General features: G+C 41.2%; 1 long non-coding RNA gene across 1 annotated transcript; it reads left to right on the top strand.

Annotated features, from left to right (window-relative positions):
• Positions 1–50,576: 50,576 nt before the first annotated feature.
• Positions 50,577–54,153, top strand: LOC119087078. Its single transcript, XR_005090523.1, has 3 exons — positions 50,577–50,860; positions 52,356–52,465; positions 53,774–54,153. It is a non-coding gene; the product is annotated as an uncharacterized LOC119087078 (long non-coding RNA).
• The last annotated feature ends 17,936 nt before the right edge of the window (positions 54,154–72,089 follow it).

Here is a 72,089-nt window from a genome sequence, read left to right as displayed (position 1 = left end):
AGTGGACAAAGAGAGAGGAGAATTGGGAAACAGAAGAAGAAGGAGAGACACTGCAGCCACCGCCAGGACAAGCAGCATGTAAAGAGCCGTAAGCACCAGCACTGGCAAGTATAGATTTATAGAAATGGTTAATTTAAGATAAAAGAACAGTTACAAGAAGCCTGCCACGGCCATGCAGTTTATAAGTGATATAAGCATCTGAGTGATATTTATACGTGGATTGTGGACTGCAGGCTTGTGGAACCTGGAGAGAAGCCCTCCAGCAACATTCCCGTCCATCCTCACGAGTTTGTTTTTTGTTGTTGTTTGTTTTGAGACAGATCTTACAATGTAGAGCAGGCTGGCCTCAAATCCACAATGTGCCACCTGCCCTCACTTCCAAGTGCTGAGAGTAAAGCACATGCCACCATTCCCACCCACCATTTTCTTTATCTTCAAAACCTAGACTGTGCTTTTTTCCCCCCTCTGTCCATGATCAACTCACAAGTGCCTCTTGGTTGTTTCCCTCTCATCCTCTCAGATCCAATCTAACAGCAAAAGCCAGGGTGACGAAAATGAAATAAACAATTAGATGTTTCATTGCAGCATTAAAAACACCTCAGTGGCTTCTCATCGTATCCAGAATAAAGTAAAAGTTCTTAGAATTGGCCAATGGCTAAACTCTACAACAATCAACTCCTTGCTTATTGCACTGACCAGAACTAGTTGCATATGGTAATGACCCCTTCAAGATCTCTAATGGATACTTGAAACCCCATAGACATACTTCTCCTTATACATGTATACCAACTGCAAATTTCCTATTTTCACTTAATAGACTTCCCTTTGAATCTCCTCATTGCCGGTATCACTAGTCTGCAGCTGAAAGTTTTCCTGTTCCTCCCAGCCCTGGGTCCAGACGAATTTCTCCATCTGTGTCCCACAGCTGCTTATAAAATAATCATTCAGAGGCTTACTATTAATTACAAACTGTATGGCTATAGCTCAAGCTTTTTGCTAGCTAGCTCTTATAACTTAACTCAACTCGTTCCTATTAATCTATGTATCACTACATGTTCCATGCTTTACCTCTGTGCTCATTACATGTTGCTCCTTGAAGGCAGGCTGGTGTTCTCCAACTCCACCCTTCTTCTCTCTGTATCTCCACTTGGATTTCCTGCCTGCTCTAAGTTACTTGCTATCATAGGCCAAAGCTGCTTTATTTATAGCCCATGGAGCAACACACATATTCACAGTGTACAGAAAGATATCCCATAGCACTAGTCTTATGTTTTGGATTATTATAAATAAAATAAGAGTATCTAGAGCACAATGTTGTAATACAACAACTGATCAGTAACTGAGCTTGTTATTAAGAGCTAATGGGTGAGTAGCATATAAAGTGTGGATATACTGCACAATTCATATTCAGTAGAAAGCATAGAGTTTGCATCATGCTATTTCTGGTTAAAGATGAAAACACACCTTGCATCTTCCTGAAAATTCCATTTAGTACTTCTGAGCAGTGCTGGGCATGGGCAAGGACTCCAAAGGGAGCAAAGCCACAGATGGGAAGCTGCTGTGATTTGCATTGCTCACCACACAATGAGAAGGCAAACTCCTCCCTACAGTTTTATTAAGGTGCAAAAGTGTTGAGGGCCAAGCATTAAAGCGAGTGCCAGAGCTCTCATGAGCACAGGGAACCGACCAGTCTGTGTCTGCTGCAGCCAGCTCTGCTCAGACCTGTTCTTGGCATTCCCTTCTCTGTCTTATTGGCTTACGCCATAAGGCTCTCTTTGGGTTTCTTAAATATGCCAAGCATGTTCCAACCTCATGTTCTGTTTCCTCTGCTCAATTTCCTCTTCCTTACATATCTAGACAACCCAATTCCTCAGGTCTGTGCTTAAAAGTCCATGGCCAGCATAGACACTGGGAAGAGCTCTTGAAGATAATATACATGAGGTTCAGTCCATATGTAGCTTTTGGTCTGGGATAATTTTCATATTTAGGGGTGTTACAATTATTTCAAGTTAGGAAAAAGCTAAGCAAGAGATTAGATTTAATTCTTGTTTAAAAAAAAAGAAAGAAGGAAAGAAAAAGACAATTACTAATTTTAAATACTTTACATTGGATTGAATGTTTTATATTGTATACAATTTGAAAACTGATTTGTTAGAAAATGCTATATGTATATTTCTAATTGTATTCATACCATTCATTTAACAATATATTGCAAATTTCTGATCCTTGAATGTTATTATTACCAACTATTAGGATATAAAGAAATGAAAGTTAGTAGTTAGACATTACAATATAACTTGTATCATATTAGATATGTTTTAAAAATTGAGCAGAGATGTTTTAGACAGTCATCTTCAAACCCTTCAGAGATCTACAGAATATGGCATTTAAAATATTTTAATAACTTAGAAAATTTTTCTTTTTTGAGACATGTTAGCTCCTGGCAGTACCAATCTACTTCAGAGAAAATATGGCTTTGAAGAAACTGCATATGGAGTCAACTTTCATTTGGCAAAAGTTAGCCACTGGACAACAAAGTATCCTCAATCAACAGGACAAAATGGACAGACAGAACACGAAACAAGGGACTACTGATTCTTGCCAAAACAAGTGTGGTTATGGCTTTATCAAAGGCATCTTCTGAGGCGAGGACAATATGGCACCATCCCTGAAGTGGCCTTCGCATCCGGAAAAGGTACGGTGCCCTTTTCTTCGAAGGCAGCTTAACAGGCAGAGGGCCGATGGCTTCTGTTGTACAATGGAACAGAAGCTGAAAGCTCATGCCTCTCAATAGTAGATTGGCATTTAATAGAGGGATGTGGAGAAGAAGGGGATGCTGAGATGAAGCCATATATACACAGCCAAGAAGAATGGACTGCTGAACTCAAAAACTGTCAACAATTTCCAGAATTTAAAATCCTAAATTTTGACAGGACACTAGTGGAATTCAGGTGTTTCTGGCACATGAACTGCTCTCACCCAATGTGAGGTTGAACTGTTGACCTTGTGTACATCCTACATCACAAATGAGTCTGTCAGATACACTAAGCCTATAGGCTGAAGATGATGCCCAACACTGCGGAGAAACCTCAGGTGACTGCCCAGGCAGCTGGCTGTTTCTGTCAACTCACAAATTTTTTGGAAGTTGCTTGCATGCACTTCCTGTTTTTATTTTTTGTTAGCTAATATTATTCCTTCTTGGTCTCTGAGGGAGTTGAAGATTAGTTAGTTATGGTTGAAGATTAGTTAGTTATAGTTGAAAATTAATTAGGATAGAAAGTACATTAGATACATCTTGAATTTACCAAAATAGGATAGATAATGGAATTATTTTCTGATTTGTCAAATACCTGTTTTAGGTATTTATTACTTGTATATATTGTATATAGTTATTGTACTTTTGTATATAGTTTTTCTTTGTTAGTTATAACCTTTTGCTTTTTTTCTTTTTATTAAATAGAAAAGGGGAAATGTGGTGGTATCTAATTGTACTGAAATGTGATTTTGATTGTATGTTAATAAATAAAGTTGTCCGGGGTCAGAGCTATTAGAGCCATAGCAAGAGTGTGGTGGTGGTGCACACGCCTTTAATCCCATAGATCTCTGTGTGTTCAGGGATACAGCCAGCATTGGAGACATATACCTTTAAGACCTAGGGGCTGTACATTCAGACAGTGACGAGCAGTCACGTGTTTGGTTTACAACCAATGAGAAGGCAGAACAAAATACTATAAATAGACTAACAACAGGAAATAGCTCTCTTTCGAGAAGCTGGACACTGCAGGCGAAGGTGAGATTTTAGCTCTGAGCTCTGACCTCTGGCTTTCTTTTTTACATTGTTTCTGTGTTTCTTATTTAACAAGACGGTTGGTTACATCAATACCCATATTAGAACAAGTTTAGACTTACGATCTAATACAGTAATTAATACATACACAACCTCTAAGATAATGGAAGTTAAATTCTTCCCCAAACTTGTACAGCTCTTGTTTGAATTGCATATGTGATATGCAAAATCGAGAGCACCATTAGATGGTAATGGTGTGCACAGGTAGGAAGATGTATGGGAACTTACTAGTTGTAGTTCTTACAAAATAGGTGACCTGATTCTAAGACTCTCCCTGGAGAAATATTTGAACACAATAATTAAATCAATGAAGAGATAAAGAAGGAAAAGAGCAAAAGCCAGGGCTTCACCACATAGAAACACTCATGTTTATGGGACAGAAGGTTTGTAAAGAAATACATAAAATGAAATTAAAAAATGCACATCAATTCTGTCAGAGGTGTGGTTTGAGTCTACTTTGCTGACACATTAGCTATGCAACTGATTCTCAAGCAGTGGTTCTCAGCCTGAGGTCATAACCCCTTTGGGGCCCCCAATAATCCTTTCAAAGGGTCGCATATCAATACCCTGCATAACAGATATTTGCATTACCATTTGCAACAGTAGCAAAATACAGTAATGAAGTAGTAACAAAATGATTTTTATGATTGTGGTCACCACAACATGAGAAATGTATTAGAGGATCACAGCATTAGGAAGGTTGAGAATCACTTCTGTAGCACTCATTGGCTGGAAACAAAATGGAAACAACAGTAACAACTTTTCCTGGATTTTTGTGACCAATAGATGCAATAATGTAGCAAAGCAACAGGGCTTATTGAACATAGTAAGTTCTAAATGGATGTATTCAGTATTTTAAGACTTATTTATTTTGTTCTGTGTATTTGCTTTGATTTTATGCATGCATGTGTACCACATGGTGCTTGGGTCTGAGGAGCCTCAGAAGGCAGTGGATCCCCTACAGCTGGCGTATAATGGTTGTGAGCACCACGTGGTGCTGAAAACTAACCCAGTCCTCTGCAGGAGCAGCAAGTGCTCTTAACCTCTGAGCCATCTCTTTAGCCCCAAATTTTGTTCAGCATTTTATAGCTTACAGAGAAAATCCTTATCAGAAGATACATGAAAGCTGCATAACAAATCGTGTCCTCTTGGTGGAAAGAGAGTGACAGCCAGGCACATGAGAACACCAAGAAAACACCACCCTCTAAACCAACAGGACTGATGATGCATAGATGAGCTTGTACAGACTGGAGCAGCATGCTCAGGTCATGCATGGCTCTGCACCAGATGGATCCCGGAACTGAAAGGAGAAGTAGACACATGCCCCCAGACCTAACCCAGAAACTCTCCAGCTGATATCCACGAAACGAAAATTTAGTTTCCTCAAAGGAATCTTACTGGGGAAACAAATTATCTTCAGGCAGGCTGCATGCCCAGCCATAGATGGCTGACAGGAAATAAACTCAACAGCATATTGAGTTCTTTGTCTCATAATATCATGTCAATGCTTTTCCTTTGTAAAAAAAATATATATTTTTTTCATTTTATTTTATTACATCTTCTTCTCTTTTTTTACCCTACAGGTCTTTTGAATATAGATTGTGGCTTCCCATTTAGTGTTTTTATGGAATTTCTGAGTGTTCCAACGAGTGGTCTCTGTATCTGTTTCTTGTGCTTTCTCTTTGCTCTTTTCCTTCCATTTGTTCCATTCTGTGTGTTAGTTTTTGTTTTATATTATTGCATTTTATTTTGTTGATTTCCTTAGAAGGCTGTTTGTTTCTAATGAGAGAGAGAAACGGTTTGATCTGGTGGGAGGGAGGGTGGAGGAACTGAGAGGGTCGAGGAAGGGACCATAATCAGGATATATTATGTGAGAAAAAAAATCTATTTTCAATAGAAGGAAAAAAATTTAAAACATCCTCTTTATTCATAGTCCTGAGTTGGGTACAGCATCTTGACTTGCTTGTTGGAAGGATGGACTGTTTATGTTATAATTCCTCGTGGTTGCAGAGGAAGTTACACAATGTAGCTGTTTTATGCTGATCACTAAAGAAATTCTCTGTGTTACAAAGATATGAAATTTGTGGATAGCCTAAAACATCACCTAAAAACTGACTTTGGGGCTATTGCAAGACCACATGCATTTGAACTGCTTCTTCCTTTGTGTGTAGGAAGAGGAGAAGAACTTTGGATTGCTGCTGTCCAGACTCAGCCAGCAGCAGGGAAGGCCTCGTCCTCTCTCCTCGACTTTAATCCATACAGTGGCCATGCCTTTGTCTAAAACAGGAAATGGCTATTCTCTCCTATTTGGTTGGATATATTTTGTGAGAAATCTATTGTAAACCATCCTATTTATTAAGAGGAAAAGGCTCCAAATGCCGCATTCCAACTCCCCCAGCTCTATTACATCCCAGAAGATATGATTGGTGGAGGTTCGCATTGTCCCACATAACTATGCATGTCCCCATGAAGAAGTCCTTGCATGCTATCCCCAAGATGCTGGTTTCTATCCATTTTTTTTTCCAAAGAGAGAGAATGTTCTTTAATCAAGCGTTCCTCTTGGAACTCTTTGTGTTTATTAGAAAGTGCTGAGAACCACGTGGGTCACAAACTATGGCCGCTGACAAAACTTTAACAGGCGATAACTGTGTGGACTGTCTATCCATCAAGCACCTAGTATACATTAGTCAAATATTTGAAAGCAAGAATGCAGAATTATTATGCTTCCTGAAGTTCTTTTTGGTCATGAGCTCTGACTGGCTGTGACAATTAATGTCACTCCGTGTTTGCTAGATTTACAAAACACGTGTTAAGAATATATTTTTGGCTGGCAGTGTGGCATGCGCCTTTAATCCAGCACTCGGGAGGCAGAGCCAGGCGGATCTCTGTGAGTTCAAGGCTAGCCTGGCTACCAAGTGAGTTCCAGGAAAGCACAAAGCTACACAGAGAGACCCTTAGAAAATTAAAAAAAAAAAAAAAAAGAATATTTTTGCATTGAAATGTGACTCTGCCAGGATCAATTATGCTATAGCTCATACTCCAAACTGGGCCATTACTTGAGCCATTATTAGAATGAGCTTCAGGGGCTGAGAGATGGCTCAGCAGTTAAGAGCACTGACTGCTCTTCCAGAAGACCTGGGTTCAATTCCTAGCACCCACATGGCAACTAAGACTGTCTGTAACTCCAAGATCTGACACCCTCATACAGACATTTCTGAAGGCAAAATACCAATGCAAATGAAATAAAAATAGAATGAGCTTCAGATGATGCTCCACCATTTTCCAATTGTGTGTCTCAAAAGACTCATAAAGCTCTAACCATGAGAATTGTTGTCGGTTGTTAGGATTGGAAGTATGATTCAGCAACAAGAAATTAGTGTTGTGGTTATTTTCATTATTCCTAGGTTGGTTAATAACTCAGTTTCATTAATACCTCAATTAGTTGTTCAATCAATTAATTGTCATTAACTACCTATTTCATAAATACTGTTCTCCATTCTTCATTACAGAAATAGATCTTTGCTACTTAATTCTCAGTATTTCATGTCCCAAATTCTCCTATGCACAGGTTGCACATTAAGAGTTGACTCAATTCATGTGACAAAAATCTCTAATTTCTAACTGCTGGTTATTAAAATAGTTGTACTTTTTTCAGGTACTCCCTCTAGACTTGAGTCTAAGTGATTCCTGGAGTCCTTTTTCACTTTCATTGACTTTTTTTCTTTATTGAAGTAAAGATGACATTATTATTTGCCTGTGAAAGACTTATAGTTGCCCTAGTAACAAAATAGATTATTTTTAAACTTATTGGGAAATACTTCCTTCTTCACCTAAATTCCAGCTATAGTCTTATTTGCTGATGTACAAGACAGTCTCTATATGATGACCGCACCCTGCTTTATGCCATGCAGCAGCTTTGAATGTTGGGACAGAATGAAGAAGTTGGAGAGAGAACTGAGTCATTTACCAAAGTTATACAGGCCCAAAAGAAACCTTCACTGATTTTTTTTTTAAACAAAAGATTGACTTTAGCTGTAAATAGAATGATACAAATTCAGAACTAGGCAAATAATAATTGAATCTTGGTTTTGAAAATGTTAATTTACAATGCAAAAGGTATTTAGGCCTTTAATGGAGAGATCAGCTCTCCTATAGTTATCAATCCGAATACAGTCAATATTGAATCTCATAACCATGATGATTTCCATCAATAGCAAAGGTTTGATAAAAGATTTTTCCATTACTTGGCAACAAGCCAAGGAAATTATAAGAAGTGTCCTACTTGTTCCTTGTATAACCAAACTCACTACCTGCAGGAAGTAACCTAAAGGATACTCAAAGAAATGAAATTTGGCAAATGGACATATTTCATTTTGCAGAGTTTGGAAAATTAAAATATGTACACCATACCATAGATACATATTCAGGATTTCAATGGGCAACTGCTTTGAGTTCTGAAAAGGCTGATTTTGTAATCATACATTTGTTAGAAGTTATGGGCATCATCAGGATACCTGCACAAATTAAGACTGACAATACTCCAGCATATGTCTCTAGTAAAATGAAACAGCTTTTTTGCATATTATAACATAAAGCATATTACAGGTATACCACACAATCCTACAGGGTAAACAGTTATAGAAAGACCTAATCAAACTCTAAAAGATATGCTTAATAAAAAACAGAAATAGGTAATAAAGACCCTGAGAGATAGATTTCATAATGCTTTATTAACTTTAAGTTTTCTAAATGCTAATGAGAAAGGAATGATAGCTGTGGAGAGACACTGGACAATAGAAAAAAAAAAAAACCCTGTTGAATTAAATCAGCCTGTATACTTTAAAGATGTATTGACCTCAGAATGGAAACCAGGATACATGTAAAATTGAGGAGGAGCCTTTGCTTTTGTTTTCACAGGAGAAGAAAAGCTATGGATACCATCAAAATTGATAAAGATTAGATTTTAACAAAAGAGACGTCTTGATTAGAAGAGTGATAGTTCATCAACCAGCATGACCACTCAATCTAAACTAATTTATATGACTAACAAATGCTTTTCATCTGATCAGATATGACTTGCCAAAAGGGAAATTCCCCAGAGTTAGGGTTGGGGCAGGGTTTTGTTTTCTGTCTTTCCAGGAGAATGAAGGTATCTAGCTATGGAATCTGAAGACCATTGGACAAATGAGACATCTGAAAAAAAGAACAAATCACCAGAGAAAATATCCCAAGAAAAAAAGCAAATTGTCCTATTGGTATATCACATTTCCAAAAGGACAAATTTCATAAATCTTCCCAAATGTTTGTTTCTGCTGTTCTTTACAGACATATAATGCAAATGGTCTTTTTGTAGTCCCAGTTCAATTAAAAATTAAAGGTACCTTTGGAGTGTGGCTTTCTCTGTCTCTAAACCCAAGCACATTTGTTAAAGGAAAATCCAAAATCTCTGTTTCATGTCAGAAAATCCATCTGATATGGGACAGAAGAAAAACCAAAATTAAGGGACTATTCTATTGTCACTAATCTCATAATCCTTTGGTTATATTTTAACTTTTTAAAACTTTTCTTAAGGTATAAATATTATCTCAAAATTCATAAAAAAATAATATATATTTTAAACTTTTTGTCATGATATTAATGGTGATATAGAGTGTTGATTCTAGAAAAAGGCTTCATCTAGCTTCCTGTACATGATTTTGGGTTTGAGACTCTATCAGGTAACTAGAAATTAAGTTTTGTACTCTGGATGTATATAGCAAATTATGGTCCTTTAACCTTTTTTGAAATCTGCTGCATATGACATTTAAAATGTGTAAGTTTTCTGCAGTGAACTATGACCATGCCTAACAGTGACCTTTGAAGTCTCCAAAAGGAGGATGAGGCCCCACAACAGCAATTCCACCTGGTCTATGGCACTGCCACTAAGCTGACAAACATCACCTAAAGATTGGCTTTGGACTACAAACTGCTCAGGACAATTTCAAGTTGGATGGCTGAGATGGTTCAGCCTCATAGACTACTCTAGCCAGCACTTAACATGAGTCCTGCATGTTCTCAATGCACAGAGACTGGACAACAAGTGATACAGCTAGTTCTCCTAGGACTTGACAATTATCCCAATTTTTTTCAGGGTCCCCTAAAGATGCTGTCATTCCCAGACAGCAGGAAGTAATTTTAAGAAGAGGACACCCATATTCCTAACAGGTGGGGTGGGCAGTTTTTGGTCATTCCGTGGGTTATGGATATTGTTATTGTTTAGGGGAGTTGGTTGGTTACAAGTTGTTATTGGTCATGATGAGGAAAAAAGTTGAACAAAGCAGATTAGATTCAGGGATCTTGTTCTGAAAACAAAAAACAAAAAGGGGAAATATAGAAATGATAGAATAAAAGGGTAAATTATTGAATCTACTTTTAAACCAAAAAAAAAAAAGCAATTAGTAGTCTTAAATAGTTTACATTGGTTTGGATTTTTGTATTTTGATACAAATTTGAGGTTATTTTTATTAGAACAATGTAATGTAAATTTCTAGTCCTTGGAAGTTATTATTACAAACTATTTAGGATAATAAAGAAATGCAGCTGACTAGTTAGTCACCTATTAAATCAAACTTGTAGTCATGTTAGGTGTGTTTTCACATTCAAACAGATATATTTTAGATATACAGGTGGTCTTCAAACACCTCAGAGACCTACAGAATATGGCATTTAAGATGTTTTAATATCATGTTTTTGTTTGTTTGTTTGTTTGTTTTTTAGGAGAATGAGACATGTCTGCTCCTGGCAGTACCGATCTATTTCAGAGAAGACAATGGGCAAGAAACTCCATATAGAGTTTACTTTCTTTGTGGCAAGAAAGTGCTCTTGCCTCAACTGCTGACAGTTGCTGTCCAAATTGGACAAGCAGGAAGCAAAAGAAAGTGACTGCTGAACCTTGCCAAGATAAGGTAGGACAGTCCTTCAAAAATCCTGCTTCATAGAAAAGTCTATCAGATATTTTAGGCCTGTAGGCCAAAGATGGATACCTCAATGTTACAGAGGAATCTTGGGTGACCATCCAGGTAGCCAGCTTTTTCTGTCATTTCTTAGTTTTGGAAGTTGTTTGCTCTGCAGTTCCTGTTTATTCAAGTAATATTATATCCTTCTCAGGTCTCTGATGGAGTTGAAGACTATATAGTTATAATTTTCCTTGTTAACAAATTCAGAAATGAAACTCACAAAAGAGGTATAGAGTGTATAAGGTTGAGAGACATAAAAAGATAGTTTGGGGTTGGTAATGCAAGTTAGGATAGAAAGTGAATTAGGTACAACACTTTGGACACATGAAGATAGGATTAATAATGGAGTATTTTCTCTGAATTTGTCAAATGCTAGTGGACTAGACATTGTTAATGTAATTATTGCCTAGATATATTTGTATATGGTTGTTGTACTTATTATATACAGTTTTTCTATGTTAGTCAAAATCTTTTATCTAGACAAAAAGGGGAAAATATTGTGTGATATTTTGTCTGTGTTCTGACAAATAAAGCTTGCTTGGAGTCAGAGGGTAGAGCTAGCCACTAGTTAACCATAGAGGTCTGTAGGTCTGTACAGAGAGGTGACAGGAAGTGATAAGGCGGGGTGGAGAGAGGATCTAGTCCCTTCTGGTTGGAGGAGGAATGGTAGAGGTGGGAAGCAACTGTGGCTGTTCCCCTGCATCTCTGATCTTCCAGGTTTTATCTTGAAATCTGACTCCTGGTTTTTATTGATACGATGAATTAGATTTACGATTCATATATTAGCATATTGAATGGTCCCTTCACAGTCACCATTCTTGGAAGAGAGAACTAGGAAACACAGTTGTGACAACCGTAATGTTTATTTTATTTATTATAATTATTAGTGTGTATGAGGGAGTGAAGGTGGGCACACCACTCCCCCCCAAAACATACGATTGTTGTGTGCTCAATCTACATTCCTAGAAGTGGTTAGGTAGGAAGTTAGGAGTCTACAATATTAGTAAGGCTGTATAAGAAAGGAGGGTCCGAGCATAAGTTGTGTGAAGCTATTACTTAAGGTCCACCTGTCCTCCGTGTGGAATTTACCTTAATTCAGGAGACTATTATGTGGTGATCTGGACTGTTATTTCTGTTAGTCCTTGAATGTGGCTAAGGGAGATATCTGATTCCAGTGCTGAAAGGGGGAAACAGATGGGCCTAAGGGAAGGAAGCCTTTCCTGAGGCTGTTCTCCAAATACCTCAAATGTATATGTTTAAAGAGTCATCAGTCCACACTGTTAGCAATTCTTAGGGAAAAATCAATTGGGAAAGCTATGAAGGTACACGTGATATTCATAGCAGAAGACAGCTGATACATAACAAGCCAAATAGCACCAAACACTCCCTGAGATTCTGCTTCCTCTGAAGCAATTCCTTGATCCCTTCAGGTAGTGGCTTTGCCATAACCAGCTGAGTTCTTATAATATATTCCTGTGGCCTGTAGCAAAGAAAGATCCTGTAGCCAAGCACAGAAGCGCACATACAGAGAGAAGTTGTGGGTAGAAAAGATTAAGAATTTCATGGTCTTGACCTAAGGAGGAAGAGGCCATGACTTCCCATGATGAAGATGATAAGAATCCAGTTGTAACTGGAAATACCAAAAGCTGTCAGCTGGATTCCATTTTCCTTTGCCTTGTAGGTTCTTGGTCTAACAATCTGCCAATGAGGCTCGTGATAGACCCAGACAGGACAAGGAAGTCCACCCGGTATGCATCTGTGCCGCTGGGCTGGGAGCACAGGGAGGGTAGGAGAATGGCAAAATATTCCATGATGTGAACTCCACAGTCCCAGTGGAGGATGACATGAGCTGAGTCTGAAGGGCCTACGAACCTCTGGGACAGGCCACTCAAGGCCCTTAGAAATGAAGCCGTCAGAGCAAAGGGGCCTGATTTAAAACACCACCATCTTTACGTGTTGCCTCCACACAGTTAGAAGCAACTTCCTGGAGGCCTTGTGATCACATATCCAGTTGCACAATAACACACTTGATACAAGGCAGTTACGATACCCTCCATTTTGGCCAGGGGTCTGGATGCCCAAACCTGCTAAGATGGTTTCTTTGTTCCCGTCCCTTCTCTTAATTTGATCTCAAGTCTCTCTGGCTGGGAAGGAACAGTAGTGGTGAAGGAAATAAATGGGAGTCTCAGCAGCCAGAGAGAAAAGGGAGGGAATTAAACTTAGTGCCATTTGGAGGCCATCATGTGGCCATTGGACAGACAGACAGACAGACAGACAGACACACACACACACACACACACACACACACACCAAGAAAGGAAGGCATTGTGTGTAACCTCTACGTCCCCATCCAAAGGAGAGAACTTTGGAGAAGAGGGGGGAAAAAGACATTTATTTTTTTCCAGGAAGGCGGAGTACCAAAGCAAAAGGCTTACAAAGCAGAGGCAAGATGGAAAGGCAAAGTCTAGAGACTGACTCCTCCAAAAAGGAATCTCAGCCCAAAGCAACTGGCGGGAGTTCGAACCACCGGCAGGCGCCGACTTGAGTCAGAAGACAGAACATGCCCCCCTGTTCTGTCCTCAGAGGGACCTCTTTAATGATAACCCATGCTGGATGCCAAATTTGTCACTTACAAATCAGGATTCCATTTTATCGATCTTTAGTAATGTTAATGAAAGAATTTCTAAAAATGAATTCAGAAGGGAGCTTGAGAACTGTGTTGTAAGAGTTTGAGAGAAAACAGCTGTTATCTCATTAATGGCTAAGGATAGGGTGATGGTTAAGAAGAGGGATAGCCATGTCTTTTGACTTGGCGGAAGGGGGCGGGGCACTTTAGAGAAGGAATGTGGAGAGTGTGTCCGTGAAAGCACGCTTAGGCTTTTGGCTGGGATCCAAACAGGAGACAGAGAGAGAGAGAGAGAGAGAGAGAGAGAGAGAGAGAGAGAGAGAGAGAGAGAGAGAGAAGAAAAGTTCTACATTTTTAGGTAGAACTCAGGAAAGAGGACACCTTAGTAGGCTCAGAAGACCTGCAAGCAAATCTATTTTGTGAGGAGTGTCTGAGGAGGGTGAATATGTTATCTCTTTAAGGGGAACATTCCTCCCCTGCCCTTGTCAGTCTTTGGGTGAATAAGCTTTCCTGAGGGATGCCCTCATGGCCCGTTGATTGACAGGTCCATTTGGAGTCACTCTTTGGATTTTTTTTTTTTTTTTTTTTTTTTTTTGGTTTTTCGAGACAGGGTTTCTCTGTGTAGCTTTGCGCCTTTCCTGGAACTCACTTGGTAGCCCAGGCTGGCCTCGAACTCACAGAGATCCGCCTGCCTCTGCCTCCCGAGTGCTGGGATTAAAGGCGTGCGCCACCACCGCCCAGCTGGAGTCACTCTTAAGGGAGAGGACAACAGTATGTCTTTGTAATCTTATGTTTGGACAGATTATAATGTCATGTCTCCAGCCCAGGCTCAGATTCCATTCTTTTGAGCAGGAGGAAGCAACTTTTCTTTAGTGAGCTTCAACAAAGCTGTGATACCCACTACCTTCTCATAAGGTATTTTAAATATTAAGATGGGGCCCGTGTGGTGCTTTCTTTGCTAGTGTTACCAGGGAAACAAGAGGTAGGTCCAAGTATGATTATGAGGAAGTGGTAACATCTTCAATGGGCTCTGAGTCTGTGACTGTTTAAGTCTCTGACTATCTAGCTACCTAACAATACCCAGTGCATCTTGTCTATCCACTCCTTGCATAATTGACTCCTGTGCTGCCTCCAGCCCATAATACTGTAATTAATGACAAAAGGCAAATCCTCTTTCTGGATATCACGCATCATTGAACGGTTTAATTTTGATAATAGTTTGTTGTGTTTTTTTTCTATAATACTTTCTGAATTCATCTTTATTGTTCCTTCATTGCTTTTATTTACTCACTAGTACTAATAATCCCTCCCTTTTTTGGAACTATTTTTACCTTTTGGTAATTGACTTTAATCTGTTTGTTTGTTTTTTGTAGTTACTGTGTTATTAGAGTCTGTTTTCGTGATGGCTAGGAAGACAATTTAGCTGAATTATGCCATGTTAAATATTTGTACAGTCTATACCATGGCTTTTTATCCCTAATTAGACACACACGAGAAATCCAGCCCCCACATCAATAAAGACAAATGTATTTATACGAGCTTGGGTTATGAAGACAAAACATCTATAAACAACCCAAGTGATCAACTACCAGATAAAAGGGAAGTAAACTATGGTACATTTTCCCAATGAATGGCATTTTACATGGGAAATAAACTACCTGCAACTTGAGTGTATTTTAGGAATAAATGAACTATATGCAACATGAATGCATTTTAGGAATAAACAAACTATATGCAACATGAGTGTATTTTAGGAATAAACGCTGAGTGAATGTGTCAAAGCTGAGAAGACAACACAAGTTTTCTCCATTGAGCTGGCAACAGGAACAGTTAAATAACATAGTGGGTTTACCTTTGTACACACTAATGTGAACCAGCAAAGACAAGGAAACCAGGAACACAAAATTCTGGACACCTCTTCCCTCTGAGGGAAAATAAAACTAGAACCTCAGGAAGCAGCAATCAAGTAGACAGAAGATTTGTTGCTCTACTAATTGGTGGGCACTTGTGGATGCTCATTGCATTATATAAAGCTTTTATGTATAAATTATAGAAAGTGGAGAACAGCTGATCTGGAATGTTAAGAATGTTATGACCGATCCAAATCAAGTGTGCCTGGAAATGTTCCTTACAATAGAGAGATATCTCTCCTCCAAACAGAGAGGTAGCTCTTGCAATCCTGAGTGGAAATGCCCAATAAGCCTATGTGAGAAGTAGCAGGCTGAAGGGTGTGTGTAGATTCAGAAGGGGATGAAAGTGCCCAGTTTTGGGTATGTCGGGGGGTGGGGGGTGTGGGGGGTGTTGGGGGAGGCGGGAATCTTGACAAGCATTAAGAAAAGCTGTATTCAGTGACATTTGCTAAAGCTCGATCACACCAACTTTATTCTGGGCCATTGCGATAGGTTACAGAAATCACTGGGATGGGGTCTTGCAGTGAGGACAAAAGACTGAGTACAACCCTGAGTCCAGCATGGGCAAGTGGGAATTTATTTCCAAGCAGCAGGATGTGGCTGAGTGGGTAGAATTGACTAAGAGGAAGCATTAAGGGTAATGTTTTTCTGAGGACAGGCCAGGGTGACTAGATGTCCCAGGGGTGAGAGGGGTGAGTGGTGGGTGAGGAGGTAGAGTGAGAGATGTTCGTTCATATTGATTGGCTATGGAAGGTGGGAGTTACTGCTAGTTTGACTGCTAAATTGCTGAAACTGGATTTCATATATAAATGAAAGGATGGGCCTAGGAACATGACTAAGTATGGCCAAGCAGGGTGTCTTTATCATAAAGAAATTGACAGGGGGGAAAAAAACAAAATGAGGAAAATAAACATAAATATTTAATAAGGGGTATTCATTATATAGTAAAAGCTGTGTGAACTTCAAGACAAGGAAATGAACTACCTAGTAAAAATAATTTTGATAAAAAGCATAGCCAATGGGAAATGTGAAATATAGAAAAGAGCCCCTGCCTAATGATAACCATAACGCATTTAAAAGTTCAAACTTACTGATTGAAAAACAAACAAACAAACAAACAAAAACCAATTTACTATTAAGATAGCATAGTGGCCCGAATTCTAGCTGCCTCTTTGAGTGTGAATTCCCTGTGAACTCCTGTTATGTTGTTAGGATGTCCCCTCAAAACTCATGTGGAAATTCAGGTGCAATCTTGCTCGTATCAGGAGGTGAGTATTAAGAAATACAAAGGTGGCCGGGCGGTGGTGGCACATGCCTTTAATCCCAGCACTTGGGAGGCAGAGGCAGGAGGATCTTTGTGAGTTCAAGGCCAGCCTGGTCTACAGAGTGAGATCCAGGAAAGGTACAAAGCTACACAGAGAAACCCTGTCTCGAAAAACAAAATAACAAAAAAAAAAAAAAAAAAAAAAAAAAAAAAAAAAAAAAAAAAAAAAAAAAGGAGGAGAAGGCTCCGCCCTGGGGAATGGATCGATACCCCGTTCTGAGAGTGGACTGGTTATTTCTGGAGTGGATTACTTATAAGTTCAAAAAGGAATTTTGTCCTTTCCACTCACTTGTCAGACACAGGTCATGTTCTTGGACATCTCAGCTTCCAGAAGAATGAGTCAAACAAAACAAAAAACAAACAAAACCCCAACCTTTCTATTGTTTATAATTTACTCTGTCCGTATTCTGTTATAGCAGTAGAAAATAGGTTAAAAGATCTGAGGAGACATGTCACATGTCAGTTACATGTCCGAGAGGCTCTGCATTTGATCTACAGAATTCATGTAAAAAGCTGGGTATGGCAGCCTATGTTTGCAATCTCAGCAGTGGTGGACGGATCTGGTCCTTAGGATCCACTGGCCAGCCAGCTTCTCGGATCAGCAAGCCTCAGATCCCAATAAGAGACCCTATCTCAAAAATCAAGGTGGCGCTGGAGCCGTGGGTACTTCAGTGCTGGGAGCAGTTATTGCTTTCAGAGGACACGAATTTGGTTCCTAAAGTCCACCTTGGGTGGGTCACCACTGTCTCTAACTCCAGCTCTAAGGGATCTGGTGGCCTCTTCTGACCTCTGATGACACCCACTCACTTATAAAGACACATATGCACACATACTCATAAAAGAAAATAATAAAAAAGAATCCTAAAAAAGAAAACAAGGGGGATAGCTATCTTGAGGAACAACATCTGGTACTAACATCTGGTAACAACATCCACATGCACATGTACACACACATCCTCACACACATGTGCAGTCCCTACACACACACACACACACACACACACACACACACACACACACATGCACACACATCCTCACACACATGTGCAGTCCCTACACACACACACACACACACACACACACACACACACACATGCACACACATCCTCACACACATGTGCAGTCCCTACACACACACACACACACACACACACACACGTGCACACACACACACGTGCACACACATCCTCACACACATGTGCAGTCCCTACACACACACACACACACACACACACACACACACACACACACACCCACAAAGAAGTAAAACTGGATTAAGAAATTACGAATTAAGTCTGTTCTCCCCACTTCATCTTTTGTTAGTTTTTAATCTATTTAATTTGCAAGTCATTCTCAGCACTTCGGCAAGGACAGTGGAGTCATATCTTTATTCGCAACACGTGGAAAAAAGAATCTTAGATCCAGAGCACGTGTGGGAAGCCAGAATCTGCCTCCCTTGTGTGAAGGGCAGCTGAGTGGAGGCGAACTAGAGGCAGCACAGAAAGCAGAAAGCTGTTCGCCTGAGGTGAGGCCTGGATTCACAAAGACACAGCATCTTCTGCTGGTCCCAGGGAAACCTATGTCCACAAGCTCCGCCCACTAGCCTTCCTACGCTACCGCGTGTCTCACCCACTGTGCTGCCCGCAGAGACCCCAAGTCTCTTCCCTTTGCCCCGTCACTTCTGTGATAGTTTCTTGTTCTTTGTCAAAGATGCTACATCAACTGGAATTCAAAGCTGCCACTCTGAGGCTTATTTCCTGAGCGAATTTCATATATATCCGAAATATGCATGTAATAAACTTGTTTACATTCCTCTTCTTCCTCCCTCTTTTGTGATAGACCTCCATTCCAATTATAAACCCGTGAGAGTTACTAACTTTCCCCATGCACATATCTACCTCAATCCATTCGGTGCCAAGGTATACAAGGCAACAATGGATGAGTTCAGAAGTCCTTAAAGTCAGGCTGGTTCTTCTTGTTATCTGTCTAGACTGCAAACTTGCTCCCCTGAGCTCACTGTGTGTACCTGGGAGGTGGGACAAAGCCTCGGTGCTGACCCAGTGTGTTTAAGGAGTGAGGAAGGACCAGTTTCTTCCTCATGACCAGCTCTGAGTATCTTATCTGTCAGAGTATCTCCCTGGTCAGCTGTGTAGCACTGTCCTTTCCCCAAAGCTGCTTTCCTGAGCTGATAGCCCCTGGACCCAAGAGGTGACCTTGGTGAAATAATGATTAGGAGGCTGATGGACATTGGCTGCTGCTGCTCTCCTTCATGGACGTCCCAGTGTTGTTTCAGATCCTCTGACATGTGCTCTGGACCCCTATGGTAATGGTCCAGTCAATGCACATGAGGCGAGAAGAGTCACCTGAAGGAACCTTTCTACAGCCAATTCCCTTCTGTGCTGACTCTGGGATGCAGTCCTTACCCAGGACTATTCCGAGTTCTGAGTGTCATCTATTTCCTTTCACTGTGACATTTCTGTGCTCAGTGATGGCCATGAGTATTTACTCACCATCTTCTGAGAGGCTAGAATTCCACCTGCCTCTTTATATACTCTACACATGGTGCATCGCTTAGTGATGTTTGTGAACTGACCTGGACTGACTCACTACCAAGCTCATTATGAGGAACAAGGACATTTCATTATGATAAACAATTATCTTTGTAAAATTTAAATATAAAAACAAAATATAATAGAATAACTCAGTATAGTTAATACACAATAAGTACTTCATAAATGACCAGGAAATAAATAGCAGTTGGGTAACCAGTGAGGATACGCTGCCTGACTCTTGTAGGATTATTTCTTAATACTGCGGATGTAATGTTCCTTTTCCAGGGAACAGAAGATGACTGGCGGTCAGTTGTGACTAAATCTTTTAACGTATTTCGTTGTTGCTTGGGATTTTTTTTTTTTTTCATTTCAAAAATACTTGGTCTTGATTTGGACCAACTGTTTGTGAGTTTTGCGAAGCTGATTGCAGAAGTTTTGGTTGTGTGACTCGACTTTCTCATCCTGTTTTAACAGAAGTCTACATGCCTCAGGCAGCAAGATGACGACAGAGTGGGTACTGGGTACCGGTGCATTCCACCGAGCCTGAGGACCTGAGTTCGACCCCTCGTGCTTACGTGAGACAGGCAGGAAACTGACTCCTACAAGCTGTCCCACAAATGGCCCCTGATACATAATAAAAGTAAAAAGTTCCTTTAAAAGTCATTTCATGCCCCTTTGATAGTCTAGGGAGAAAAAGGAGAAGTGCTCCCCTTGGATAAAGTTTCATTATTCCTATTTCCCCCCTCCTTATAAGGACGGAATAAATTTCCTTCAATTTGGCAAGCAACATATACTCCACAATTTGCAAATAATAAGCAAAATTTGTTACATGAGCATCTGGTACTTTAAACTGGTGTGTGAGTCTCTAACAATAGGGAATATTTGTATTCTGTGAAATTACAAAAAAGCTCAGTTTTGAGCAGAGCACTAATAAATATGTACAAAAGTTTAAAGTACCTGTATTTCTTTTTTTTTTTTTTTTTCAATTTTAAGTAAAATATTATCCACTCCCATTTAGTAAGTGTTTGGGGTTTTAGCCTTAAAAATCACCAGGCACTAAACCCTGGGGTGATAATTAATGCAACTCTAAAGTTGTCATCACTGACTGAAGTTTAACATTGGCATTTTTGGATGCTGACCTAAAAAAGGTTTCTGTGGAGTTCAGGTGACTCTGCGGAAGTTTGTTGAGGAGGTGAGTGGGGCTGTTCAGAACCACCGTTCAGAGAATGTGGTGGACGGACCAGCAAGGGTCTGTGGCATTTAGTGCGTATTCCCACCTCTAAGCAGCGCTAACGAGAAGTGTCCCCCATAAGCACGCGTACTTGAACACTTGGTCCTCAGTTGGGTGCTCTTTAGGGAGGTGATAAAACCTTTATGAGGCGCAGCCTTCCTAGAGGCAGTATGCCACTGGGGACACGCTTTGAGTGCTTGCAGCTTCTCCCCAACCCTGTTCACTGTGCCGATGGAAGATGCGATCCGCCATGTTCGGATGGCTAAGGAAACCTCATTTTGTATTAGGTACCAATTTTAGTTACTGTTTGCCTCTGGCCTAAATTCCTGAAAGACAAGACAACCTTGACTCCTTGCCCCCTCCCCAGAATGGTGTGACTGTTGTGGACTGATTAACTGCTTGCTCTGGATTCTGTAAACTGGCTTTTTCCGTTGTGGGCAGGGGGAGTAAATCAATCAGTTGCTCATGTAGCTGTAAATTCTGCAGAAATGAAGTAATGGTGGTTTTTTACTTTAAAATGAAAGCCTGCCTTCGGTTCCTTCAGAGCAGCAAGTCTCTGATTTGGCTTAGAGACTGCAGCCCTGCTAGCATTTTTAATAAATTTGGTTAGTTATAATCTGAATTGAGTCTGTAGGTCTTTCCCGGTGGTCTTGAACTCAACAACAATGAGACCATCTCTGTCTTTTTGAGGCTCTGTATTAAAATACTATAACTGATTGCTTATAGCATATTTTTTTCCCCTTACAGTTCTGAAGCTGGAAGTCCTATATATGTGCCTCTGATTTGGCTTAGAGACTGCCAAATAGGCAGATGTTTGTGAACTGACCTGGACTGACTCATTACCAAGCTCATTATGAGGAACAAGGATGTTTCATTATGATAAACAATTATGTTTGTAAATTTTAAATATAAAAACATAATACACTAGAATAACCACTTATTTCCTGGGTGAATTTCATATATATCTGAAATATGCATATAATAAACTTCTGTTTACATTCTTCTTCTTCCTCTGTCTTTTGTGATAGGCCTCCATTCCAATTATAAACCCATGAGAGTAACTAACTTTCCCCATGCATATACCTGCCTCAATTCATTCAGTGCCAAGGTATACAAGGCAACAATGGATGAGTTCAGAAGTCCTTAAAGTCAGGCTGGTTCTTCTTGTTATCTGTCTAGACTCTAAACTTGTTTCTCTGAGCTCACTGTGTGTACCTGGGAGGTGGGACAAAGCCTCAGTGCAGACCTAGTGTGTTCAAGGAGTGAGGAAGGACTAGTTTCTTCTTCGTGGCCAGTTCTGATGCCAGGGGAGAAACAGTAGTTTGCCTCCCTGGTGAAGGCCTACTTCCATGGTCAAGGATACTGCATCCCTCTGCATAGATGGGCTGAATAACTCTTTTTCAATGGCATGAATCTCATTTTGGAGGGCCACAACCCTATGACCTAATTACCTCTTAAGAGCCCCACCTTTCTACCCACCTCCCCCCAGCACTGGACTTACAGACAAGTGTCTCTGTACCCAGGAAATAAGTAGAAATAAAGAAGATGGATAACAATAGATAAAAAGAAGGCTGATCTTGTTATTTATGTTTCTTACTTTCCTTACTCTTCATTTCTGTTTTGAAACATTCGGAAAGTGATCTTTAAACATTGTTATAACTTCTCAATGTAAAATACACCAGGCATATAGACCTGTAAAAATAACCAACTTTTAATATTTTAAGGAGAATGCAGTGACCTTGGTTGCGAAAACCTGAGGGGTCTGGGGAGGGAACTCAGCGGGGAAAATACACAGGGATGAAGGCTTGAGTTCAGATCTCGGTACCCGCGTTAAATCTGGGTACAGCGTGCCTGTCTGTAAGCTCAGTGCTGGGGAGGTGCTAGAAGGCCAGGCATAGAAAGGTGGGAGCCCCGGAGTTACTGGCCAGCTTGTAGCAGCAAGGATGCTGACCCCGGCTACTTTGGCCTTCCAGTTGTCCTCGGCCATTGTTGACTTTTCCTACACAGTGCGGCTCCCTTTTATTGTGAAATCAAGTTGAAGGTGCCATCTGCTTCCTTTATTGACTTAACCAACTCCTCGAGGGGGCCTTCCTCTTCCCTCTCAAAGTATAGGCCATTGTGAACTTTGTGTTAATCATTTCTTTGCTTTTATTTTTATTTCCACAAAAAAGTCATCTCCCCACAAACGGTGTTTGATTCTGCATGTATGTCAAAGTGCACGCTCTTTAGTTAGTTCTCTGTGACTTGTGAATTTAGAATCTCCCACCCCTCACTCCATGTTCCATTTCCTTCCTTGCTACTAGTTTGGAAATTATATATTCGATTTCTCTGTATTTACTAGTTATTTTAGAAACTTTAATGTGCATATTTCATTGACCAGGTCTCAACTTAAATCCAGGGTTTATTTTCCCTTTATACTGTGGACTCTTAAAATCGTTATCCTCATTGTCTCTTTCCCATTTTAATGATATTTTTAGTCAACGTTTTAGTTATGTCTTATTTTTATACTTACAGAAAATGGGCATTGTTGGCTTTTGCTATTTCATGTAATCAGTGACTGCTTAGGTTTAGCTGTGTGCTTACAGGTTTTTTTGACTCACCATTTCTTTTTCAGGTTTGAGATATTCCTCTGGGATGTTTTCCTGCTAGAAGACAATAGTCTAGACATTTTTGCGATGTGAATCTAGTTGGCTGCTTGATTAGATTGAGACATGCCTAACAGATTAGCAGAGCATACTTCTGGGGTGCATCTTGAGGTGTTTTTGAGGATGGTTGACTAAGGGTAAAAGCCAACCCTGAATGTGGACAACGTGTCCAGGAAGTCTGGAGCCTGTATGGAACAAAAAGAGGCAAGAGGAGGCAGCCAGCTAACAGACTATTCTGCTTACTGACTGCCCTGAGGTGAGCAGCTGCTCCAGCACATGGAGTTATCTTCCTCTCCAGAGCCTGAGCAAGCGAAGTCTTGACTTCTTTGAAATTGTGCAGGTGTTTGCTGCAGTGATGAACCTTTTAAGGCAGTGTTTTATGGAGAATATATTGCTAGTTGGGTCTGACTTTGCTGGCAATGTCTTTATTTTACCCGTGTTTTATTGTTTCTTTTTGTACTTTCTTTTTTTTTTTTTTTTTTTTTTTTTGGTTTTCGAGACAGGGTTTCTCTGTGTAGCTTTGCACCTTTCCTGGAACTCACTTGATAGCCCAGGCTGGCCTTGAACTCACAGAAATCTGCCTGCCTCTGCCTCCCGAGTGCTGGGATTAAAGACGTGCACCACCACTGCCCGGCTCTTTTTGTACTTTCAAGATACAAGGTCAGTCTTTTTTTTTTGCTTCCACTCTCGATTTAGAGAGAGAAGTTGCTAATCTAGTTGTTAGTAGTTAATCTTTGGAAGGATATTATTATTATTATTATTATTATTATTATTGATTATCATTATCATCATCATCAGGCTACTTTTGGATGTTCTTTTTTTCCCCAGATGCTTCTCTTTGTTTAAATATATCTATAGGTATAGATTTCATTTTATTTACTTTTATATAAACTGAAGACATGACCCCTCCAAGGCATGGTTGAGGGGCAGGTTGTCATTGCAGATATGAGAGAGAAAACATCCAGAAGCATCTAGAAGAGTCCAGAGAAGGGAGAGAAAGTAGTAGACTGAACACGGCCAGTAGACTGGGCCTGGCCAGGAGAGGAGAGAGAAGGGGGAAGAGCGAGAGAGGAAGACAAAGAAAGAAGAGGATCAAGAGAGAGGGGCAAAAAAAGGGAGTATAGCCAAAATAGCAGGTCTATAAGGACAATGAGGAGAGGGGGTGGGGAAACCTGTGACCTGGGGGAAGTTTAGGGTAAGGAGCTGGGTGAGAAAAGCCAGGATTTGAGCATGAACTTTGAAATGTGTAACAGGAACTTGTGGTACTGAGGGACCTGGAGGCCAGCTTGGGCTTTGGTATGCTAGGTGCCAGGGACAGCCATTGGTCCCTTCTGCTGGTGATAAGTGAACTGGCTAGTTTGGTGCAGGGGACCCAGCTTCTTGAGTTCCTGAGGAATGCTTTCTTCTGCCAGAATTTTGGGAAGTGAAGTTTCCTTGGGCTCTGACAACCTTGCCTAATATTCCTTGGAGTCACTGAATCTGACAGTTGGCATCTTCTGCCAGCTACAAACATCTCCCTGAATTATCTTCTGAAAAAAATGTTTCAGTGACTGGAGACATAGTTCAGTGGTAAAACATGTACTTGACATACATGAGACCCTTGGTCCGTCCAACCAACCAACCAACCAACCAACCAACCAACCAAGTAAATATATCTGTCCCATTGTAGTAGCACATTCTGAAAAACTAATTAGAAATACTGAGTTTTCTTATTCCATGCCCCAACATTCCAACTTATCTTTTCTGATTCTTGCCACATGACCTTTCTGTCTATGTTCAGCTACTCTTCCTTAAAAAAAGAAAAGTTTGTCTTTAGTTTATGTATACCTAAATGTGTGTTCATGCACCACATGTGTACAGAGCCCTCAGAGACCAGAAGATGAAGTTGGAGTTGCCAGCCTGGAGGCTTCTGAGCCACCATATGGGTTCTAGGAATTGAACCTGGGTCCTCTGGAAAAGCAGCCAATGCTCTTAAGCACTGGGCTATATCTCCAGTCCCAATCATATATTTCTTAGAGTAGAAAGAAAAAAAATGACTTCAAAATCTAATCTCACCTATCAGTTAAGAGCATGCACAGAGCTCTGTTAATATTATATTATTATTTATGCTATATTATACAGAAAACTCCCAAAGAGTGTGTTTATGAGTGGGGTCTCAGGTGATGGAAGAATTATTTTTCTAGTATAGTTTTTCTAAAGCCACACTAAATTCACAGTGAAATCCTTATCATGTTTACTGGGTTCACTTCCTACATTTTGTTCCTTAAATCATTATGACAGGGACTGTTAGAATGAAAGTCAAAACAAACAAAACATGTTAGGTGGTAGATGTCAGTTCCCTATGGATAGTAATTCTCTTCTCTATGCTTACTCCTTGCTTCATGAGAAAGGACCTCTCAAGTCCTCAGGTCAATCATTAATATAACCATATAACTGCCTGTCTAACTATGTCTGAGTTAGTAAAAATAAGTAATGGTAATACCTCATGTTTGCAAGAGTCAAACTATTATTCTCCTTAGAAAGGTTCCGCTGAGGTTTAGGTTTCTGAGACTGTTATGTATCATTTTACAATTAAAAAAAAAACAAAGTTATAGAACTCAACACAGTCGTGAAGCTATGTACTTCATTGAAGTAGCTTCCTCTGTGAGTCAGGTATAACCCTGGGTGGATTTTGTTACTGTGGGTCATAGGGTTAAGTGGCTTGGTAAAGGCCACGATGGTGTCAGAGCTTGGACATCACCTGTGTCAGAATGTCCTACTTCGTTACAGCATGTGGAGGCATGTTTTAAAGTCTGTAGTGTTATGTGGAACCCCTACATATATCCTATGGATTGACCTTCTAAGTTTGTAAAGGGAAAAACTAGGAGGTAGAGAAGTTAAAAGAATAGTCAAAAACTACACAGTCATCAGAGTGTAGCTCTTTAGACCCTCCAGTCTTGGTTGTTTCTTTGTGCAAATCTATAATTGAAAATCTGTGGACTGTGAGTTGAAACATTATTTATTTATTCTCCTTTTCTTGGAAATAGATTCTCTTCTCATATGATATGTCCTGATGACAGTTTCCCCTCCCTCTACCCTTCCCAGTGCCTCTTCACCTCCTCTCCCCTCCGGATCCACTCCTTTTCTGTCTCTCAGTAGCAAGGCAGGCTTCTAACGGATAGCAACCGAACATGCTAAAATAAAATATAATAAGATAGAAACAAAAACCATCACACCGAGGTTGGACAAGGAAGCCCCACCGGAGGAAAAGAGGCCCAGGGGCATGTGTGACAATCAGAGGCTCACTCATTCTCACATTCAGAAGTCCCATAAAAATACTAAGCTGAAAGTTACAACATACCCAGGGGACCTGGTGCAGATCTGTATAGGCCCTATGCCCGCGGTTTCAGTCTCTGAGTTTAGATGAGCCTTGCTGAGTTCATTCAGAGAGCCTTGTTCTCCTGGGTCCTCTATCCCCTCTGACTCTTATGCTCTTTCTGCCTCTGAGGGAAGGGATTTGATAGATACATCCCTTATGGCTGGACGCTCTAAGGACTCTCTCTCTCTGCTTAATGTCTGGCTGTGAGCATCTGTATCTGTTTCCATCTGCTGTAGGAGGAAGCTTCTCTGAGAATGACTGAAGAAGGCACTGATCATGAGGACAGCAGAATATCACTAGTAGCCAGTTTATTGATACCTTTTTTTCTTTTTTAAGACCACTAGTATTTGGTTTTATCCCAGTTCTCTGGGCTCTCTGGTTCTTGGTCAGCTAAGCAGTGTTGGACTTGGTTTCCATCTTGTGGAGTGGACCTTAAGTCAAATCAAACATTGGCTACTGCCACAAGTTCTGTGCCCCAAGACTTGGGGCTGGGTTGTTTCTGTTTCTCCTTTGGTAGCCTACAGAGTGTCTTCTTGCACCCAAGACACTAGAACATAGGGTTGAAGGCTCCACGTAGGCACCAGTTGGACGTCTCCAGGTTTAATGATTTGTGTGACTGTTGTCCTCAGCAATGGGGCCTTGCTGTCAGTTTGTGGAGAGCAACCCATTTGTCTTAGCCACAGGCTGGGTTGTTTGGGAATTTCCACAGGGCCCTCTGACCAGCAACTCAGTTGAAAACAACCCAGTCCCAATACTGGAACCTTGTTTGGTGACAAGAGATGGCTAGTTGGGACTCCATCTCCCCTCTCATTAGAAGACCTCGTTAGGATTGCCTTTGAGTAGAAAAATTTTTAATAAAAAACATACATACTTTGGACAGGTTTGATGCAGGGGTGTGTGCAACCTAACAGTGATAATAATCTTGTAAAGGGATGGGAAAGTAATGCTGGGCTGAAACCTGACACCTTGGCCTTCTTCCCTAGAGGCCCACCTGCTACAGGAAAGGTAATCAACATTCCTTCTTACTCCTCCTGGCCTTCCCTAAGACTACTACGTGTTCAGGGCGGCTTAGCCGACGTGAGATTTCCACCCTCTTCACTTGTTTATCTGTCATTTTTCTTTCAGACCCCAGCTCAAAACATGACTTCCTCTGGCTTACCTTCCTGAGCCTCCAAGGCTGGGCAAATGCTTTACTAGGTCCGTATAACACACTGCCTGACCTTCGGACTATGAATCACAAATATAATTATGTTCATCTTTATGGGCTTTGATTAAAGCTCACACTACTAATAGTCGGGAAATTCCTTGAGGCTGGGCCTCATTCAGATGGGGCCCTTGCATAGCCCCCCTGTTGTATTTACCCCAGCATGTTCCATATTGGGAAGGTGTTTCATCATCTATCATCTATTTATTGCATGATGAATAAACAAATTAGGCTGCTGCATGAATCCTAATTGGTCTTAGTAAAATACCCGGAGCCAGATATTAGGGTAGATGCTGAAAGATCAGAGAGACAAAGGAACAAGCCACAGCCACCTCTCACCTCACCAACTCCTCAGCCAAGAGGACACCAAACTCTTGTCTCCTCCGACTTTATATTCCTTTCTCTGCCCAGCCATATCACTTCCTGTCTCAACCTTCCTAGTGCTGGGATTAAAGGCGTGGGACTCCCAAGTACTGGGAGTAAAGGTGTGAGCCACCATTGCCTGGGTCTATTTCTCTTTTAGACTGGGTTAATCTTGTGTAGTCCCGGGTGGCCTTGAACTCACAGAGATCTGTCTGCCTCTGCCTCCCAAGTGCTAGGATTAAAAGTGTGTGCCACCACTGCCTGGCCTCTGTGGCTAACTCTATGGCTGGCTCTGCCCTCTTATCTTCAGACAAGCTTTATTTATTTGTTAGAGTGTATACAAAATATCACCATTTAGGCTAATAAAGATTAAGAACCTATTAGTGATTTTTAATAGGTATTGTGGCAAGCTGCAGTAAGCTCAGGAGGTGTGTGTGGAAATCATCTGTGTTCTGGGCTATTTGATCACACTGTGTGAAAATGTATCACTGTTTTACCTTGCCTACTTAGGCACCTTCTGTTGGCTTGATAAAGAGCTGAATGGCCAATAGTTAGGCAGGAGAGGATAGGCGGGGTTTTCAGGGAGAGAGAAAGGAACTCTGGGAAGAAGAGGCCGGAATTTGCCAGCAAGACACGGAGCAAGTTGGACATACAGAGTGGAGAAGAGGTAAAGAGCCATGTGGCAAAACATAGATCAATAGAAACTGGTTAATTTAAATTATAAGAGCCTGTTAGTTGGAAACAAGGCTAATCCTAAGGCCGAGCTTTCATAATTAATCAGTCTCCATGTCATTATTTGGAGCCTGGAGGTCCAAAGAAAGCCCAACAAGAAAGACCTCTTACACATCTGCCTTAAGTAGTTTACTTTATGGTGGGGAACAAAAAGAAACACAGAGCACAGAGCTGGAGGTTCCACACACAGAGCTGGGGAGCCTTGCCATTCTCCAGAGAGAAAGAAGCATTGTTCAACTGGCCAGGTGACAGAACACTGTTGAGCTGGGAGTGGAAAGGAGTGTTCAAAGCCGCCAGTGCAAACCCTGTGGACTTGTAAGCATGCACTTGCATTAGGAGAGAGCTCAGTCTTGCTTTGCTTTTCTGAGTCATCCTCCTTGGCGTGCAAATCCCTTTGTGGAGATTTGATTGCATAATGAATGAGTTCTTTCTGAAGATCAAATTTAAGTGAATGAGTGGGATTCACCTTTACTTAATCCTTTCCCAAACCAAGTTCTTGATCCTTCCCCTCTCCAGCTGCCCCTCTTTAATGTCTCCAGTATATCAGTTTCACACCCCACCCATGGTGATTCTGCCATTGACCGGCTCCTTACCTTCTCATGGGCATTCTGTCAGCTTGCCTTTCCCAAGGTGAGCATCTAATTGTGTTTCTCTCTTGCTTAAAGCCTTTCAAGGTCCTGTAGCAGCCTGGACATGGAGCCCTGGGAGTCTAGACTTCTCTTTCCTTTCTCCATCTTCCAAATCCTTCATCCTTCACTTATATTCTGAGCCTGCCATGTGAAATATCTGTGGCTGAGGCAGCTCAGCCCTGAGATCACGACTGGCCTAGCATCTGCTACCAATACCACCTTCTTACTTTACAGTCTCCATGCCATGGTTACCCCATCTTCTCTACTTGAAAGATGCCCAATTATCCTTTAAGCTATGATTCAATTATTGCTTTCTCTTATGACATCATCATACCCTCTAAATTGTCACCAAGATGCCAATAACTTACATTAGCTTCTGGCTTTGCATGTCTGTCCCCATCATCACAGATTTTTTTTCCTCATTGCTCCATCCAAGGGATTTTAATGGTTCTTGGGGAAAAAGCTGTGTTAGGTAATTCCTTTGGGAAGAAAAATCAAACCACTGAGAACTCTCCAAATGACATTGAAAGCCTAATTAGGAACTAGATAGTAGGTAGATATTTAGTTTCTCTGAAAAGAAGTTTCTCCATTGCGTGTATGGATATAGTTGTCATGCAACTTACTTTTGTTTACACTGTATAAAATTAGTTTCTGCTGGGCTTGTCAGGCTATCCTTTGATAGTTTCAATGTCTTTTGATAGGCTACACTGTAAATATTTGTTTAAGTTATATGACAGGCTGGATACTTGTTGACTTTGAAGAAAGTCTAGTCTTGGCTCTACTGGCCAGTCCAGTCAGCCCGTCTCCCACCTGACTAGTATCACAGGCACTGAAAGTCTGGGATAGGCTTTCTCACACTGGGAAGGTGAGAAAGCAGCTATCAGAGGATGTTAAGGATCTGCCCACAACACTCACAGATTCTTATTTTGGACGGAGCCCTTTTACAACAGATAAACTTGTTTCCCTCTACGGTTCTTGATCAGGAAGACTCTGTGGAGAAGCACGTGTGTTCACTCATACAGGCAGACTCCCCACAAGAGCAGGGGGGATTCAGGAGCTGGTCTCTGCTCCCTACCACCTCCCCTCAGGAGGGCTGGGCTGTTTTAAGTGATTGAGGTGTATAAGGTAGATCTTCCCTCCTTAATTCTGACTGGTCATCTTAAACAAAGTGGAGGGAGTCCGAGAGGCCCACAGCTTCATGCAAGCTGAGAGAAGTCCAGGATTGGCCTTGGGTATGCCTGGGCTGGGGGATGGGAGTCGGGTAGGGGTGGATGGAAGGAAGCCTGCCATTTCTTTGTCCTACGTGAAGAAATTGGAAGTTTGCCATCTTGTTTACCCGTGGCTTCTTTCCCTGTTGGGATGCTTATGCCTTCAGACTGACAGGAATAAAACAACCAAGTTTATGAGAGTGCGTAACACATGTCAAATGGGAGAAAATACAATGAGAAATGGCCAAGGCCAGAACCCAGTATGTGTTAGGTCCAAGGGTGTGCAAAAAATGGTGGACATGTCTATGAAACCAGAAGCAAACTTTATTCCAAAAAAAAAAAAAAAAAAAATCTTTGCAGGGCACAAAGAGCTTATCCAGTTAGTTGAGACCACAGCCAGAGTTAGGGAATCTGAAACTCTGGCAAAGGGGGTGGGGGGGGAGGTTCAAGCCCCCTTTTTATAGCAAAAAGTATCAGGCATGGGAATCAGTCCCATAGAAACAACTATTAAAAATTAACTTTGGTCCAAGGCAGTTGTCAGCTATAAGGGGCAGGGGAGTTATTGTTAAAAGTGAACCCCTGATGTTGACAGAGGAGCTCGCTGCAGAGCAGAGAGCCCTTGTGTGGTGGGATTGTGTTCCCCAAAATATTGTGCACCCTAATAAACTTATCTGGGGTCAGAGAACAGAACAGCCACTAGATACAGAGGCTAGAAAATGGTGGCACTCACACCTTTAATCCTAGCCTTCTGGAGGCAGAGATCCATCTGGATCTCTGTGAGTTCAAGGCCACACTGGAAACAGCCAGGCATGGTGACATGTGCCTTTAATCCCAGGAAGTGATGGCAGAAAGCAGAAAGATATATAAGGCACAAAGACCAGAAACTAGAAGCATTTGGCTGGTTAAGCTTTTAGGCTTTTGAGCAGCAGTTCAGCTGAGATCCATTTGGATGAGGACTCAGAGGCTTCCAGTCTGAGGAAACAGGATCAGCTGAGGAACTGGCGAAGTGAGGAAGCTGTGGCTGGTTCTGCTTCTCTGATCTTCCAGCATTCACCCCAATAACTGGCCTCAGGTTCGATTATATTAATAAGACCATTTAAGATTCATGCTACACCCTTGTTAGGAGTTAACCCTTAGTTGCTGACAGAGCTGAAGACTGTCAACTTTTATTTTTTTGGGTTTACAACTTCATATTTCTATATTCCTGGACCCTTCAGTGGGTACCCTCCCCTGTGGAGTTAACACGGATGCCCTTGTCCTGCTCCTTAGGCCGCTTCTTAGGTGTTGGATCCCAGGACCCCAGAACTGAGCACCTCAGTCAAAGGTATTTTCTCCTGTTAACCCTTCTTCTTCCGAACACTACCACATCAACTTCCTTTTGCTGCTCTAACACATTGCTGCAAATATGATAGTTTAAAGGACACCAGTTTATAATCTGGTGGTTCTGAAAGACAAGTCTGGACTGGGTCTCACCGGGGACAGGCAAACCCTGGAGGGACTCTGCTTCTTGGCCTCTTCAGCTCCTAGGAACTGCCCACAGTCCCCTGCTGTGTGGTCTAGCCTTTCATGTTTAAATCCAGCACCTCCAGATCCTATCCTATTTACAATGTGTTTCCCTGACTCCCTTTTCTGTCTCTCTCTTTCACTTTTAAGGTTAAATTGTGGCTACATTGGTTCCACTTGAGTGACTAATAATAATATCCCCATCTCAAGGCTCTTTCTTCTTTACTACTATTTCTATGGTTAATTCATTTTTTATTAAAAATTTACTTCATATATTTTGATCATTTTCTTTTTTTCTCCCCTCACTCCTCCCAGATCCTACCCACCTCCCTAAACCACTCAACTTCAGGTTCTCTCCCTCTTTAAAAAAAAAAAAGCAAAAACAAAAACAAATAAAAAAAAACCCAAATCGAAACAAATTAAAAGAAAAATAGTAAGACAAAAATACCAAAACAAAACAACAACAACAACAACAACACACACACACACACACACACACACACACACACACACACAAATTCTAGAGTCTATTTTGTGTTGGTCAGCTACTCCTGGGCATGAGGCCTGCCCTGGAGTGTGGTTGATACACCGGTAACACTGCATTGGAGAAATCTGATTTTTCCTTTCCCATCAGGTATTAATTGAGAATAGTTTCTTGGTTAGTAATAGGATTGTAGCTACTTCCCCTCTTAGTGCTGGTTTTGTCTGGTTTGAACCTGTGCAGGTCATGCTGTTGCTGTGTTTGTGAGTTCCTATGTGCATCATCCTTGTTGTGTGTTGAAGATGCAGTTGTCTTGGGGTCGGCTACCACCCCTGGCTCTCATAATCTTTCTCTCTCCTCTCTGCATAGATCCCTGAATCTTGATGGGTCAAGGTTCTTAATCAGTTAACATCTACAATAGTCTTTTTTTTTTTTTGTTATGTGAAGAAAGGGTTCTAAGCATTGGTGTGTGTGTGTGTGTGTGTGTGTGTGTGTGTGTGTGTGTGTGTGTAACTGTTCTGTCTACCACACTCATCATATCCATGATTGTTGCCATTTTTTCTTACCTAAGATACATTTAGTAGTCAAATTATTCATCATCCTTTATCAATAAAGTCATTAATTAAATAAACATTTATGGGTTGCTTTGGCTATAATGATGAGTTAAAATGTCTCTGGTAAAAATCTAATGTATACAATGCATTGTTTTGCATACAATTTCTGAACCATGTAGAAGGTAACACATTGAAGAGAGCTCAGGATAGAAAGGGATCAGAGAGGAAAATGTTCTGAAGTCATTCTTGAATAAGATAGGTGACTGTAAGGTGAGGAGAAGCAACATGGGACATGTCTTGGAGAAAATGTAATTTTTCTATAAACCCCATGAGTTCTTATTTGGGATGGAACCCTGCAACAACAGACAGATGGCGTTGTAGAATATTTAATAATGCAAAGATGTGTTGTATTCTTTTATGTTGCATTTGTTTAACTCTGTGAAGCTGTGCTACTTTGCCTGTCTAAAACACCTGATTGGTCTAAAAAAGAACTGAATGGCCAATAGCAAGGCAGGAGAAAGGATAGGCAGGGCTGGCAGGCAGAGAGAATAAATAGGAAGAAAAATCTAGGAGGAGAAGATCAAGAAATGAGAAAAGAAAGGGCCATTCACTTAACTACACAGCCAGACATGGAATAAAAAGGAAAGAAAAGATATACAGAAATAGAGAAAGGCAAAAGCCCAGAGGCAAAAGGTAGACAGGATAAATTAAGAAAGGCTAGCAAGAAACAAGCCAAGCTAAGGCTGTACATTTCATAAGTAAGAATAAGACTCCATGTGTGTGATTAATTGGAAGCTGGGTGGTGCCCCCCCCAAAGAGCCAAAGACTATAACAACGAACAAGAAGATGAGCCTGAGATAAACGAACAGGTTTATTAATGGTTTTAACACCCATTTGTGATGGCGAAGGAAATTCCATTTCATTCCAGGCCTACTTTGGCAGCCACAGGCCTCTGACCTAAATTCTTAAAAGCGATAACCTCTCACCCACCTCCCCTTCACCGTATAACTGCTGTGCAATGATTAACCGCTTGCTCTGACGTCTGTAAACACAGGTATTGCTGTGGGCAGGGGAAATGGCAGTTTCTGTGCAGTATAGGAGTAAGACAGTTCCTCCCCCAGCTGGGGGAGGGAGTGGGGCAATTCCTCATGTAGCTGTAAATTCCACAGAAGTGGAGTAATTGCGGTGTTTATCTTTGAAAACTGTTCCCCCATCTGCTCTGGCATAACATGTTTCTGATTTGGCTGAGAGACGACTGTCCTGCTAGTGGAAGGAATATATTCGGTTAATTCCAATCTGAATTGAGTCTGTGGTCTTTTCCCAGGGTTCTTGAACTTCGTAACACATTGTGTAAGAGGAGAATAGAATAAGGAGTGACTCCAAGCCGTGGTTTAGGATGCTGCTGGACACGGTATTGTTAAATGGGGCTGAGTTTGATCTAAACCTGTCTCTACTTGGGTGATGAAGCCCGGTACAAAGTCACCTGTGCATATGAACTACACCCTAATATCTAAACATATTGTAACATAACCTGAGAACACACCTGAAATGAGCCGAAAGGGTGTATGTATGTGTGTGTGTGTGTGTGTGTGTGTGTGTGTGTGTGTGTGTGTATTTATTAAATGGGTGCTATGGGAAAACAGACTCATGGATACAGGATAGGGTAGATCCATTTTGCCCAGGAAAGATAGGGATTGACATACACCATTCCGCGCTGCCTGACTCAGTCTCCACCACCAAAGAGATCACAACCCCCTTTCTCTCCCCTTTGAAGCAATCACATAGGGAGACAAGAAGCCACGCCCTAAGGTTTGTATCCCAAAGCTATTGGCTGAACAAATTCCCATAACACACACCCTAATAGCCAAAGCAACTGAGTATCAGCCAGGTACACCGGCCATGTCTCGGTCAATTCGAGATTGCTAACTGACCGGACAAATGCTTACTTACATTAGCCAAAAGCCAACCACAGCCAATCAGATTGTTTCTGGGTGTCACTTCTTTTTCTCCGGCTGTCGACTAACTTATCCACATGGCGGGATGGAGCAGGGTGAGTCGGACATTTGGTAATGCTTCCTCAATCTACAACCTTTCCTTTGCCTAAATCAACTGCGTTAAGTTCAATTGACCTTACTTTTTCTGGCAGTGTTCCCTCCTCCCCCTCAAAAAATGAATGATATGTAGGCAAATGGGGAAACAAAGAAAAGTGGTTTTAGGCTTTCAAGAGCACGAGGAAGATAAATATCTGGGGGCCTTACGGTTTGGGTAACCCAAGTAAGGAAGTTTCTACATCCGAGTTGGGCAGCATGTAGTCCAGTGTTGCTGAAGGTAATGTTGGCAAGAGACGCATTCACCACTGATCCAGAACTGAGCTCGGGTAACCCTTAAGTTACCTTTTGCGAGTAATTTTTCCTTACAGTGTAGTTGGACATTGTTTCTTCGTGCATTTTTTAAAAATTCAAACTCAGGCTCTTGTTTATGCTGGGCAAACATTCTACCACTGACCTACTCCAGTGATTCTAAGATAAAAAGAAGAAATTAATTTAAAAAATGCGAATGAAGTCATGGACATTGGAGGAGAATCTACAGCCACCACTTGACCAAACCAACATAATCCCCAACCACAAATATTTGTCCTTATTTCAGAGGTGACTGCAGTCCTCAGACCTCATCAAGGCAATTCTCTTTACAACAGAGGCCGTTACAGAAAACCACAACCAATCACAGGACAGAGTCTCTGTCTCCAGTCCCAGTGGATATGTATATGTGTGCATTGTAAGAACACAAACATCTCCCCTCCTAGCAAATTAACTAAAGGTTACTATGATAAACTCCAGACCCTTGGGACTTGCTCTTGCATAATTTCATAACTTTTTTAGTTTTGTATTTTAATTACTTTTTCATAAAAATTAATTTTCATATATCTTATCATGTTTTCCCTTTTCTTAAATTCTCCCCACCTCCCTACCCATCCAACTTCATACTCTCTCTCTCTTTAAGAGCAAAAAAAGAAAAAAGAAAGAAAAAAAAGAAAATGAAAACAAACTATAAAAACCCAATAAGACAAAAAAATACCAAAACAAAACAAAAAGTTATCTTTGATTTCATGGTTTTTGTACTTTGGATATGTCTACAAAATGCTCCAGTACCTAAGGCTCAGGGAACATTTCTAAAAAGAGGATGGGAAGACTACAGGAGCCAGAGGACCAGGGAGTATGCTTGTAAGAATATCTCCTGGTGATGTCAGCAACTATACCCATAAAGTCTCACCATCATGACTGCCTAGACACGAGCTGAAGCAGGACAAGTCTCGCCCAGGAAAAGGCACACCGACTGGTTATCCAATACCAAGTGGGCAGCCTTGAAAGAGAACATAGGAGTAACATTGTACAGACTGAGCAGGTTATAGTCAGGGATAGATATGTAGATATTTCTACATATAGGCATGTAACAATTAATGAAAAAAAGAGACCAGGAATTTGAAAACGAGCAAACATGAGTACATAAAAGGGTTTGGAAGAAAGAAAGGGAAGAGAGAAATGGTGTACTTATAAATAATCTCAAAACGAAAAGAAAAAAGATTTTAAAAAGTACAAAACCTTAAAATATAAGATAGCTTTTTTGTTTTGTTTCAGTATTTTTTGTCTTATTGGGTTTTTATAGTTTGTTTTAATTTTATTTTTTTCTATTTCTTTTTGATTTTTGGTGTTTTTTTGCTCTTAGAGAGAGAGTATGAAGTTGGATGGGTAGGGAGAATTTGAGATATTGAAAAAAGGGAAAAACATGTAAGATATAGTACATGAAAATTAATTTTTATGCCGGGCGGTGGTGGCGCACGCCTTTAATCCCAGCACTCGGGAGGCAGAGCCAGGCGGATCTCTGTGAGTTCGAGGCCAGCCTGGGCTACCAAGTGAGCTCCAGGAAAGGCACAAAGCTACGCAGAGAAACCCTGTCTCGAAAAACCAAAAAAAAAAAAAAAGAAAAGAAAATTAATTTTTATGAAAAAGTAATTAAAATACAAAACTAAAAAAGTTATGAAATTATTCAAGAGTAAGTCCTAAGGGTCTAGAGTTTAGCATAGTAATCTTTAGTTAATTTGCTAAGAAGGGAGATATTTGTGTTCTTACCATGCACACATATACTCACAAAGATGAGAGAAAATTTGCAGAGGGGGTGCATGCATGCATTTATGGCATAGATTCTGGTGATATTTGCATGCACGTACATTTGTCTCTAAACTCATCAAGGGCAGACAGATTTTTGTATGTCATCTTATCTCCATAGAGTGCTTTTAAAACAAGTATATTCATGTGTGGCTAATGGGTTTAATTGAGAATGCCAAGACTGTTTAATGACGAGAAGAGTATTCTTTTCGAAGAGGATGTGGAGGCAGCCGCTATCCACATATCCATGTAAAAAGCTGTGGAGCCCCTGCTTCATGCCATTAGACAAATGTTAACTCAAAATGGACCAAGACTAAAGAGCTAAAACTGTAAAACTCTTAGAAGAAAACACAGGATTACAGTTTTATCACCTTTGGCCAATGAATGAGTTCTTAACCACAAAAGCACAAGAATGAACAGAAAAAGTTTGGATGATCTCAAAATTGTGTTTCAGAAAAATTCAAGAAAGTAAAAACCAGCTTTACAGAGTAGGAGGAATATATATAAATCTTATGATAGGGGACTTTCTGTAAATCCGTCCTTTGTTACAGGGACAATTTCCAATGAAGAGCTAGTAGGAAATTGAAGAAAAACTATAATCATGGCAATAAATAAACAAAATGCATTTATGTACTGGAGTAGGATTTGGGAGGAGAGTAGGAAAAAGGGAGGAAATGGAGAAGGGATGATTGATACATGATAGACTGGATGACATTGTCTAATAAATATATACCAATAAAAATAACAACTGAATAAATAAGTAAAAGACATCATAAAACCACATAAGAGTTCTACACGTGTACCCCTTGAGTGGCCCTCAAAGTGGGGGGTTGAAAAGTCCAGGGAGACAGGGCTGAGAGAAACACAAAGAAGAATTTGTTTTTGGAAATAAAAATGAATGAATATAAAAGGGTTGGCATATTCATATATACTACAACAAGGCAAAACTTATGTTCCAAGAAAGCAGTCATTCAGAAAGACCATGTGTTAGTCAATGTTCTTTATATGGAATATCTGTAATGGGTAGATTTATAAAGGTCAAAAATAGATTCTTGTGTGGGTACCAAGGGGAGGGACACAGTGAGCAACTGTTAATGGGTGTGGGAGGGTGGTGATAAAAATGTCCTAAAACTGTCCTAAAGTGACAGTCTCGAGCTGATTCTACAAATGAGTGACTACATTTTCAAACATTGGATTGCATGCTTTAAATGATTAATTTATGGAATTTAGCCTCCCCCAATGAGTGTTCTTTTAAGTCAAGAACAAATTCAACTTATGCAAATGCAATTACTTCTCTTGAGAGAATTCTATATGCAGAAGTTCTATTGTTGATTCTCTGGATATCCTGTTCCAATTGTGACAAACCTCTTCTTTACTGAACATTTCCTGGACATGCTCCAGGCAAGAATCCTTACATGAGTATCAGGCCCCCAGCCCTTAGTAAGTCCCAGACCTTAGCACAACTGACTCCATGATAGAAGGACTATGCAGGCCATGAAACTCAGCACACAGACAGCACCACCAGCCAAAACAAAAACAAAGAGCTAATTCATCAAAATCCATAGTTCCTGGAAAGTCTCTAAAACTATTAACCTTGCTTTTTGGTTTCTGGACTTCGGCTTCTGGCTAACTTTTTGTTAACTGCAGTATGTCAACCCAGGATGTGGTTTTTGATGCTTTAAAGTTCCCTGTGAGAAAGGCTCAGTCCTACACTGGGATCCTGAACACTCACTGTGGTCACCGTTCGCTAAAAAAGATTTTCTATTGGCTTAAACCGGAGTCTGAGTGGTCTTCTCTGGTGAAAGATTCACCACAATCCATGAACAAAGAGGGGTGGACATTCTTTTACTGACAAGTACAATTGTTCTCCACTATCCATAAAGAATAAGTCCCCATGCCCCCCACCATGGATGTCTGCAACTTCCATTCCCCGTCTTTCCCATACATGTACAGTACAGGCAAATAGGCACCATGGGGCGAACAGGATGGTGTGAGACCTCATTACCACTCCTCTCAACAGCATGGGCTTTAAGACATGAATTACTGATCTCTGGAATTGCCTGCTTAATATTTTTTGGATTTCAGGTAAGATGAAACTATAGAGAGTCGCATCTGGATAAAAGGATTGCCACATAACTTAGCTAGCGTTCTATTGCTGTGAAGAGAGGCCATGACCAAGGCAACTCTTATAAAGGGAAACATTTAACTGGGGCTGGCTACAGTTTCAGAAGGTGGTTGGTCCATTGTCAGCATGGTGGAAAGCATGGTTGCACACAGGTAGACATGGTTCTGGAGGAGCTGAGAGTTCTGCATCCAGATCAGCAGGCACCAGAAAGTAGAGAGACACTGGGCCTGGCTTGAGGTTCTGAAACCCCAAAGCCCACCCCCAGTGACACACTTATTCCCAACAAGGCCACACCTCCTCCAACAAGGCCACACCTCCTCCAACAAGGCCACACCTCCTCCAACAAGGCCACACCTCCTCCAACAAGGCCACACCTCCTAATCTCTGTCCAGTAGTGCCACTCCTTAATGACCAAGCATTCAAATATATGAGCCTAGGGGCCCGTTCCTAATCAAACCACCACCTGTAATAATATTTGATCCATAAAATCAGCAAATGAATTAATTATTTCAGAAAATCTTCCAAGTCTTAGTAGACATTAAGGATAAGGATTTGGGGGTAGTGAGAGCCTCATGGGAGGATCAGCAAGACTTGTACAACACAGTAGTACCAAGTGTGTGTTTTCAATAGTGTTAGCTACTGTTCTCATATTTGTGAGAAAACAGTTGACAGATGCCACTTAGAGAAGGAAGGACTTTTTAGGAACACAGACCATCAGTGCGGAGAAGGAACGACAGGAGTGTCCTTTTCTTGGTCACACTAGCATCTGCAGTCTGCAAGCAGAGAAAAAACTCTGGAGCCATCTTCGGACGTCCTCTTCTTTTTTTCATTTTCATCCCAGCTTACAGGATGGTGTCGCCTACAGTCACATGAGCCTTTTCATGTTGAAATCCTAGAAACAGCCTCACAGACCTGGTGACCGGGTGTGTCGCCTGGTGATTCCAAATCCAGCCCCATTGACAATGACAATTAACCACCATAGTCAGGTCTTTATGGGAAATCCATTTGCCGGAAGTTGTTAGGAGTGGAAAGAATATTAAAAGGCAGAATCTCTGTCCTCGGGGAATTGAATCTCTGCCCTCGAGGAATTGAGGTCCTTGGGAGAGAGACACATTTAAGATTTTTATATCAAGTGCTGTGTAGAAAGTGGGAAGGGACATAAGTAACAGAGAACGAGATATCAGGGTTCAGCTGTCTTGGCTAGACCACAAAAGAGAAAAGACACAGAACAATCTTTTCTGTGATGCTGTGCTTCTGTTTCTTTGAGAAAGAAACTGCTTCCCAGGCTGAGATTCTGAGTGTGAGAGGGAAATGCCTTTGGCGTGGTGTAATTTCCTCCTTTGGAAGTCTTGCTCAGAGGACGCCAGGCGTGGGGAACAAGCAGTGAGTCCTCAGCTTGGCCTTTTCTCTTCTCTTAACTCAGTGTTTTACTTTAGGACAGTGGTTTGTGAGTTTTTTTTTTTTTTTTCTAAATTATATCTCTGTCTCTGTCTTTTTGTCTGTCTGTCTGTCTCTGTCTCTCTGTCTCTGTCTCTGTCTGTCTCTGTCTCTGTCTCTGTCTCTCTCTGTGTGTGTGTGTGTGTGTGTGTGTGTGTGTGTGTGTGTGTGTGTGTGTGTGTGTGTGTGTGTGTGTCTGTGTGTGTCTGTGTGTGTGATATCCACAAGAGTTGATCCTCCCTTCCACCACATGGATCCCAGGATTGAACTTAACTTGTCAGGCTTGGCAGCAAGGATCTTTACTTACTGAGGCATCTTAGCAGTCCTGTGAGGACGTTTTCCCCCCACTTCACACAGAATTTTCTTTCTTGTGGAAGGCTTTTATTGTAGGTATACACAAATGGAGATTCACTGTGGAACAAACCCAAGTGCCTTCCCTCTGGTGTTAATGGTGATTGGCATTTTGCCTAGTCTCTACATTGCCTATTCCTCCTCCTCCCCTTCTATTCTTTTTTTCCTGCAATATTTAAAAGCAAATCCTAGGCACATTACTATTTCACACCTTGTGTTTCAATGTGTTCCTGAGAAGGGACTGTAACCGTTTACCATCACCACACATGAAATGGTAACAATGATCCATCAGTATCCTTCAGTACCTAGCTCATATTCAAAGTTCTTTGATTGTTTAACAAATGTTTTCTTTAAAAGGTGGGTTTTCTCCAATTCAGATATCCATACCATGTCCACACACCCTCTTGCTTTTTTCCCCCCATCTATCTGCAGTAGCAAACTTCTTTCCTCTCGGCTGATAAAAGAGAAATTCTGGATCTGATTACTCCCCCATGGTGTTGGTATCATCTGATGGGCTATCCTACCTCTGTTTTGCACATGAATTGGAAGCTTTTTATGTCCCATTTTGACTGGTTCTTGAGTCAGTGGCTGGGTCCTGGTTACAGCCCGATTCTTTCTTTGAAAACAGCAGTTCTTGGGTTCGTAGCAACTGAGCAAACACGAACTTTTACTTTAATGCATTGTGAATATCTGGGGCCTTATCACACTTGCGGTGTTTGCTGATCGTCTCCTCACTTAACCCAACAGGGAAAAACACTGGCTTCTCTATAAAATGGCTAATTTCTTTCTTTCTTTCTTTCTTCCTTCCTTCCTTCCTTCCTTCCTTCCTTCCTCCCTCCCTCCCTCCCTCCCTTCCTTCTTTCTTTCTTTCTTTCTTCCTTTCTTCCTATCTTCCTTCCTTCCTTCCTTCCTTCCTTCCTTCCTTCTTTCTTTCTTTCTTTCTTTCTTTTTTTGTTTGTTTGTTTTTTGAGACAGGGTTTCTCTGTGTAGTTTTGGTGCCTGTCCTGGAACTCACTTGGTAGCCCAGGCTAGCCTTGAACTCACAGAGATCCTCCTGGCTCTGCCTCCAGAGTGCTGAGATTAAAGGCGTGCGCCACCACCCAGCCAAAATGGCTAATTTCTAATTCTATCATTTCTTAGGTTGCATAGTTTGTTTTACTGTATAAATAATAATTTGGGAAGATCTCTCCTTTATCAATTGGGGTACTTGATTCTATTGATCTGCTCATTCAAGAAAAATAGATTAAATACTGAGCATTTTCATACTGTTGGTGTCCAGGACAAGGAGCTGTGACTATCTTTTCCTCTAGTGATGTTTAATAAAATAATTTTCTCTCTCCTTTTTAAAAAAAGCATCTCTGTGAGCATGAAAGTGTTTAAAGACAAGATTATGTATTTATTTTCATTTTTATTTATGTATATGTGTGGGAATTTGTGGGAATGCATACCATATGTATGTATGTGCCCAAGGAGGCCGAAAGAGAACATTGGGATCACTCCTGGAGCTGGGGTTACAGACAGTTGTGAGCTGCCAGACGTGGTTGCTGGGAATTGAACTTGGGTCCTCTGGGAATGCAGGAAGTGCCATTAACTGCAGAGCCATATCTCTATCCGCAGCATATGGGTTTTTATATATTCAATATATTTTATATGTTGTAGTCATTTCTTCCTAAGGTCCACTGTTACATCATCTGATTGTGAAGCATCCTTCCCGGGGATTTCTGTACTCTGTTGGTGTTTTCCTTGCTTCCTGGCAAAAGAGGTTACAGCTTTATGATTTGCCTTTGATCTGGAATCAGCCATCTCTGTAGGGACACTTAGTTCTTTATATGGGAAATGACTTTTAGAGACATAATTGAGGTAACATGAGCATTGCTGCTGTTAGACTCTTACTGTTTTAAACCTTACAGTTGATAGAGATAAGAAATTCATATTCTTAATATAAGTGTTTTTCATAGATCATAGTGACATTTAAAAATTATTTTAATTTATGTATATGGGTGCTTTGCCTGTGTGTATGGCTGTATCTCACATGCATGCAATGCTCACAGAGATCAGAAGAGGGCATTGGATTCCCTGGAACTGTAATTATAGACAATTGTGAGCCACCAGGTGGGTGCTGGGAATAGAACCTGGGTCCTGTGGAAGAGCAGCCAGCGCTCTTAACCACTGAGCCATCTCTCCAGCATGCATAGTAATGTTTTCAAATAAAAATAACATTACAAGGTTTTTACTCACCTGAATTTTTCTTATTCTCTCCTTACTTGAAAAACTTCAGTATCTACAACATGTAATAATTTGCTTTATCTCATTATATACACAAACTAGTTCAAACAGACTTTGGTAGATAAGACGGCTGGTATAAGTTAAAGTAAGGTTGTACCCCATTTTGTCTTTAGTATATGCCCATCAGGAACTTACAGCAATTATAATTTGAAGTTATCTGGTCTAATTCTTTTTTTTTTCAATGATCATGTTACTTATTTGGTGGTTTATTTATGTCAGTTGACTAATTTTTAAGTGAATTTAAAGTTTCCAAATGTATAAAATTCATGACTTCAAGTCTTATATAGAAATCTCAGAGAAATCTTGCTTCAAACATTATTCTTTCTACCTGTCCTTTTGCATACCCCATAGAGAATCATTTTCAAGTACATTTATCTAACTTCTTTTGTGTTTCATTTGGAAAATGTAAAAACACTTGTACGAACACACACATACACAATAAATAAATTAAAATTAAAACAAGACACACAACATAATCTAAGGCTAACACCTCCTTTCCCTGACTCAGTGGGCCTCCTGCATGCCCAGCACACCCCGCCACTGAGTCAAACTTGCAACCCCATAATGATAACGTTTGTTATGTGAACGAGGGACCTACAAAGTGACCAATAACTGTCTACCTTGCAACATGCTGTATTTGTGCATGGTTTTTGTCCCTTAAACTGGATTTCTATTTGCCATAAGCTATGACAGCGTACCTTGATTTCCTGTATTTTCCTAGTTTTGATGCTTTCCAGAGAAGCATGAGGCTGGCGAATGGCTCTGTGGGCAAGGGCACTTTATGTCAAGTCTGGAACCCACACGTAGGAGACGGCCCGCTTCCGAAGTTGTCCTTCTGACCTCCCTACACGCACACACGCACGTGCACAACCCCCAAGTAAACAAATGTAATTTTTAAAAATCCCTGTGTTAGTTTAGGGGCCATCTTTGGGTTCTTTGAGCTCTCATGCTTTTTCTGAGAGGAAATGGAGATCTTTTTTTATCCTTGCAATAACCACGGTCATCCACTAGATGGCAATGCAACATAGCAACCTGCTTTGGAGCCTTTAAGCCTCAGAAACCTGGTTTCAAACCAAAATAACAGAACTTTGTAAAAAATCATTTTTGCTAAACATTAAATGTAAAATAGTCTCTTTAAAAACGTTTAATAGCTCTGTCCTGTTTAAAGAAATAGGAGCATAAATCTACAGGAATAATGTATTATATAAAATCATCTTGCCATTGTCTAAATTTTAAAATTCTTCTAAAACCAGCAGTTGTATTTCAGATTCATTTCATGTCAGATGAACAAATAGTTACAAAAAATTTTTTGAAATAAATCATTTGGTTACTAACACTTTAAGCCTCGGTCATATATGAGAGATGAACAAAATTAGTTATTTGATCAAGATATTGCCAAAATACGATTACATTTACAATTAAAATATATTTGATATATAGCATCAAGCTATTCATTTAATAAGCTGCTTCTAGACAGATCCTTAAAAAATTAATTGTGATGGACTAAGAATTATTCTACAAATTAAAATGAAGATTATTTCTTGTCCTTGAAAGAGTGGTAACATAAATTGTTTTTCATCAAAAATTCAACTGTATAAAGGGGAAGGGATGTGGTGTTACAAGGTTGTCTGTTGTATTTTTTAATTTCACCTTTTGCTTGCATATGTAAATAAGAATCTTAATGTGTTTGAATTAATGTGTTCAAGCAAACACATCCAAGGTGTGCAGCATTTTCTAACCGGGAACAGTGAGAACTAGAAAAGGAGCCTTGGGAGGGATGATGCCAGCCCTCTCCAGTGATGATGAGCTTTCATAATAAAAGGTGAAATAAATAAACTGCTGACCACATTTCCAATCAAAGATGTCGGATTAACTGTCAGAACTACGTGAGTTTATACCCTAATCTGAACTGCCAACTGCAGATAAGAAAGTCTTCAATTCAAAATTATGTATTTCCAGTTAAGGTCAGGACAAGAACTTGACCACAGGTGGGACTAATGTTTATCTGCTTCAGCAAATCTTAAAACTGAATTGTACATGTCTTTCTCTGGACAACCATTTTAAAATCAGTTATCAGATGGACTGAATGGCATGCTCTATAGTAGAATACGATGGCTTTTGTATCTTTAGGACATAGACCTCTTAAACCTAGCAACCGTGTGATGGCAAAAGGCATCTTTTCTGATAGAACTCCCTCCTGGGAATTCTGCACCATTTTCTTGCAATGTGCTTGGATAGGCTTTCCCGGAAGTCACCGAAAGATGCCAAGGTCTAGGCTTTTTCTTAACTGCATGTGGTCCTTATGTCATCTTATTATGTGTTTATCTTTGATGCACTTTGAAAAGTGAAAGAATGTGATATCGACAACTTCCAGCCCCCACACAGAGGAGGGACGCATTGGCTGGAGTGATTTCCTTCTGCGGTGACTTCCTCTTCCCTGTTATTTCGAAGGCTTTTCAGTAGTGTGGATATTTCAGGCCAGAAGGGACGTTCCAGGCGAACATGGGGATAGTGGTGGTGCTGTGGACTGCTCCATAGAAGCTCCTTGAAGGGCCACGTGGTAGTAAAATGAGAGCTTCGGGGGGGGGGGATGGTACCAGTTCTATGAAAGACGATAGTTTTAGTTTCTATTTGTATTCTACTTTTGTAAGCAGTCTGAGTTATCACAAGATGAAATGTGAACAGGAGAAAGGAGGTCTGTTGACTGTAAGGAAGGCATCCTCATGTAAGGTATTAAACTTTATGGACAAGCCTGAATAGTAATGGCCATTTGGATGGCACCTCAGCTACCAAATGACTTTATAACAGAAAATTAAGGTGGAGACTATTCAAACCGGAATGATGTAACTGTGTACCGTGATAATGCATGTGCTTATACGTATATAGAATAGTAACACATCCATCTATGGCTGTGTCTAATCTATCTAGCTACTTCTACCCCTACTTCAATAATGTCAAAATTGCCACACCTTTAAAAGCTAAGAGTTTTATAATTATGAAAGGAACACATTTTTGTAGTAAAATAGCTGGAAAATATATAAATGAGGATAAAAATTATAGTATGTAATTGAAACCAACCAGTGTATTCATTTACATATTTTAATTATTATACAAGCATAAGTTTTAGCCCTGAATTCTCATTTAGCATTGTATCATGACAAACTTCCAGGTTGTTAAAGGTGTTTTGGAAGCATTTTGATCGTGATTGTGTAATATTCTGTGACACGAATAGAGTTTTAAACTAGTTAATTGTATACCACCCATTGGACATGCTGCTTATGCTGATATTTTACCATCATAAATGGCATTGCAACCAACTCTTTGCAGAGGCATGCACGAGCCTATATTGAATTATTTCTTTAGAAGCAGAATTAGGGGCTGGAGAGGTGGCTCAGCCATTAAAAGATGAATCATACTTCTCTTACAGAAGACCTGAGTTCAGTTTCCTGTACCCATGTTGCACAGCTGCCTGTAACTCCAGCTCCAGGGGATCTGACACCCTCTTCTGGCCTCCGTGGGCACTGCAGTCATGTGAGCAAATTCACACACAAGACATACACACATACACATACTTAAAAATAAAGATCTTGCTGGGTGGTGGTGGCACACGCCTTTAATCCCAGCACTTGGGAGGCAGAAGCAGGCGGATCTCTGTGAGTTCAAGGCCAGCCTGGGCTACAGAGTGAGTTCCAGGAAAGACGCAAAGCTACACAGAGAAACCCTGTCTCGAAAACAAACAAACAACAAACAACAACAACAAAATCTTTAGAAGCAGAATTAGAGAAGCAGAATTAATATTTAGTGACCAGGAATGCTTTTCAAAATCTGTCAATATGATTTCCTAAAATTAATATAAACTTATGTTCTTGTAAATAATAGATGCATGCTGTCTTGGTGAGCATTAACACTGAAAGTGTATTTTGTCAATTGTATAGGTTACAAAGCCAAATATTGTAATGTTGCATTTATCTACTAGTGAGTGTGGTAATTTAAATTTTTTTTTGCTGTAAGTGGCATTTCCCTATTAGAATTCTTCATAGTCTTTCTTCATTAGTATGTGTTATTTGAGAGTGCTTATCATATAAAAAAAAAGCTGCTTCTTGCCAATACTCTTTCTGTCCATTGCATATGAGCTTGTTTGCAGTTTCTTGCTTAGCTTTCTAACATGCAGAAAACTTAACTTTATTATGTTATCTTTTCCTTTATATATCTCTTGACTGCCTTTATCTAGAAATAATCCTTCTTAACTTTGTGGCAGTTGCAAAATTTTTATTTAGCATTTTAGAATTTTACTGTTGTTATTAAATTCCTTATAAAGTCTACCAGTATGGCATAAATTGAAGTCAATTTAATTTGACTATCATTTAAAAAAGAGGAAATCTGTAATTGTTTGAGTAAAATGTAGTTACATGTATTTTTGGTGTCAAGATAGGTAAAATGTGATACCTAAAATCACATTGAAAATAGCATTGAAATTATTCATAAAGTGTGTTTTTTGAATGGTTCATATGGAAGCATAACCATGGAGAATAAAACCTAATTCTGTATTAAGTTAATCAGATCTTTGTTAGAGAGATCATTTTTTTAAGAAACAATTTTTTCAAGCTGGACATGGTGGCACACACTTTTAATTCTAGCACCAGGGAAGGATGGGGCAGAGGCAGGTATATCTCTGTGAGTTTGATGTCAACCTGGTCTACAGAGCTGGTTCTAGGACAGCCAGGGCTACACAGAGAAACCCTGTCTCAAAAAAAAAAAAAAAAAAAAAAAAAAAAAAAAAAAAAAAAAAAAAAAAAAAACCACATACACACCAACAAAACAAAAACAAAAACAAAAACAAAACAAAAAAAAGAAACAACTTTTTTTTTTCATACAAAATTTTTGGCAACATAGCCTATATACAAGACTTGAGCAAAAAGGTTCTTGGGGTGTCAGCATGAACTTAACCTCACCTCATGTCTAGATGTTTGGAGCTAAAATAATCCAAGAAAAAAATACTATATGAAAATAAGACATCATCCTGGCCTGACTTATAGTGCATTGTATTTGTTTTAGCAGCTTTAAACCACTGCTGATACATTTACCATCAGAAGAGACTACACTTCAAGTCAACTTGATAATAGATATACTTTGAGTAGGAGTTTGGATAGCTTACTTGATGCACTGAAATCTTCCTTTATATATGTATATTTTCGGAATGGTAAGGATTTGAAGAGTTATGCAAAGACAATAGAGTATCAAGTGGTATATTTAATTAATATTTTCTATGGGCAGATTATAGAGTTCATGGAGAATAAATTTGCTAAGCACTTAAAAAATCTGGTTGGACACAGCTTTAGACAGACTAATAAACATTTCTCAAGAAACATGTGCAGAAAGTCATTTTATATCATTTCTGGACCAACTATGCAAGAAAGAGTCCATAAACAGAAAGGTAAAAGAAAAAAAGAAGAAAAAACAAGATTTTCCTGGTTTGGTTATCCTAGAATGCACCACATGGCTGGATCTATGAATATAATTTCAGAGTTAAGATTTCTGCTTCAGCAATGTGGAAGAGCTTAGTATTAATCTTTCTCATTTTTTCATAGACTTTTGTACCAAAAATGTTTTTATATGCATTGTGTTTTTGTAAATGGTGTTGCTAAAGTATATTGGTGTTTACTTTAGAAATATTTCAATCTTTTGGCCATTTTCTGATTACTGAAGTCACTAATAATTCACAAATTTTTAAAAATGAAATGCTAATATCTTCTAAATAAAACAGAGCTGTGAGCTTTGGTGTGGGAAGACACTGAGCCAGTTAATTTGAGTTTCATTTGGAGACACTTCCTAAATCTTTAGCTCTAATGGATAAAAGCCATGTTGGTGTTATAGTTCACGCCAAGTAGTTTCAGCAATTATTAGTGGCATATATGATAGTTAATTTAATCCAGTCTTTTATTTTACACATAATATGGCACATATAACCAATAGCAATATGTTGTGAGATGTAGTAGGCTAAATACATTTTAAAATATAGAGAAAAAGAATATAGTTCAATTATGCGGGTAGTTGCTATTTGTGGGAAGAGGGAACCACACATAAAACTCTAATTGCACTTAAATTCGGTATTTCACTGATTTAAGTGCATCTGGATGTTAAGATTCATTTTTAAGAGATTTAAATTACTAAAAAAAAGTATTCACAGCTAGTTACACACATAGGAAGTTTTGATAAATAGAAAAACAAAAGTGTATTAAATTTCTTCTTCTAAGCTGTGGCTCAAGAATTCCAAAATAGCTGCCTGTGAAAATAAAAAAAAAAATTCATTTTTGTACACTTCATTTAAATGAATCTTACCAGATTTACTTGCTTGTCTTTTTATTAAATTTGTGTTTGTCTTGGTTTTTAGAATCAGTTCTTATTCTAAACAGCTATAGAAATTCAGCCAATGGGCCTGTCAACTAATTTACAGCAATATAAAGTTGTAATAAACTAAATTTAAAAAGAGCATCAGGTGCAGGACATTGCTGGTCCTTTAGGAGACAGAGTTCCTGGGCTGAGATACTTTGGACCAGTCTCTTGTTTAGTGTGAGTCTCTGTCCACGTGTTTTCATGACTTCATAGTATTGGTGCATTTTGACCTTGAAACAAAATCCTGTTAAACATTCTTTTGTCCTTTAAGGATTTTAAAAGAAACCTCCAACTTAGAAGCATGGCTTTCCCCCAAGGGTCACACTTTTATTCTCTGAAGAGAAGTGAAGAATTTTACAGGTGAAGGAAGCCGGGCCACAAGCAGCTAGCCAACCTCTTTGCCTAAGAAACCCGGGGCTCTGGAATTGTCCCTGGAATTGTCGAGGTGCCTGAGAATCCTTCGGAGAGGCAGAGAACTAACGGTCCTAGTGCTAGGCTAGCCTCAGAAGTCATTTGCTTGCTTCTGGCCCTTTATGAGCAAGGATCAATTGAAGAAGGAATCAGTCTTCTTGGGGAGTGGGGTTGGGTGGGGTGGGGTGCCGGGGGTGGTGGGGCGAGTGGGGGCAGAAGTCCGGTCCACCACACTTACATCGCAAGAAGCGTCTCTATTACAAACCTCCTATCATTTAATAACTTTGTGGTTGAGCTTGTTGGGTCTGCTAAATTAACTGTTCTACCTAAAAGCTTTCCAAATGTAACAGCCGGCCAGTAGAACGCATAATGTTTTCTCATCAAAGCAGTACTGAATTTTAACCAACTTAACCCCTTTAAGCCTCTCATAGGCCCGAGGTCTGTTGTGTGGTGGGTGCTGTCTACCACAGCGTCTGAGAAATGACGGTCCCCTAAAGTTCCGCAGAACTTTCCTACCAGGGGCATTCTCACGGTAAGACATCAAGTTTTGAAAATTACCATTCTTAATTGTCTACTCTCTTAACACTTTTCATATTCATCTGGAGAATGCCTGAGGGGTTTCTTATTTTTATTTTTTATTTTCCCTGCTGCTGAGATATTTTTTCCTTTCAACCACAGATGGAGTCTTATGCAGTGTTTGTTTTGCTAGGATTGTAGACTCCTGCCTTGCAGAACTTGTTTTAGAAAGCCGCTAAATGGAGTTCTTGTTCAGATTTAAAATGCATATTCAGGGTATGCAAATGAATTGTAGTCAAATTAAGCCCTGAAAAAAAAAAGCCCTAAATATCCTGCTAATGAACAGGGCATTCAGGCGCTAAAGATCCCATTATGATGGGATTATAAAGAACCTGCGTTTAATTATGACTTGTAAAAGGCACTTTCAGGTAGGAATAAAGAGGGTAACACTTGTTCAATTAGAGGTGAACATTCGTCTAGGAGGTGCAAAAGCCTTTCTGTGATAAGACCCAGAAATCTTGTTTTTCTGCTAATGCGATTTCATACATTTTTGTTGCACCATGGGCCGAGCAGCATTCCTAGTCCGTTGCCTCGGATGGGAATTGTTCAGCGCCATGTCACACATAACTGTGATCCAGTCTTCATGCAGAGCAGTGAGCCGATCCCATAGGCAGGGGAGAGTGTCTGCCGAAGGCAGGCGCGCTGATTCATTCCCCTCTTCAGTCTTTGTCGCCAGCCTCGCATCCTTTTCACGTTTATTCATGAGCTCACCGCACCGGGAAGGGGAAAAATTTATTTGCATTATAACACTGCATTTAAAAGCTGTAAATTACATGGAGCTATAAATCCTGCCTTTTGGTAAACACTAACCTCATAAAATCTGCGGGTTTGCGTGCCCACGTGAGTGTGCAACCTTTGGGTTTGGGCTTCTGTTCTCTGCGTCTTCCAGCCCTTTGAGTTCCAGCATCCTGACAGCCCGCAGCTAGAGAAGTGGAAAGTCTGCTTCAGTCTGAGCACACAGGAAAGAGCGTGGACTTGTTTAAAACAAGCAGGCATTGTGTGAGGACCAGGGTCCGGTCTCTCGGATCCCTCATATCCAGCTTTGCAACCCTGGGATATTTGGAAAGCACTGTGCACTCAGATCACTAAAACAGCCTTTACTGTTGGCCAAATATGTTCAGAAGCTAAGAAGCTGATAATCTGAGGAGAGTCTAAAACAGTGGTTCTCAACCTTCCGAACACTGCGACCCTTTAATACAGTTCTTCATCTTGCGGTGGCCCCATTCATAAAATTATTTTGTTGCTACTTCATAACTCATTTTGCTACTGTTATGAATTGTAATGTAAATATCTGTATTTATCAATGGTCTTAGGTGACCCGTGTGAAAGGATTGTCCGACCCCTCCCCTCCAAAGGGTTGCAACTCACAGGTTGAGAACCACTGATCTAAAAGGTTTTTGGGGAGTTGGCTATTCAAAAAGGTCACAATTCCTTGTCTTTTCTTTCATAAGGAAGAAAATCCTGAACACCTGTCACTCAGATATGTACCCAAACTTGAGCTTGCCGGTGACCTGTGTCCTCAACATCCAGCAGCCCTGAGTCCAACTGCCATTCAGGGAAGGTATTGACTGTTGTCTTAAGTGTCTTTGAACTCCTGGAGTCAGAGGTGGAGGTTGATCTTAGGTGGGGCTAGCCTAAATGCTTACAGGTAAAGCATACATTGTATGTTGGAATTCACAAAGACCACCTCCACCTCCCAAGTGCCAGGATTATTTTTTTAAGATTCATCACAGTCTAAAATATACATGATAAGATCAGGAAGGAGAAGGCCAGAAAGCCAATATTCTCTTTTGAATGCACGCTGTAACGTGAATCCTAATTGGCCTTAATAATAAAAACCCGGAGTCAGCCATCAGGGTGAAAGCTGAAAGATAAGAGAAGCAGAGCAGGCGCTGGAGAGACTTCTTACCTCTGCCGGAATCCTTAGACTGAAAGGGCCGAGCTCCTGTCTCCACCCCACCTTATCACTTCCTCTCTCCACCCGGCCATATCACTTCCTGTTTCCTGCTCTGAAATGTTGGGATTAAAGGTGTGGGCCACCACTGCCTGGCCTCTAGTGGCTAGCTCCACACTTCGATCTTCAGGCAAGATTTATCTGTGTTAAAAGCACAAACAAAGTATCACCACACAATGCAAGACCAAATCCTTTAACAAATCTTGCCCTGGGACACTTGGGACACAAGCGTAGGGACCTGAGTTAGTACCCCGAGTCCCCAAGCCCAATGTTAAAAAGATGGGTAAGAGGACTCCTGTATGAGAAACTCCAGCAATGTGCCGGGTTAGAAACTGGGATCGCTAGGGCTTGCTAGCTGCCAGCTTAGGTCCAAGTTCAGTGAGAAACTCTTCTCAAGGGAAGGAAGTGGTAGAACAGGACATCCTCCTTGACCTTCTCTGGGCACAGGCACCTGAGCCTGTCCACATACATTCACATATCACCCCTCCTCAGAACACACCACACCACACACACACACACACCTGTAGCTAAGTAGATTATGTTCCACCTCCCACCCCCCTCAATCAAGTTGTCATAAAGCTGTTTGTCATTAGGAGCTGGGGTGGGGTCTGGGGTGGGGAAGGCAGTAGAGCTTAGTTCACAGCCAATGCAGAGAGCTTCTATTAGCTGATCATGTTGGAAAAGGCTTTTGTAACACAAAGCCATGCCGACAGCACATTTGGCTCACACAACATGCCCCCAAAGACCCTGCCCCGTCCTGTTCTCAGCATTTGCTCCTCTGTCACTGCATTGGCTTCCCTTTTGCCATCTGAAGCCACCAGGCATGTTCCTGCCACAGGCCCTTTGCACTCGCTCTTCGGCCTTGAACTTTCTTCCTCCATACACCCCTGTGACAGGTATGCATGTCCCCTTCAGGATTTTACAGAGATACTACCTTCCCAAGATACTATCCCGACTCCCACCCGTCCATCTCCAACTTCCTTTTCTGAGGGATCTCTCCACGGAAAAGAACAAGAAAAGCACTCATAGAGTGGATGAAATGCTATAGGGTGATCTACAGAATAAATACAGCAAAACAGAACCTCTGTGGTCCTGAGTCAGAGGAGACGCATTCAGACCCCAGCGAGTGCACATTCTCAGGACTTGATGGACAAAGACAGGTGTTTAATGTATTGAAGCAGAACCGTGTAACAAGAAAAGATAAACACACTGTGCTAACCGTTGCTTGTCACAGTTTCATGGTTTGACTGTGTTGATCACTAAAAAGAGGATTCTTGGGATGGGGCATCCGTAAAGCCCTGGTTTGATTGTAAGCAGTGAATAAAATGGCTTGTAATCCCAGCATCTGGTAGATGAATGGGAGGGCAGACATGCGGGGAATGGAAGGGGATGGGGGGGAACGGGAAGGATTGGGGACGGGGGACTACATGACCAGAGGTTTGAGATCTCCTTTGTCTACTTTGAGGCCAGTCACAGCTACAGGAGACTCTGTCTCAAATAAACAGTGTTTCTTTACATGTGAGGAGAGACTCCACACTCTTGGGTGAAGGAACCTTATACTGGATGTATGTTTAGATGAGGAATGTTGAAGAAGACCTAGAGAGTGAAGTGGTATTGGTGGTAGTATTAAGGCTACCCCACGTAGTTAAAAGGGAGGTTTATTTTGTGGGATAACTTACAAGTAAAGGGATAGATTACAGGGTCCGGGAAAGGTGTAGCGCAGCCCAGCGGTGTTCTCTGGAAAACTCTGCTCAGTCTACCTCCAGGGTCCAGGATCCAGGAACCAAGAGAGCCAGCCCATCCAGATCTTGGGTCTTCAGGGCTCCCGTCTCAGCCCTGCCTTGTAGGTGTGACAGTTACCGAAGCCTCAAGCGGGTGGCAATTCCAGGTCAAAGCTGGAACAACTACCCACTACAAGGTGGTCAGGAAAGACCTTCTCCCCCCAGGGGCTGGAACTCAGAGGTCAGGAAAGGATGAAACTGTTCAGAACCTTTTGCTAAGCTGAGGAAGCAGGAAAGGGAGAGAAGATTTGCCGACAGATTCCGGAGATGATACTGAGTCATGGGCCCTGTGTGTTTCTTTCTTGGAGAGGTGAATAGGACCAGAAATACACATGCTGTGAGGTTAGCTGAAGGCCAGAAGCACCCCTCGCTTCCCAGCCGGGAGACCCCCAGCTACACAGCCAGCTTGGTGTGGGGGCTCTTAGAAGCCAGGTCCCAGAAGGGATTCAGGCTAAAGCTGTTGTGGGCAAGCCCAGAGGAATGGGTGACAATGGAGAGGGGTGCTGAAGCTTTGACAAGCATGTGGCTCCCTCCCTCCCTCCTCCCTCCCTCCTCCTCCCTCCCTCCTCCCTCCCTCTCTCCCTCCCTCCCTTCCTCCCTCCCTCCCTTTCTTCCTTTTCTTCCTTTTTTTCCCTCTCCTTCCTTCTTTTCTTTCTTTTTTCTCCTTCTTCCTTTTCCTTCTCCTACTTTTTTGCCAAGTTGAAAATACTCTTAGATTGCCATTGTCTCCAAATAAGCAGAACTTGTAGGTACCATATCACCCTGACTCCACAAGAAGCCTAGAGTCCTTCTATCCTTTTCCAAGAAGAAACCAGGACTACTTTCAACAGAACTTTGGGAATCCTACATGGAGCAGCCTCTATAAAGATTTTCTCGTCAACAGCTCGGGAGAGAGCATGAATTCAACCTTGAGGTTGAGGTGTTTGTGTTCTGTGTTGACTTTTCGTCATCTTTTAATGCCCGTATCAACTGCCAGTGGTTTTACTGAGAAGTAGGCTGGGACAGTGTGAAACCACAAGGACATCTGCTGATTATTATGAATGACAGAAGGGACTGAGTGTGCTAACAAACGCCAGTGTGAGGCAGGGAGAGACACGGGGCTTCAGCTGGAGGCAGTGTTGGAGGATACACAGTAGAAGGCTCTGGCTAACAGCAGAGTCCCAAATCAGGGACTAAGCTGACTGGGACTTGGAAAGCGAAAACAGGTTTCACTTTAAGTTGTGAAGTTTGCCACAGGTTTCAATCACATCATAACATACTTTTCCAACTACAGTATTCTATCATCTACACTAGTAAGAAATTTATGAACCTCTCTCTACAGGGCCCAGAGTATATTTCTCCTATCTATCTGTCTATCTATCTATCTATCTATCTATCTATCTATCTATCTATCTATCTACTATATATCTATTATCTGATCAGTTAATTGATCTGTCCATCTTAGTTAATTTTCTGTTGCCATGATGAAATACTGTGACCAAAAGCAATTTACAGAAGGAAGAATTTCTTGGCTTCTCTGGGCCCCGGGTGCACTGTTAGATTTTCATTCCCTTCCTGTCTGGTTTAGATCTCATCTTGCTTGGTTGATAAGGATTCAGTAGGAGGATGAAAGGCAGCTTCTTCCTTGATAGATACGCTATTTGGGTAGAAAAGAGAACTCCAGAGAAAGCTCTTCCCAGCGTTTGCAGATTCTCTAACACTTAGTTTGCAGCTCAAAACACATTTTGGAGTATCATTGAGTGTCAGTGCTAAACACTAATGAATTGCATACCTTTAAAGAGAGAGGGGAGGGAAGAGGGGAGAGAGAGCACGCACCATCAGTGGCCCCTTTTTAAAAAATTATTTTAATTTTAATTTTTTTAAGACAGGGTTTCTCTGTGTAGTTTTGGTGCCTGTCCTGGATCTTGCTCTGTAGACCAGACTGGCCTTGAACTCACAGAGATGCACCTACTTCTGTCTCCCAAGTGTTGGGATTAAAGGTCTGCACTACCACTGTCAAGAACTGCTTTTGGAAAGGTAAGAGGTATGGGAGACTCTGGTTAAAATTGTTTCTGGCCTTAAAAATTTTTTCATTCTTGGGGAGCTGTGGTCTAGCCTCTATTCCTAGTCACATACACACTCACATTCACACACACACACACACACACACACACACACACACACACACACACACACAGATTGAGAGAGAGAGAGAGAGAGAGACAGACAGACAGATGGAAAATGTCCTCAAAGTAAGGCGTGTCTAACCTAGTCCCGCACCGGAACTGGTGTTCAGTAGACATTTAGTAAAAAATTCTGAATGGATGGAAAAACCACAGAGGAACAGGTGGCTCAGTTTGGCTCTACCATGGTGACCCCTGTGGTTTCTACCCCTGTGCATCTTTGAAACTTACGCTTCCTCCTCTGGAGGACTTTTAAAAAGAATCACTTGTTTCTGGTGATCATCGGGTAGGAGAAGAGAACCAGCCACCCTGAAAGATCCCTAAAGACCGGCATCTTTCCTCTTGGCTCACTGCTGAGTCCCGGGAGTCCCTTGGTGTTTTGTGAACAAATGTAAATGTCACCTAGACATTTCCATCCATCAATCTTTCAGCAGCTGCCTTTTTAAAATTTTTTTAATTTCGGGTCCTGAGTAGCCAAGCTGTCCTAACCCTGCCCTAAGCAAATGTCTGCAGAGTTCGTTGGCAAGGGAGGCATCACACAGACGCTTTCAGTTCCTTTCTCAGAGTTCCATCCAGACAAGCCTATCTCCTTCTTCAGATAAAAATCCCCAGATCCTGGGGTCTCGATGGACCAAAAGGAGGAAACAGAGTGTGTGGGGGGTGGGGAGCAGCTGTTGTTGGACAATGAGGCAGGGCTGGGGGCTCCTGGGAAGACTCAGGGAGCAGGGTCCCAGAAGAGCTGGGGGTGCCCCTGGTAACCATCTACCTGAACCAAGAAGTTCATTCTTCTTTTCTTTTTTCCTTCCTTCCTTCCTTCCTTCTTCCTTCCTTCCTTCCTTCCTTCCTTCCTTCCTTCCTTCCTTCTTTCCTTTCTTCCTTCCTTCTCTCTCTCTCTGTCTCCCTCCCTCCTTCCTTTCTTCCCTCCCTCCGTACATGTCTCTGTCTCTCTCTCTGTCTCCCCTTTCCCTCCCTTCATCCCTTCTTTCCTTCCTTCCATCCTTCCTTTCTAAAGATTTGTCTGGCTTTATTTTTTAAATTTTAAGATCTATTTTACTCAGTGTCTATGGGTATTGTGCCTACCTGCATGTATGTGCACCATGTTTGTGTGTCACAGATGGTTACGAGCCACCATGTGGGTGCTGGAACTGGACCTGAGACCTCTGTGAGAGCAACAAGTGCTCTTAACCACGGAGTCATTTCTGAAGCCCAAGAGGGAGCTTCAGGGCAAAGCAGGAGACCCCCTGTGAGGCCCGGGAACGTGATGAGTCTGCCATCATCTGTCTCCTCCCATTTCCAATAAACTACAAAACAAAAATGAAAGGAGACCGCCTCTCTCTCCCAGGAGGCTTTGCAGTTTTGGATTTAGTCACATCTACTGGAGAGTAAGACTTGATTTCCAGTGTAAATTCTATTGTTGGCAGCAGCATCCTGGTGGGCGACATGAGAAGAAATTTCACCCACGTCATCTCCGAGGCCTCTCTCTCTGTCAGTCTCAGCTGTCTCTGGTCAGGCTGCTCACTGTAAGAGTAACAGTTGTCCTGGTGTGTGGGCACACACTTCTTAGATCGAAATTCAAATCTTTCTCTAATGCTTACCAATTATAATAACCATCTGAAGCACAGGAAATTCTGTTCATAGTAGAATGCCTGGTAGCCCTATATAGAGGCAAAAGTCCTGGATTAAAATGTTTTCATTATTTCTGAAACGTCATACTGTGAAAATTCAGATTAATTTCTGAACCTAGAACTAAATTTGCCAGTTGCTGACGTTAACATAATGACCACGTCTTCTTTGCCCATTGAAATTGCTTTGCCTAGATTGCATCTGAAGCAGTAATTTACCTATGGGGTTCCTGACATCTCCAATCAGGGTTTTCCTTTCTCTTTTGCTTTTTTCTTGTTGACAGGGACAATTGGCATATTGTGACTTCTGTTAGAGCTGTGTCTTTGTGTGTATTTTGAACAAACAGGCTGGGGAGCTTGAGAGTGGGTCTCGTATCCGACTCATCTTTGCACCTTCACATCTAAACCAGCACCTTGCACAAAGTGAACCCTGATGTACGTTTGGTGGCTTGCATTCATCTGCCCTCTGGTGCATTGTACCAACTGTTCAGGCTTCTGCACATCCTCGATTCCTGGGATGCTCGGCTAATAGAGATTAAAACCCCACAGATTGCCGAGAGAAGATGAGACAAAACACACAGATTGGCTGAGTCTTGGAAAGGAGGTATTACAGACGGAATTGACATTGGCCGAACTCCAAACAACATAAAAATGTGGTAGAATTCATTAATTTTTACCTAGAAAATAAACAAAGTTAATTTATCTTCCCATTTAGTTATATATCTACTGCTTTTGTCCCAAGCAAGGGTAGAGGCTGGTGGGCTCCTCGGTCATAGGTTAGAGCCATTTGATGGAGGAAGCCCAGTTAGAGCTTGCCTAAAAGGATTTAATAAAGCCTGAGACTGCATACACCATCACTCCATTCAGAAGAGTTGACTTGGGAAGGACATACTCTTTTTCCCCCGTGTAAGTACATATTTTATATAGTATATAGGACACATTTTGGTGTCAGGGGAAAGAACACTGACAGGGAATGTGTCTTACTGTCTGATGTCAGACACAATCTTCCTTGCTGAGTGACCAAGGGGTCTAAAAAAAGACTTTAGGCCACCAAGGCAGAATAGGCGCTGAGTGTTTAATTCACTATTACTGTCTAGCATGGGGATTCATTCACCAATAAGTAGCTCTCTGAGTAGTTAAGGATGTCATCAAGAGATACTCCTGGAAGTAGATGAGATCTACATGAGCGGACTGAGTGTTGGGGGGTGGGGTGGCAGAGGGTGAGGAGTGGGGGATGAGAACATAGGGAAATGGGAGGGTCAAGCTGGAACAGGAACAGAGTGGGAGGGCAGGGAGGGTGATACCATGATAGATGAGGACATCATGGGAATAGGAAGAGGCAGGGGAAGCTCTCAGGAATCCACAAGGATGACCCCACCTTGGTCTGCTGGCAGTGGTCCAGAGGGTGCCTGGACTGATCTACTCTGGTGACCGGTCTAGCAAATAACCTAGCTGTCATCATAGAGCCTTTGTCCAGTGACTGATGGAGGCAGATGCAGAGATCCACGGCCAGGCACCAGGCTGCGCTCTGGGAATCCAATTGATGAGAGAGAAGAGGGATTCTGCAGGCGAGGGACGTCGAGATCATGATGGGAGGATGTGCAGAGATGACCGGCCACACTAGTGGAAGCCCATGAACTGTGGACTGGTGGCTGTGGAGCCCCCATGGGACTGGACTAGGCCCTCTGGATATGGAAGATGGTTGTTTGGCTCGAACTGTTTGGCTGGTGCATGGGTAGGCTTCTGGGAATCCGGTGCCTGTGGTGTGATGCCTTGCACAGCCTTGATGCAGTGGGAAAAGGCTTGGACCTGCCTACACTCAGTGTGCCGGACTCTGCTGACTCCCCATGGGAGACCTTGATTTGGGGGATGTGGGGATGCAGGGTGGCTTGGGAGAGAGGGTTGGGGGGTGGGAGGAGGGAGGAGGGGGATCTGTGGGTGGTGTGTGGATTGAGTAGAAAATTTCTTAATAAAGAAAAATGAGAAAAGAGATAGAGATACTCCTGGAGGCAGGGCTTGAAGAAAGTGAAGACTTGTGGAGGGGAGAGCATCCTTTCAAGAGGTTTCTACCCAGTGCCATACTGAATTGCATACACTAAAGTTGACATAATGTGTCCATCAGGTCCCTAAGAAGCATTCAATATTCCCAAATGTTTCTAAAATACTATTTTCTACATGGGCTTGGAAAAAAAAGAAAAAAACTCAAGGCCATGTCATTGTAATTACAAACCACTCTGGTGCCTTTTAAAATGTGATTCTTGGTGGGGAGACACTGGTGTAGAGTGAAGAGATCGAAGATGGATCAAACAGGAGTTTGTCTTTTCAGAACCGGTGATGGTTCTACAGAAGACGGCTGTGCCCACACTAGTGTGGGATTTGTGTGGGCTGAATGCGGAATTTAGCCAATTCCCGACTTCTACGTGTACAAACTTCCTAGTCATTAACTCAGTCACAAACTAGCTTCCCTCCAGCAGATATGATGAGGTTTCTGTCTTTAAGGAGCTTCTAAGTATCTGTGGGAAAAAGTTTGATGCCATGAAACAAATAACGTAAAGCACTGGGTGCCGTGTTATAGGAAACTAAGTATTATGATGTCTCAGACACAAAGAAAACGTTGGCACTGGGTTGCATAATGAGGTGTATCCTGGGCACACCTCTAGCGCCATGACTGAATTGTGTGAGGTGTTTTCTGATATCACATGTTCCTTCCTTAGGTTTCTAGGAAGCTTTGTGTATCTCAAAAATTTTATAAAAATGTTGATTTTCAATAGAGTGTTGGGTAAAGAGGGCATGGAAACTAGAGAGTTGTAATAATTTTATATATATGTATATGTATGTATACATATATGTTATATATGTATATATTCTTAGTGTTTTTCTCTTTAGTGTATACATATATACATATGGATGGATATGTATGTGTGTATGTGTGTGTCCTAGGTCATGATAAAAAAAAGCAATCTGAAGTTAAATCAAGAATGGATAAAATGATAGAGTCAAGACTCTGGGTAAACCAGAGAGATACAAGGCTGCTGTTAGCTGTCCATGGCATGCCATTTAACAGCAAAAGTATTCTTTTTATAACTAGAAGGAATATTCTAAAATAATGATAAAAGCTAAGTTAATAAACCTGTACCATGGTTAGTCACTATCACTATACAATAACAGAATGGGGCATATTTTTTTAATGACTGGCTGTGCAGCATGTTATTTCACTACAGACATACAATCATGCGTGGTGATGCTCATGATGTCATTAGATTACAGAAAATTCCCAGTTCCATTATAATATTATGGGAGCACTGTGATATGGATGGCTAATCAGTAGGTGAAACGTCGTTGTGTAGCACGTGACTGAATAGCATAGCAGTAGATGACCCATGTACTCTTGACAGGCAGGGCTCCATGACATCTCCATTTCAGGGCCAGGCAAGCATGACTTGGAGGCATAAGTAAGTGGCAGTTGCTTGTTGAATTGGCCAAACTGTACCCAGTATAGCCACGTTCCCTGATTGCTCACATTGGTGCCTTTTGGCATGAGTGTGGTGCACAACAACCCTCTGGCATCAGGTGTTCATGCCACATGTCTCTTCCTCTTCATTCGTCAGTGTTTGGACCAAGTCAGTTTTCAAAGAAGTTTCAGGAAAGCTATAGTAGGGTCCAGTCTACCTCACCTTGTTTGGAAGTAACCAAGCATCACATATCTGTGCTGTCATCAGGAGACTGTAGGGAGGTGAGGAAGACAAGACCATGCTAGCATCAAATCTTGGCTCTGCGGCTTTATGACTGCTTGAAGTCTGAAATGTTATTTTGTCATGTTGCTAAATGTGTATGCATTTTAAAAATTGCATTTATTTTCTGCCTGCCTGCCTGCCTGCCCGTCCATCTGTCTGTCTGTCTGTCTGTCTGTCTGTCTGTCTGTCTGTCTGTGTCTCTCCCTCCCCTGTGTGTGTGTGCGTGTGCGTGTGCGTGCGTGCGTGCGTGCGTGCGTGCGTGTGTGTGTGTGTGTGTGTGTGTGTGTGTGTGTGTTGGTCAGAGGATAGCATGTGGGAGTGGGTTCTCTCCTTGTATTTTTGGGATCAGATTCAGGTCACCAAACTCATCAGCGAATGCCCTTCCCTGCTGAACTCTCATGCTGGAAAACCTAAGCATACCTTTCTATACCTGGAAAAGAGAGATAATAGAAACCCTTATCTTGGAGTATTTATAAAGATGGAGTAACACACAAAGTCTTCCCCTTCTTGCGAGTGTGTGGGGATGGAGGTATGCACATGGGTATGTACTGCACACCTGTGGAGGTCAAAGGAAAATGTCTGTTGGCCTTTTCCATTACTCTCCACCTGATTTTCCCAGGACAGGGTCCCTTACTGAACTGGGAGCTGGGCTGGCAAGTAGCAAGCCCTGGTGTTCCTGTGTCTGTCCCCATAGCACTAGGATTACAGGCATGTGATGTGTCCTGTAATGTCCACATGACACATGACAGTTGTACCCAGCTGTTTATGTGGGTACAACTCTTCCCAGATCCTCTCTGCCTCCCTACCCACCCAACTTCATTCACTCTCTCAACAACAAAACAAGCAAAAACAACAACAACAACAAAAAAAAACCATTAAGACACAAAAGCCAAAACAAAACAAATAAAACAAAGGATTCCCCTTGACACACACAAAAAGTTATGTTGGCCAATGTCTCCTGGGCATCAAGCCTGCCCAGTGTGGTTTACACGCCCAATGGCACTCCAGTGGAGAAAGCTGGTTTTTCCCTTTATCAGCAGTTATGTCAACTGTAAATAGCTTCTTGGCTAAGGGTAGAACTTTGTGTCCACTTCCTCTTCTTAGTGCTGTGCTTCCATGCATGGGCTGGATAAAAAGAGACGGTCTGGGGAAGTGTGACCGCAGACAAGGAGGGTGTGAACTAGTTGTAGAAGTTTGGCAAGGTCTGTTTGTCCAGAGTGGTCCGCATCCTCGTGTCTTCACAAGGAAGGCTTCTCCACGGCTCGGTGCAGAAGACACATTCTTCCATGAGGGTCATACGATAATTTCAAGGCATGTCAGGAAGTTCTTTCTCAGTTTTTGGCATGTCTAGGAAGCGCCAAGGGGTGTGGGAGTTCGGACAGGCTTTCCTGTCTCTGCTGTTTCTCCCACACCAAGGTCCCATGGTGGTAGCATGCCCTGCAGTCTACCATTATTTTAGTCACTTTCCATGGGGATTTGAGAAAAATGGGGAAGAGCAATAAAAAATAGGAATGATAATGACTATATTCACCCTGTGCTGTCAGACAGATGTGTCCCAAGCGTCTCTCATGCCTAGCATCTTGAGGGTGTGTATGGGCGCCCGTAGGTCACATTCTCAGTCTGCACTATCTCTTCAGGAGTTTTCGTACAATGAGTAGCCTTGAAAGATCTGGATAGCATTGTTCCTCAGAACAGAAAGTTGGTTTGCTTACAGCCCAGTCTAATAAACCCTCTGAAATAAAGGCTGGAAATTTCCCTTACAGCCCATTAAGGCAAGCTGGTTATTCTTAATCTCCAGATAACATGGCTAAGACACCACTCTCTTTGTGGCACTCACAGGGCTCCCCTTCATTACTCCCATGTGGAGTCATGACCTACTGGACAAAAGCATGCTCATGCTTCCATGTTGTTCTGGGAGCAAGAAAGTCTTGTCTGCAGCCAGACTTTGTGTCTGTATCCAGGAAGATGGTGCACTGAATTGCTAGCTTTTGTGTAGTGTAAAACCCCCAGATCTCTCACACTTCTTGATAGGGAGGACCTTGGGGTAAGTTTCCAAGCTGCAACAGGTTCATCAATTGGACCGGTGTGACTAACACACCCGGAGGTACTCACTGATCAGGTGGCAAGTGGTTTCCTTGCTGCTTGGTACATAGTGCTAACAAGACTGAGATGTTTCTACCATTGCTGTACACACAGAGAATGAATATGAACGAAGTACTTACATAGGAGCTCCATAGTTATATTAATAGTATGTGAACATTGAAAAACATAGAGACATAACTTAAGGTCTATTTAAATTCCAAGCCCTAATTATTCCAACTCAAGTATTCACCTTCATTAAAAAAGAAAAAAAAATCAGTGGAACTGGGGCCTTGTAAGCAATGTGTTTTTTTTTTTTATTTAAGAAATATTTTTTTATTCATTTTACATACCAATCACAGATTCCCCCTCTCATCCCTCCCTTCACTTGCCCCAGCCTTGCCGCCCCCGCCATTCCTTCCTCCAAAAGGCTAAGGTCTCCTATGGGGAGTCAGCAAAGCCTGGTATATTCAGTTGAGGCATCAAGGCTGAGCAAGGTGTCCCACCATAGCTGATGGGATCCAGAAAGCCAGCTCATGCACCAGGGATAGATCCTGATCCACTGCCAGGGTCCCCTCAAACAACTGTCTCCCATATGCAGAGGGACCAGTCCGGTCCCATGCAAACTCTAAGATCGTGGGAACTCATGAACTATAGACCAACTGCTGTGGAAGAGTGTGCTTTTGAAGGTTACACCCAGCTCCCAGCTCCATCCCTCCTTTTCCATGAGGTGAACAGCCTTCTTGGCCATAACTTCACCACAGTCCAGAACCCATAGTATCAAAGACTGGAGACTGGAACCATGAGCCAAGACAAATCCTTCTTTAACTCATTCTCTTGGGTGTTTTGGTTGTAACCACACAGATGTTAACAATTCTACAACCTCAGGGAGTTTTATATACATGATTGGGAGTGGTGCCTAGCACATAAGGCACTCTAAGTAATGGCTATAACTATGCATGCACATTATTCATATCACAACTCTGAGAATAAGATTTAAAATAGCCATGATTAGGATTTTCTCTTGCCATTAAAAAATGTTAAGTTGCTTGCACATAATTACAAGTGTGGCCCCTCCTTCAGGGTAGCTATGACTCTATCTATGTGGGGTGTTTGGATGAACTAAGCAATAGCTGGTTTCTTTAATGCTCTCCTTTAACATACTTTACTAAGAGAGGGTTGCATATTTTCCATCTTTTAGCTCATCATGCCCTACTAATTCTGAGTCCAGCAAAACTTATAAGCTCTTTGTTAGCTATAAAGACCTAAAGAATGCTGGGTTTAGAGTTGAAGTAACAGTTTCCTAATTTTGTTTACAAGTCTTTTGTCAAGTTCCTTCTGTGTTTTGGATCGATTCTTGCTCTGGTTTTAGTGAGCAGATTAAGAATCAGCACATTTTCACTTATTTTAGGATTTGAGGAACCACGCTGGGTTTTTTTGTGGGTTCCTTGGTTGCTCCCACCTCTGTTTGGCAGCATAACTTCCTCTCTGAGTTTCACATGGCAAAATCTATTTTCTAACAACGATTTCTTTCCCTTGGGAATTAGACGTAATATTGAATTTGTAGAACTCTACCAGATAAATGTAGTGACTTGTAAGTTATTCTCTCGGTTATTTAGTGAATTTATAATCTCTGCATTAATCCACCTTTCACCACAGGCCTGGCGTGACAGTAATGATTCATTGTTCACTTGAATGTTTATTTGTCCTGTGTCTAACATTTTGAAAACCACGTCTATTTAATGATGTTAGATTACACTTGAAGAATCCATCCATCCATCCATCCATCCATCCATCCATCCATCCATCCATCCATCCATCTATCCATCCATCCATCCACCCACCCACCCACCCACCCATCTGTCCGTCTGTCTGTCTATCTATCTACCTACTTATCTATCGATATTTACTTTTTTTGAGACAGGGTCTCTCGTAGCCCAGATAAACTTGAAGTCAAGGATGCCTTTGAATTTCTGATCCTCTTGCCTCTACCTTCCAGGTTCTGAGGTTATAAGACCTAATTATTTAGATTTCACATAACTATAAAAGCCGCTCAACCATAACATTAAAGAATAAGGAATATTATGTTTTATGCTGGGTTAGATCTAAGGACACATATAACTATTGCTCAGTGGATCTCAATCTGTTGGTCTTGACCCTTTTGGGAGCTGAACAACCTTCTCACAGGGTTGCCTAAGACTATAGGAAAACACAGATATCCATATGATTCATAACAATAGCAAAATTACAGTTATGAAGTGGTAACAAAAATAATTTTAAGGCTGGGAGTCACCATAGCTGCATCAAAGGGTGACAGCATTAGAAAGGTTTAGAACCACTACTCTAAGCCAAAGTCCAGAAACTCAGATTATATGACAAAGTTTAATTCTGTTTGTACAGGGAACAACGATTAAAGCATTAATATTTTGTTGTTGTTGTTGTTGTTGTTTTTGAGACAGGGTTTCTCTGTGTAGCTTTGGAGCCTGTCCTGGAACTCACTCTGTAGCCCAGGCTGGCCTCAAACTCACAGAGATCCACCTGCCTCTGCCTCCCAAGTGCTGGCATTAAAGGTGTGCGCCACCACCGCCCGCCTAATATTTTTTATAATATGATATAATATAATATAATATAATATAATATAATATAATAAATATAATATAATATGATATAATAACATAATATAATATAAAAATATCTTTCATATTTATAAGGAAAAAACCACAGGAAATTGCATTTTCAACAATTTCTTGACATTTTAATGACATAAAAATGAATTTAGCTATTAAGCCTATAGGAACAGGACTGTATGGTTTAAAGAGTACGTCTTGTCTTTGTGTTGCAAGGGGCTGGGAAGATGGCTGAATGGATAAGCCACTTGCTCACAAGCATGGAGATCTGATATACTCATGTAAAGAAGCCAGGCACAGCAGCAGTGCACATTTATACCCGCAGGAAGGGAAAGGTAGGGGCAAAGCCAACCAGCTCCTGAGAGCTTGCTGCCCAGCCAATCTGGCTCAGTCAGTGAACTCTATGTTGAATGGGAGACTCTGTCTCAAAAAGTAGACTAGAAACTATAGAGGGAGATCGCCATGATGCTGACGTCTGGCTATCACATGCATACACATACACAAACACAAACATGTACCCACACATACATCATATACATACACGATATTGACCTATAAAAAAGGACCACACATAGGTATCATTTCTATAGATCTCTTATGCCCTTCTATAACCCTAGGTGGTAAGCTATGGTACTAATTGGGTCTATTTTACTGTGATGGGCTTTGAAAATCATCCAGTCTTATGGCCTGGTTTTATAGATAGTGAAACAAAGTCCCCCCTGCAAATAAAATAAAGTCATTAAAGAAGCCATTCAAAATAAACTAACCATCAAAGTCATACAGGAGTAGGAGAAACAGAGTAAGCTTATACTGCCTGGAAAGCTCTCTCTCCATAATTAATTTTGAAAATCCCATGTCTAATCTGGAACTAAATATATCCTGTAGAAGAAAATTCCTTGACTAGCATGGATAATGCTTCTTAATACCCAACAACCTTTTCCATCAGAAGTGGCATTCTTGAGTGTAATATCCTCTTTTCATGCAAATTAAGCTTATTTCTACATGCTAGGTAGGTGCTTAATAGAGATAGATGACAGTCTCTTTAGCACTTATACTCACATACGTGTGTAGTAAAGCATTCTGCGCTCTCCTATTTTACACTGAGTTCTTTCCCTCTTCTGGAGAACCCTAAGCTTTGAACTTTGAAATCCATCCCTACCTCCCATCCCACCATCTAGAAATCGGGGCATTTGGGTTCAATCCTCCATATTTTTACCATTCTCTTCAATTAACCACTAAAGTGTCTTTGTTTTTTAGTTCCTCCAACACTCTCAAATCTCTAAACCTCAGTGTCCTGACTCTAACTCACACCATAATCACTGCACTCTGAGAACTTCGCGTCTGACTCGGCGATTACTGTGGCTAAGCAGCCCTGAGCCTCAACTGTTCCACTGAACATTTATGCTGTGCCTTGGTGTGAAGGAAAGTGCCTTCCGCCGACCCTTCAGCAAAGCTGTTGAACAGATTAGAACCTCAAAGACTGTGGAAAGGTAGGGCTGTCTCAGGTTCCGACCCTAATGACCATTTCTCTTGAGTTATCCTTTCCCACCTTTGAGTCTGAGCTGACATCCTTATGACTTCTAAGTGGAACCTTTGAAAGGCATGAACTTAACAGACTGCTGGCTTCCACCAACCCAAAAGCTGATAGTATCATGGATAGCATCTGAGGCTTGCTACAGAGGGTCCCCCCTCTTTGCTGTAAACTGCTTATTCAATATTTGCACCAATGCATTTGAAAAGGGTCTTAATTTGTGATCCTCCATTTCCGTAAAAGCGTCAGGAAATTGTTACCTCATCGGAACATGGCTTTTGGAGAAACTGAAATCCTGAGTCATGATCACTCAGAATAAGCCATCCCTTTTGTTTCTTTGAGGTGAGAGCTGTTTGTCTCATGGGCAATAACGTGAGGGCTATAGGAGCAATAGTGAGGAACGGCACGAGGTTGACCTTTGTGTCCACACACATGCACACCTGCTGGTCTGAGACTGAGGGACATTAACTGGGAAGTAGCTGACATTATCTCCATTCCACCGCTGTACGTTCCTGACCCATGCTGGTCTTCCTTAGTCTTTCTGTCTTCCTCTCCTCACTCCCCTTTGCTAACTTTTTAAGACATGTTGCACCTAATGCACACTCCAAGTGTGGGCTTGCTTTCCCAGTCCTTCATGTTACTGATTAAAAACACAGTCAAGGTTAATCTCACTTGCTAGAGGTACACTTTGGCTCAATATTCACATAGAATCTGTCCTTTATCCATTTCTAAAACATAAAAACGATGTCTCCCTTACTAAATTTTTTTATTTCAGGCCCAGACACCCTTGCCTCAGACAGAATTAGGAGATACTGTTTCCAAACAGTATATTCTTTGTGAACATATTAAGATTTTCAATTCCTGGAAACTCAAAACCAAACCTGAGCATTCTTCTCTTTGATGAGTCTTGAATATGACAGATGTGTTTGTAATAGTGTAAATTCTAAGGAAACATAGAATGCATTTTTGAATACAGATAGAGATTGTCACTACAAACATAAAGAGAAAAAAATCACAGTGTTCTGGCTAGTTTTATGTCAACTTAATACAAGCTAAAGTCATCAGAGAAGAGAGAACTTCAATTAAGAAAATGCTTCTATTAGGTGGGACTTGTAGGCAAGCCTGTAGGACATTTTCTTAATTAGTGATTGACAGGGGAGGACCCAGCCCATTGTGGGTGGTACCATTCCTGGGCTGGTGGTCCTGAGTTCTAGAAGAAAGCAGGCTGAGCAAGCCATGGGGAGCAAGACAGTAAGCAGCTCCCCTCCATGCCCTCTGCATCAGCTCCTGCCTCCAGGTTCCTGCCCTGTTTGATTTCCTGTGGTGAATTCCTTCAATGATGAACAGTAATATGGAAATAAAAGCCAAATAAACCCTTTCCTCTCCAATAAATCCTTTCCTGCTTTGGTCATGGTGTCTCATCATAGCAACAGTAACCTTAATTAAGATACACTGTATCTTCCAAGAATGTAGGCTGGGTAGGGGAAGTTAGTGTTGCAATTCTACTTTGTTAGAAACACTGCCTTGGGAGCCTCAGTCTGTTAGTGTAGTCTCAGGTCTGACCTGTGGGCTTTTGGTCTGACCCTCTCCAGTGCTTGGTTATTTGTGACACGAGCAAGTGATACACTTTCTGTGCCTCAGTTTCCTCCATTGTAAACCACAGACAACACGTTATATAAATGCACACATGATTTTAATGTAGTAGCAACAACAGTGTGCACATTGTAGGGTTGTTATGGCAGCTGCTTGATACATGTAAATCACACGGAACCGTGTGGGGCACATGCTGAGTTCCATAAAGCATTATTTCTGCTTTTGAATTTCCTCCACTTTACACTGGGTGGGGGAACACTTGTTTGTACTTAGGGGTTGGGCTCCGAAATCAGCAAACAGTTCGAAACTGTTGAAACAGTTTGGAACTGTTCCAACCCAGTTCCTCTAGGCTCCTCACACCACCCCACCGCAACCTCTTGAGGATGCTGCCCTCTGGTGGTCATTCCCTGCAGCTTTCCCCGCTCTGCCAGTCTCAGTCAGGGCCAGAATTTTCTTTGTCTTCACCTTTAATCTACAGGTTAATTCAGCAGCAGCTACAGAATTCCCTTAGAAGCGTTACTCAAAACATAGTGTGTAAATCGCAGGTGTGCATCGCAGGTGTGGATTTTGACTATGGGAGTGACTGCTGAATTTATACTTTTTGTATGAATGGTTAGAGATGATGAGAAAATAATGTGTCCACTTAAAATATGTGCTGTCAAGGTCTTTTTAATTGATCCATTTGAAAAATGAGGTAAGCACCTGAGGATTCAGACAGAGTCTTTTTTAGTGCAGATTTAAGCATTTATTTTTAAAAAATCATCTTTATGAGCTCTAGGATAAGTATTATATTGCATATCAAAATACAAATCTTTTACATTAAAATTTCATGACTTTGATAAAATTTTCAGAATTAAGTTACAGCCCTCACACTTATAACTTCTGCATGTGTACATTCCATTTGATATCACTGATCATGTTTTTCATCTAGTAATCTGTCCTCCGCATCTTAGCAACCTATATCTTATTTCTTCAGGAATCTCCCATAAAATACATTTATTTTCAAGAGACATTATGGAAAAACTTTCTCTCTAAAACTCTGGCAAACTTCCAGGACTCTGGAAGGCACTCTGATGAGGGCAGATCACCTCTGTCCCGCGAACTGTTAAACAATTCCCAGCACCAAGAAGGCAACATCAGAAGATCGGTGGCTGATTTTTTTTTTTTTTTTTAACACATTTGTTACCGTTTCTGCTGGAGAATAAAGAATGAGTCTGAACTCTCGGCGCTGGGCCGGCTGGAAGCCCCATCATTCTCTCCACGCTTCCGCTGTCATCCCCATTGTGGGCAGAACATTATTCAAACCACAGGCTCCAGACTCCCAGGTAACTGAAGCCAGCAGGAAGCTCTGTTTGATATCAAGTGTGTGCTTTATCGACCTTTTTGTTGTGATGGGAAGAAATGAACCAACTTTACTTTTATCTTGCCCCGTTGTAACATTCCCCAGTAGGTGAAGATTTTTTTTTGGAGTGCTGTGGCTGACCTCTTTGATAGATGCTGAATTTGTGATCATAAATTTTCTATAATAATAATTTTTTAAAAGTCAATGTTTTTTTAAATCTGTCCATGCTAACATAAAGTCTTAGGTAGTCATGCTACTAAAGGTAATTTAAAATTTTGCATATAGGAATCTCCACATGGAAAATACCAACTTTTTTTTTTCTAGATGCCGAGAGCCAGCAGCCTGTCTGTCTGCCCTGAGACGGAGGCTCACATTTACGAGAGCAATTGTGAGCGCTGGAGTCAACCATACAGACTTTGAACTGAACACAGTCTCCATGTCTTATCATATTAGAAATACACACTATTTCTATTTCCTGTTTTCAAAATAGGAAAAGGAAGTGCTCTTGTTTTCTCTGTCCAGCCCTTAGTTTTTAGTGAGCAAGCAGAGGTGTTCGTATTTCCGGGTTTATTAACAAATATGCCCTCGTATTCATTCTGCTCTTATGTGTGTGATTAAACTGCATTAAATCTACCTTTTTATATATATATAAATTCCCTTGTGACATTTTATTTGGATTCAGTATTGCTTGATAAAGAGGGCTCAGACTTGAGCATGATATAGACACCTGAGCAGAGCCTGGCTTCAGAGCAATCGCACA

This window comes from Peromyscus leucopus, unplaced genomic scaffold (assembly GCF_004664715.2).
Source record: "Peromyscus leucopus breed LL Stock unplaced genomic scaffold, UCI_PerLeu_2.1 scaffold_115, whole genome shotgun sequence".
NCBI lineage: Eukaryota > Metazoa > Chordata > Mammalia > Rodentia > Cricetidae > Peromyscus > Peromyscus leucopus.
Note: the sequence above shows the minus strand (reverse complement) of the source record. Positions and strands in the feature narration are given on the sequence as shown.